The 72,089-nt window shown below is 35.9% G+C and overlaps 3 protein-coding genes and 1 long non-coding RNA gene across 7 annotated transcripts; 1 reads left to right on the forward strand and 3 right to left on the reverse strand.

Moving 5' to 3' along the window:
• The first annotated feature begins 17,270 nt into the window (after window positions 1-17,270).
• On the forward strand, window positions 17,271-18,899 carry LOC110728323. Its single transcript, XM_021907982.1, has one exon. It carries the CDS (start codon window positions 17,271-17,273, stop codon window positions 18,897-18,899), a length of 1,629 nt encoding a protein of 542 aa, XP_021763674.1.
• A 4,345-nt stretch (window positions 18,900-23,244) lies between these two features.
• Window positions 23,245-28,544, reverse strand: LOC110728324 (protein FAR-RED IMPAIRED RESPONSE 1-like). Its single transcript, XM_021907983.1, has 4 exons — window positions 28,412-28,544; window positions 24,945-25,051; window positions 24,009-24,681; window positions 23,245-23,588 (listed from the first exon to the last, which is right to left on the reverse strand). Exons 1-4 carry the CDS (start codon window positions 28,542-28,544, stop codon window positions 23,245-23,247), a joined length of 1,257 nt encoding a protein of 418 aa, XP_021763675.1.
• A 1,129-nt stretch (window positions 28,545-29,673) lies between these two features.
• On the reverse strand, window positions 29,674-34,442 carry LOC110728338. Of its 4 annotated transcripts, none has more exons than XR_002512667.1 (3): window positions 30,525-32,905; window positions 30,339-30,387; window positions 29,674-29,780 (listed from the first exon to the last, which is right to left on the reverse strand). It is a non-coding gene; the product is annotated as an uncharacterized LOC110728338 (long non-coding RNA). The 4 variants fall into 4 exon arrangements; XR_002512668.1 differs by lacking the exon at window positions 29,674-29,780 and adding an exon at window positions 33,278-34,442 and having other exon boundaries at window positions 30,141-30,387; window positions 30,525-32,765; XR_002512669.1 differs by lacking the exon at window positions 29,674-29,780 and having other exon boundaries at window positions 30,141-30,387; window positions 30,525-32,765; window positions 32,864-32,906.
• Window positions 34,443-35,004: 562 nt separating this feature from the next.
• Window positions 35,005-37,986, reverse strand: LOC110728326 (protein FAR1-RELATED SEQUENCE 5-like). Its single transcript, XM_021907984.1, has 5 exons — window positions 37,774-37,986; window positions 36,358-36,427; window positions 36,193-36,285; window positions 35,602-35,741; window positions 35,005-35,541 (listed from the first exon to the last, which is right to left on the reverse strand). Exons 1-5 carry the CDS (start codon window positions 37,984-37,986, stop codon window positions 35,005-35,007), a joined length of 1,053 nt encoding a protein of 350 aa, XP_021763676.1.
• Window positions 37,987-72,089: the final 34,103 nt, after the last annotated feature.

The following is a 72,089-nucleotide window of genomic DNA, read 5'->3' on the forward strand; positions in this document are numbered from 1 at the left end:
TATTGCTTGATCACGCCTTTTATGCATGTTTAAAGGGAATTTGTACTTGTAATCACGCTTAATAAGATAATTAATAATATTGTTTAGGGTTAATATGATTATAATTCAAGTGACCGCCAATAATAGTTTTATTTGGGCATTAATATTTTAACCAACATAGATTAAACAGGTTTAGGGTTAATCTAATGATTGTATGTTAGTCAGAAAGCGCACATGAATATGAGAAAAATAAAGTAGAGGCCTATTATTAGGGCAGGTTCTTTCTCTTTTAAATTGAATTTTTACCTTCATCCTCGAACTTCCAGTCTTGGTTCCAGACCTATTGGAGTTAACGACCACCTGGGTCGTTAAGGGGTGTAACCTTCACCCTGTGAACGATTTACAGGTTCCTAAACCTTGTTGGCGACTCTTTTGCTCTAGCTTTCTTCCCTTTGGATGCCACTATGCTTAAGTGTATGATCAGGGGTTCAAGTTTGGGGTAATGCTTGAAATATTCCCTGCAGTTTTTTGGCAACTCCACTGGGGAGGATTTCTATTTCAATTCCTAATATTTATTTTAGCAATTATTTAGAATGAGTGGATGAGACTCGAAATGTTCTAAGTACTTCATGTGCCGTAATTTTGATTAACATTATTGTCATATGCATAAAAAAGAATCTCATTAGAAAGATCATCCTAATGAGTAAAAAACATAGGTTTTTTTTACACGTAGGAAATTTGAGGAATATCTTTCACCACTAGGATCGAAATAATGCTGCGAAAACCTGGAAAATTTAATAACACACAAAGTTTTTGAGGCATGTAGGAACTAGCGTCTAGAAAACAGATCATGTCGTCGAAGATATGGCTCTTTCACCAGGCGACAGGGCTACATCCCTGCGACAGTCCCTGTTGGCTTGCGTTGCGTTCTTCCAATACTGAGCCAGAAATATGAGTTCTAATTTCGACCAGTTCTATCACTGTTGGCTCGATTCTACTTCCTGATTGAGTTTTTCTCACTTTTTAGAAACCCATATGTTTTCTACATATGGACATAAACCTCTGGTAGTTCATGCTCCATCTACCTAATTGAACGCTCTAAGCAACAAAGGGTAAATCTGAGAATGTTGAATTCACCAAACTATGGAAGTGAGTTTAACTCGCGGGGTCCCATCTACTCGCGCCAACCCTTCCAAAGGTAAGGCTTCCGCGCGGTGCATTCGGACTCATAACCATGGACCCTCTTTGACTAACCCATATCCCGAACTTTAGAAACTAGAGTCATGGTTAGGGTTCAAACTCATTGCATCATGTTGTGCCTACTTGATTAATTGTGCATTATTTGTTGTGTATACTCTATGTGTTTTTCCTAACCGTTTGGTTTGACTTGTATTTGTAAATAAATATTAATAAACTAAACAATGACTAAAGGGCTTTGCTTAATTAATTTGAACTAAAAAAATATACCTTAAAATCGAGTCATAGTTCCTTTAAGTCAACCCGGATTTTTATTCCCGTATACTGCACAAGCGTCAACTTTGTTTTAGTCATAGCCGGAGTTCAAGGAATAGTTACGAGTCATACAACCTATGGACCTGTAGCCCCGAGTTTTATCTTTATTTTCGCATTGATTTTTCCCCAATCAGAGTCACAGATCAAAAGTTATGACTAAAATACCACATCGTGTCCAGTTTAATGCATATACATGAAGTCTTAACCTAGTCTTTGCTTGAGTCTAGTCACATAGTCTAGCCATATGGTCATGACACAAGTCTTAACATGTCACCTAAACTCACTAGTCTTAGCACACACTTTGTACATACTCTTTTCACACCATGACCATTTCTTAGGTTCATACATGAGTCGTTTTTTTTCGTTATTTGAGTTAGGGGTACATTCTATTCCTAATTTTATCATATCTCTCCAATCTAAATCATCTTTCCATTCTCTACATGCTTTCTCCATATCACAACCTTCATTCTTCCTACCTTCTTCCATCCATGCATGTTGAATCGAGTTTGAGTCATGTGATTGACAAACAAAAAAAACTGAGGGTAATGATGAAACAAATGCATAAAGCAAGCTTTTCACCAAGATTTCATGCTTTCTTATTCTTCTTTTCATACCCTTTCCCCAATAATTCTAGCATAGGAACCCTTCATCCTCCTTGAATTTATTTCTTAGAGTTTGATTTTTAGCCTTCCCTTTTAATAAAATGAGGATTTATTTCCTTGCATATGATCATTGCATTGCATTGCAAAAAATAAATAAATAAATAAATGTCAAACTAAGCACAAGGTATACCAATGATTTGAGGCACCCTTTGTAGCCACATCATATCTCCTTTCACCTTTAAAATATACAATCCTTTTTGATAAATCACTTTGAGCCTCGTCTAACGGTAACTTATGCAATTATCAAAGAACAAAAGCTTGAGTGATTCAAAATATTAAAATAGCAAAAAGCAAAATAGAAATAATAAAGTGTACAAAAGGGCAAGTGTTCTAATGTCTTTGACATGAACATGTCTTTGATATGAACACGTCTCAGATTGCGTCTCTTATCGAGTGCTCGGTACCGTGCCTGAGAAATATGAATGCCAAGTGAGTGATAGACCGCATGATCGGGATTTCCCACACTTATAAAAATAAAATAAATGCTAAAGCAATTGCAGTCTATCGCCTGCTGCCAGACCTGGCGTCGCGGCGACACATCTGGTGCCTGGCAACAGGCGCATGTTTGGCGACAACGTCGTGTTTTTATTCTTTTTGAAACTCTGATTTGTTTTTTATCATATCCGACTGATTTTCTTTATAAATAGTCTCCTAAAACCTCCGTTTTCAATCACCAACTCTCATCAAGAAATTCTTGATATTCTCTCTCTCTCTTTTCTAAACTAGCCTTTTATAAAATACAAAATTCCGCATTCACAAGATCTAGACACACGTAGCCAAGTTCGAACTTGCCTTCGCCCTAGATGTGAAAGGTTTAATTTGTGAGGGTTTGATCCCAAATATCTCTTTCAATTATTTAATTTATTTCTTTAATTTTTATGTTTTCCTTGAAGTTACTAACGTGTGTATTTTGTTATTAGAAAGAGATACGAGGCAACCAAGTAAGTGTTTTAATTGTTTAATTGATATCATGATATAGAAATCATGTCTAGGTTTTTATTTTGATTCCTAGTATCATGTTAAGATGCTTTTCTTAGTATGATGTTTAGGGTGACAACAATAAGTTCCTAGTATCATGTTTAGGGTAAAGTTTATAATATCAAATATGCTTATTATGATTCCTATGATGCCTTTTATTTTCTTTCCAAATATCATGTTAGTATCATGTTAGGGTTAAAGTTTCGATCTTTAATGTTTAGTGACATGCTTGGGTTTGTTATTAATCTTGTTAGTATCATGCCTAGGATCTTGCTACTATTATGCTTTAACATGATTAATTTAATAATCATTATTTTGATGATTATTATGATGATTATGTTACTTGATATTGTATTATTGTTATTGCTTGATCACGCCTTTTATGCATGTTTAAAGGGAATTTGTACTTGTAATCACGCTTAATAAGATAATTAATAATCTTGTTTAGGGTTAATTATATGATTATAATTCAAGAGATCGCCATTAATAGTTTTATTTGTGAATTAATATTCAACCAACATAGATTAAACAGGTTTAGGGTTAATCTAATGATTGTATGTTAGTCAGAAAGCGCACATAAATACGATAAGAATAAAGTAGAGGCCTAATATTAGGACAGGTTCTTTCTCTTTAGATTGAATTTGTACCTTCAATCCCGAACTTCCAGTCTTGGTTCCAGGCCTATTGGAGTTAACGATCTCCTGGATTGTTAAGGGGTGTAACCTTCAGCCTGTGAACGGATAACAAGTTCCTAAAACTTGTTGGCGACTCTTTTGCTCTAGCTTCCTTCCCTTTGGACACCACCATGCTTAAGTATATAATCACGGTGGGGTTCAAGTTTGGGGTAATGCTTGAAATATTCCCTGTAGTGGGCCAAAAGTAACTCTGCCGCCTAGCTCTGATGGTTCAAGATATGCCGCCTATGTGGGAGGCATAGTACCCTGCATGCAATTCTTCAAGAATTTCTTGCTGCTTTTCTAGGTAACACACTTCAACAGGGGTTTTAAGAAACCTGTTTTGAAGAGTTCTCAGTTTTTCATCTTGAAGTTTGCCGCACCTTTCTTTAATACATCCACTTCCTGGGGTGGATCAAGAAGCGTCCCGTTTGTCAAATAGGCCCGGATGACATCCATCCAGGTAATGATCCGGTCAAGTACTCAAATGGGCTCATCTTCAGATATATTTTGTTTTTTCATAACTTCCCAAAAGACTGACCGAGACATATCACAGCAAGCGGAGGATGCCAACTTAGACAAGGCATCCGCCTGGTTGTTCTCACATCTGGGCACTTGACCTAGATTGAATTTTTCGAGTGTCCCTTCTTCAGCTTAGATCGCTTGAAGGTATTTCATCATTACCGGATGGGTGGCTTCATAATCACCATGGTATTGGCTAACGACCAGCTAAGAGTTAGAGTAGGCGTCAATTTTTGTTGCCCCTTCCACCTTGCACATGCGGATGCCAACTATCAGGGCTTCGTATTCTACCTCGTTATTTGAGACCTGGAACTTAAACCGTAGTGCATACTAATGCTTGTCTCTTTCTGGGGACTGGCAGATTATACCTGCACCATGGTGGTTCATAGTAGAGTTCCCGTCTACATACATTTTTCAAACCTGATAAGAATTATCCGGAGCAAATGGCCTTGTCATTTCGACAATAAAGTTGGCAAACACCTGACCCTTCACAACCTTCCTTGATTCGTAAGTGATTTCAAGACTTTGCATTTCAATAGCCCATTTGAGCATCCTACCGGATGAATCCAAGGTTGTCATTGGCCGTTTGAGAGGTTGGTTTGTATAGATCAAAACCGGATGTGCCAAGAAGAAGGGTTTTAACTTCTTAACAACCATGTAGAGGGCGAGGCAAAAATTTTCAACCATGGGGTCCTGTAGTTCGGCATTTCTGAGTACATGGCTAATGAAATAGACCAGGATCTGAATGTCGTTGCTCTCAGCAAGGAGAAAAACACTGAGGGCATGATCTGAGACGGCTAAGTACATGTAAAGTGTCTCCTTGGGCAGAGGGATAACAAGCCTTGGCAAAGAGTGTAAGTCTTCTTTCAATTTTTGAAAGGCCACCTCAGCATCATTCCCCCATTCAAATTTAGTCTTCTTCCTCATTACTTGGAAGAAGTAAAGGCATTTGTCACCTGACCAGCTGAGGAATCTCCCTAACGTCGCCAGGCAACTAGGGAGCTTCTGAACTTCCTTGATATTAAGGGGTGACTTCATGTCAATTATCGCCTATATCTTTTTTAGGTTAGCCTCTATCCCCCTTTTATAAATCAAAAATCCGATAAACTTCCCAGACTCAACACTAAAAGCACACTTTTTGGGATTTAACATGACCTTATACTGCCTGAGTGTGGTGAAGGTTTCTCCAAGATTAGCAAGGTGATCTGTCTATTGCTTGGATTTGACTATCATGTCATCCAGGTACGCCTCTACATTCCTCCCAATCTAATTAATGAAGACTGTATTAATCATCCGTTGGAAAGTAGCTGACGCATTCTTCAAGCCAAACGGCATCACTGTATAACAGAATAACCCCTAATTAGTGACAAAGGTTGTCTTCTCTTGATCTTTTTTTCCACGGAGGTATCTGGTGGAAGTCTGAGTAAGTGTCCATAAAACTCGTCAAGGCATGCCCGGTTGTGGAGTCGATCAGGTTATCGATCTTTGGAAGCGGGTAACTTTCTTTTGGACATGCCTTGTTCAAGTTAGTGTAATCTACACACATGCACCAGCTACCATTCGCCTTCTTTACAAGCATCGCATTCGCAACCCAGTCAGGGAAGTTACATGGCCGAATAAATCCAACGTCTAACAACTTTTTGACCTCGACAACTGTCGCCTGACTTCTCTCCTCACCCTGATTTCTTTTCTTTTGCCGGATAGGCTTCTTTTTAGGATCCATGGCGAGTTTATGAATAGCAAGATCCGAGTTGATGCCTAGCATCTCATCCACTTCAAAGGAAAAAATGTCTTTGAATTATTTCAGAAGGTGCAAGTCTGCACCCAACCTTTCCAAGGCAGTTGTCCCCACCTTAAAAATTTGCTCTAGAGGACTGCCATCCAGTGGGATATTAATATGATCACCAGCCGGCTAGGGACGGAGCTCATCTGACCCTTCCCTGGTCAATGATTGTTATTTCTTCTCCTTCTTCACCTCCACTAGCTAATCAGCTTTTCTTTTCTTTCTGGATGCTGGTGGGGCTGGGTCAGAGTCCTTGACATCTTCAAGGTCTATTGGCTCCTTTGGCTGACCGGCTACAGCAGCCGTTGGTTATACGTCTGAGAGGTAACACTCCCTTGTTGTTTTCTGATCCCCATGTGACATCATCCTTTTCATATTTTAGCAACATGAGAACTAGGATGATGACGGCCTTACACTCGTTCAGAGTGGGTCACCTAGAATGATGTTGTAGGCGGTCAGCGCTTCAACCACCAAAAATCGGATGATCAAAGTCACCCTTTACCCTTATGCCCCAGTCGGATGGGTAAATCAATTTGTCCGACTGGGTGCACGACCCCTCCCCCAAAGTCAACAAGTGGATGGGAGACGTTGCGCAGATTGTCCAGCTTATAATTCAGCTTGGACAGACACTTGTAGCAGATGAGGTCAGAGGAGCTACCAGTATCAATAAGGATACGACCAACCAGCTGGTTGGCGACCTTACTTTCAACGGTGACCGGGTCGTCATGTGGTCAGCGAACTTTTCCCTGATCCTTCTCGGTGATGAGGACGTCTAGGAAAGTGCCACTGGTGGACGCATATCCATCATAAACTAAGTAGGTCATCTTCTTCATATAATCCTTGGTGCCCCGGATGGTCGGGCCACCACTGGCAAATCCGCCTAAAATGGTATAGACCAGATCCTTGTTGGTGTACGAACTACTAGTAGGCTGGGAAATCTTTGATGAATGTCCCGAATTGGTCTTAACAGTCACTTTGGACTTCAAGACATTTGATTTCAGCGTTCTCTTGTCAGCCAGACGATCCAACGTCTGCTTGAGACTATAGTAGTCATTGGTGTTGATCGTGGCCAACTTCCTCATGGATATGACAATATTTATTTTTGGTTCTGTGATTGGACGGAACTCTTCATTGGATTTGGCTTCTCAATTGTCAGTCGGTCCTTTATCTCCGTGAGGATGGAGTAGCTGTCTTTATTAAACTCGTACCTCGGAACATACGGTTTGAATTCTTTCTTTTTCTTTTTGGATGGCTGATCAGGCTCATCAACCGCCCAAACGTCTTTTCTCTTTTTGCTCTCTTTAGCTTTCTGAGCCGGCTGAGCAGACCGACTCTCCTTTTTTTTGTCAGACTTCTTGGAGTCTGACTGATGACTAGACGAGCAGAGGTCGGTAGCTTGAATAAAACTCTCTGCCTCTATCAACGCCTCTTTGAGGGTGAAGACCCTCTTTTGGACGAGGTCAAACTTAAAGGTTGACCCATCCTTCAGACTTCTAAAAATGTCTGTATAATCTAACTTGTCAGACATCCCTTGTATCTGGATTCTCACTAGATTGAACCGCATGAATTAGGAGCGAAGTCCTTCCCTCTCTCTCTCTGCCTTATGGTGCTTAAGTCGAGACTTGATTTCTTGGAAGGGATGTTCATCGAGAAGTTAGAGGAAAACAGGAAGACAAGCCTCCTAAAGCTATCAATGCACCTAATTGGTAAGTTGTCAAACCATTGTTGGGTTATGCCTTATGCCCTTCAAGGTAACCAAGATGCATCGGCACCACATGTTATCCTCCAACCCTTGCATGTGCATAAGGTTGGTGTAGGCCATGAGGTGGTCCTCAGGGTTGGTGGTACCATCATAGGCACTAATCAACACATTCTTAACCTTTGTTGGTTATGCCGCCTCGATTATCTCCTTGGTGAATGTAGAAGTTTGTTCACCAAGTTTAAGAAGATGGAGCTGCCAGTCCAAGGGTTGGACGTTATATTCCACATGTCTCCTAAAGAGGGTCAGGTGCATGAAAGGTGGGTACTGCCCATATGGCATCTGAGGCACATACGGGGTTGTCCTAATCATCTGAGGGCCAGTATGGACGAACTTTCCGCCTGTATGGCTCTCATGTAAGGATTGGGAATTTCTTGCGAATGTATTTTTGAAGTTGTTTGGAAAGCTCGAGGTAAAGGCTGACTTAGACAACCGCTGGCTCCGGTTGTGCTCGATGATGTGTTGAGCATCGAAGAAGGTTTTCTCGTTGCCATCCAGCTGAACAGCTCGGATGACCTTCCTTTTGCCTGTCTGGGGTAGAAGGATCTTAGTCAAGTTAATAACATGCATAGTCTTATCCTTTTAGCTTGTTTAAAGGGAGTCCCGTTAGGCAAGAACAAATGCATAATGAGGGGTAAGAGTGTAATTGCACGTAATGTATATTTTGATTTTAGAGTGGTACCATTGAGTGATTAATAGTATCATTGGGTGATCAAATAGTACCATTATGCATTCAGTGGTACTATGTATACATTCATTGGTACTAACTAAGTGCATATATAGTATCACTAAATAACTAATGGTATTATATAAACTTTTAGTTGTATATTTAAAAGTAGTCCCACATACCTATCTCTCTCCTCCTTTTTCTCTTTTCCATAGAATTTTTAATATTTTTATATTTTTTATGCATTTTAAAATGCATAACAACACTGCATTAATACTTCCTCCTTCTCCTTTGGGTGTGGAGTAAGCTATCTGTCTCTGACTGACTTCCTCCACTCAGCTTGAGGAGTCTTCTTGGCCGACTGACCCTTGTTAGAGCCAGTCGTCCTCTTGTTGATTAGGTCCTTGATTTCACCCTTGAAACTTGTCATGAATTTCATGAGTTTATCCCGGGTTATTGGAGCTTGAACAGGCGGTGGTCTATCAGGGTTGCTGGTACCAGCTTCATTGTTAACTCGTTCTGGATTTGTCTCTGGAACGGATGTGTTTAGCAATGAATGACCCGTAAGTTATGTTTTGACGTCTACATCGTGGTCGTCTTTATGGTCTGTAAAGACCTCCCCATTAACCGTAGGACGGTTAGGGTCTAGCGGTGTTACAGACTCTTAAACCATCTTTGAGATACTTTCCCCATAGACTACGCCAAATATTTTGGGTGTTTTTGTCCCTCGGGAGAGTTACAGCTCGAAGACAAGCCCGGTGCGGTCCATACCTGCAAAACATGGAGAGCCCCGTTGGTAGGAGCTCCACCTCCGACGATCAAGTTAGAATGCGTTGGAGAAAGTAAAAAGAGCGGAAAGGTAAAAGTTAGATCTTCTCGGATTCAAAGATCATGTGTTTTCTCTAATGTGAGAGAATATAGGGTTATAATAAACAAATGTAGTTGTCCCCAAAAATGGGAGAAATTTCCCTATTTATAAGGTGATGGGGATACGTGCTCATTAGGTCATTTTGACCTAATGGGTTGCGCCGCTTTGTAGCTATCTCAATAATTGGGCCTTGAAGGCCGCAATTCCAGCTAATATCTGAGGCTGACACGTATTAGGCCACGTGTCTAGGGTATTTGTACCCTAAACTGGGGAATCTCATTCGTCAATTTTGCTTACATGGCATCTAAATTACTTAATTCTTACAGAAATTAATAATCTCATATTTAATTGGTTACCACTAAAATTTATTATCCTACATGGCGAGCTGAAAAAATTAAATCCTACGTGGCTCTCTAAAAACTTGGGAAAAAAACCCCCCTTTATATATATATTAGATTTGATGAATACAATATTTGCTACCACTAATTTATTGAGCTAATATTGATCATTAAACGCCCAAAAATAATTTTAGTCGAGCTCATTCTCTTATAAAGTACCTTAATTAATTTATTTTACTTTATGTGAAATAAAGTTTAATAAGGAATCTAGAAATTTTATTCCAAGGTTTGATTTTTGAAAATGAAGGTGATTGGTAGTTGACCTTGATTGTTGATGGCGGTTAAACACTAAAGTGAACGGTTAAAATTTTTGAGGTAAAAGTGTTAATGAGGTCAAACTAATTGTTTTTATAATATACTAGGGTAGCCCACGCGTACGAAGCGGCTAATTATTATAATGAGTTCTTTTAGCTTGTGTTACACTGGCCATACAAAAGCAATAAATTGGTAATGAACATTTCACTATCGCTCATATCTTTTGTTATAATGTGAATATAAAGTGAGAAATAATGTCTTATTTATGTTATAGATTAGGGAATGAATGGAAGAATCCATTTAACACATGAAAACATAAGCATCATTGCTTAACAAATAAAGCTTATTAAACCTAGCAGACTTTAGATAAACAATTGAAAAATAAGAACATTTTCACTTGAGGAGCATATAATTTTTCTGTGGTCGTGGATTAACTGGTCATTTATTAGAAATAAGAACCTCTTCACTTGAGGAGCATATAATAGAATTGTACATGCAACATAAGGTACAAAGTCTAACATTTATTGAGTATGGTTTAATTTTATTTAATTATTAATGGCAGAAAATGATTTTTTGAGAATTTGAAAAGAACAATAAACATATAAGGAGTATAATCAGAATAAGGAGTACAAACTTAAACTATACAAGTGAGCTGGGTTTTAATTAGGATTGAGTTTATGGTAAAAACAGACCTCGAGTTTCAGGTAGAGGTTCATAGTTGTCCTTTGATTATGACAACCTTGGGAACAACCAAGTAGATTGCTTTGTTTCTTTAAAAAAAAAAAAAAAAAAAAAAAAAAAAAAAAAAAAAAAAAAGTAGATTGCTTTGTTGCTTATAAACCGGGAGAGTTGGCAGTTGGGCTGCTGTCAATGTTAGTGTACAATACCTCGAAAGTCGTCATGATATGATAGTAACTCATGATTTAGCTTCCTTTCTTCACTTTTTAATTTGACATCATCAATCCATATATAATCCCTTGATCTATCAAAAGATCAGCAAAGAAGCCAAAATCAGACAGCTCAAAGTTAGATAATTCATATATTGAAGTTCTTATTCCTCACATACAGAGTATCTTGTAAATAGCATCCGGAAAATTAAAATAACCAAGAAAGGAAAGGAGAGAAATGAATCTTGAGTCACAAATCCAAGTGAAGTACTTGAGTGTGTTAACCCATCTCTAATCCCAAACAATTAGTAATTGAAACAGTTTATTAGTTCTATTTACATCAATTATAAAAGAAATAAATATCAAACATGCTCATAGTGTACTTGATATCCTTTGTTAGCACAATATAATCACTAATGAATGAGAACTGAAATTGATAGAAAAAATAAGACAAAATATGCACTCACCTCAGAAAGTTAAGCTTTTCTATTATCTCTTTAAAGGTAATAATACAACTCATTCATAAATGCCTTTGGAAAAAATTAACATTAAAACAAAAAATTATAAAGTATATTTCATATTAAAGAAGAAAGCAACATCATCATATTGTACTTCAGAGTTTGACCATGAACAATTGGGTGAAGAGGTTTAGCAGTTTAAGCTAACAATGTTTTTTTTTACACAAACTATTGGGTCAGTCCTGCCTGACCCAACGTTGTGTCAGTCGCGCGGGCTTGTTGGTCCGGCCTTCTTTTATTCAGTCCAACAATGTTATTAATGATGTTCGGCCCAATTTCTTTTAATTTTTTCTTTCCCAGTTTAATATTCTCTCAACGTTTATATTTCCATTTATTTTCTTTTCTCAAAATAAACCACCATTAATTTGAAGTTCTTCTATTTTGTTCTTCTTCTTCTTCTTCTTCTTCTTCTTCTTCTTCTTCTTCTTCTTCATTCACTCGTTTTCGATTTATTTTCTCTGTATTTTTTCATCGTTGTTCTTCATTTGTTCATCATTTGTTAATTTCTTTTTCTGCATTTTCTTTCTTCGTTGTATGAAAGACTTTACTCTTACTTATTATCGTCGTAAATTAACGATGAGGTCGAAGAATGCTAATAAACCTCCGTTAACTTTCGATGATAATGATTCTTCTAATTTGAATTCTGGTTCTAGGTATACATTAGAACGTTTTTTTTAGTTATTATTTTTTTAAGTTCATTTAGGTTTTTCAGTCGAATTCTGCTTTGGATTATTTTTACTGTTGATGTTCTTATAATTGATTATCATTGATGATTTTGTCAATTTTGATGAATTGATTTTGATATTTACTGTAATTTAATTCTTCGATTGTTTTTTATTGTTGTTGATTTTTCTTAATTTTAAAAAAAAATTATTTAGGTTTATAGTTCAATTACATTTTCATCTATCATTTTCTTCTTAACATTTCATTGTTGATTTCCAGAAAATCTCCGAGGAAATCGCCGAAGCGAAATTTAACTGCCGAAACTAGGTTTTCTTTGTTGTTGTTGTTGTAATATATGTTTCGTTTTTAACCTATATCCTATAATTTTTAGTGATATCCTCTACTATGTTCATGATGTCTTATATGTATTATGTGTATAATATGTGTATGAAACTGATGTTTTGCTTTCTCATGATGAGGTGCTTTATTGCAATAAATGATGTCATTTATTCTGTTAATGATGTCTTATATTCTTTTGATTATTTCTTTTGTTATTATGATGATATCCTGTATTTTATCAGATGATTACCTCTATTGTCCTGTTGATGTCCTGGGTTCTGTTAATGATGTCCTATATTCTTTTAATTATATCCTTTATTATTATCATGATATCTTCTAATTTCTCAAATGATTTCCTCTATTGTCTTATTGATTTCTTGGGTTTTATTAATGATGTCCTATATTCTTTTGATTATGTCATATATTCTGTTGATGATGTACTCTTTTCTATTGATGATTTTTATATTCTCTTGATGCTGATTTCTATTATTTAGATAGAGTCATGTATTTGATTATCTAGTTGAAGATGTCCTATATTGCAATTAATGATGTCCTCTATCCTGTTGATTTTATGTCCTCTATTCTATTGATGATTAATTTTTTGGTGATGATGTTATCTTTTACTTGGTTCATGTCCTGTAATTGTTTACATCATTTCCTCTATTGTCTTAATGATATTCTACATGGTTTTTATGATTTCCTCTATTGATGATGTCTTTTACATAGTTGATAATGTCCAAGGTTCTATTAATGATGTCCTATATTGTTTTGATTATGTCCTTTATTATTATTATGATATCATGTAATTTCTCAGATGATTTCCTCTATTGATGATGTCTTTCACATTGTTTATGATGTCCTTGGTTCTGTTAATGATGTCCTATATTGTTTTGATTATGTCCTTTATTATTATCATGATATCCTGTTATTCTTCAGATGATTTCCTCTATTGTCTTGTTGATTTCTTGGGTTCTTTTAATGATGTCCTATATTATTTTGATTATGTCATATATTCTGTTGATGATATACTCTTTTCTATTGATGATTTTTATATTCTTTTGATGATGTTTTCTATTATTTAGATAGCGTCTTGTATTTGATTATCTAGTGGAAGATGTCCTATATTGCAATTAATGATGTCCTTTATCCTATTAATTATGTCCTCTATCCTGTTGATGATGTCCTCTATTCTGTTGTTCATGTCCTCTATTCTATTGATGATGTTCTCTTTTATTTGGTTGATGTCCTGATACTATTTACTCATTTCCTCTACTGTCTTAATGATATCCTACATGGTTTTCATGATTTCCTCTATTGATGATGTCTTTTACACTGTTGATGATGTCCAAGGTTTTGTTAATGATGTCCTTATTGTCATGATTATGTCCTTTATTATTATCATGATATCTTCTAATTTCTCAAATGATTTCCTCTATTGTCTTGTTGATTTCTTGGGTTTTGTTTTTGATGTCCTATATCTTTTGATTATGTCTTTTACACTGTTTAAGAAGTCTTAAGTTCTGTTAATTATGTCCTATATAATTATCATGATATCCTGTAATTACTCAAATGATTTCCTCTATTGATGATATTTTTACACTGTTTTGATGTCCTGGGTTCAGTTAATGATGTCCTATATTCTTTTTATTATGTCCTTTATTATTATCATGATATCCTCAATTGTATTGTATTATTTTTTTCTTACATTGTATTTTATATTTTAGAAAACGAGTCAAACAATCTTCTGTGAAAAAAGTTAAACTTGATGTTGCAAAGCCTCAAAAAAGAAAGAAGTTTGAAAAACAAGATCTTGATTTAAGGTATTACATTGTGAAAACATTATTATATGTAATTTTTATATCTTTTTATTTGTCTAATCAATTTCTTGTTCTTTTTTGTTGTTCCATTGATATAACTGAAGATGATATGAGAGATGTTACAATTTCTAGCCAATGTAGTGCACATTCAATGTCATATTTTATAAGTCTCTTATCTAAGGATCAGAAGTCTAATGTTGAAGACATTGGGTTTCGTGGACTTTTACATATGAACTTTTCTAGATATCTAAATAGATCTTTGTATCAGCCTCTTGTTTTGAATTGTAATGCTACAGCTAAAAATTTGTTGGTTGGTGATCAAAAGATTTCTTTCAATAGTGTTGATTTACACAATGTTCTTGGCATTCCTCACACTAATACACCAGTTATTGAGTTGTCTAAAAAGAAGGTAGGTGAAAATCCAGATAAGGATATAATCAAGGAATGGAGAGACTATTTTGGTTTAGACAATGAAGAGGATGCTGACGTTGTGAAGCCTCGGAAGAAGAAATTTAATTTTTTATCTGGAACAGCTCCTTTAAAAGGAGAAAAAGTTCGTGACAAAGGTATTTATTTCCTTCATTGTGTGAGATATTATATCCTTTATTGCTTTCTTGATATTCTTTATTGTTTTATTCTTCTTCTTTATTGTTTTAATGATATCTTTCTTATGTATACTAATGAATTTTTTATTTTTTTATTTCTAGCTCTTATATCTTCTCAGACAGGGAAGAAGTCTTGTGAAGATATACCTGAAGAGGAGGCTGGTGTAGCTAAATCTGTTGCCAAAAAAAGATATGTTCCTTTGGATGTATTTAAGGAAAAATTTCAGTCTTTACAGAATGGAGGAGATGAGTTTAAGAGACATTTTGTGGTTTATGCAATGACTAATTTTCTAGCACCTTATGGTGATAAGTCTCTGAATATTAGTTGTGTTAAATCTTTGAGAGATGTTAATAAAATCAAAGATTTTAATTGGTATGGTTATATTATAAGGGAAATGTGCAGTTCTATAGAGGATTTTCAAAAGTTTCTGGTTCAAAAGAAAAAAAAGTCCATAACTGGTGGTAAGCATTTGAAGAAGATTGGTGGATGTTTACCAGCATTATTAATTGGTTTTGTTCAAAAAGCGCATTTTGGAGAACATGCAGAAGTTAAATTTTTTTTTATAAGAAATTGGGATATAGATTCTTTGAATGCTCGAGTGAAAGCTCAGAGTAAAAGCCCATCTCAATTTGGGAGTGGTATAGTGTTGTCAAATATTGATTTTTCTAGCATAGTGATTGCGGAACCTTCCAATATTGGTCAATCTGAAAAGGAAACTGAACAAATACAGAATGATGTGCCTTTAAATCTTGAATATAAAACCGATGTGCCTGAGGTTTTTAGTGATGGTGATTCTGACTTGTTTGTAAAATATAAGATTCCTAAAGGCTTTCCTTCTGACAAAGAAATTCAATCAATGGATATATCAGTAAGTTTTTAATCTTTTTATGGGTTATATGTTTATAATATTTTTATATCCTGTATTATATATTACTTTATCCTTGATGTTGTGAAATATATCCTTTGCCTTCTGTATTTATTTATATTATCCGTATTATCATATCCTGTTATTATTTGATCATATCCTTTATGGTTTGTATTATATACTCTGTTATGGGCATTATATATTGTTTATTTTAGTTTGATATCCTAGTCATTTAAAATGTTATCCTCAATTCTATTCTCAATTCTTATGATAGAGTTAATGGTAATGTTGTCACTCATTATGAGGTCAATCCTTTTAGAAGTTTTGTTGACAATCTTGATCTTTGTGAGCTTAAGAGTAAAGGTTCTTTTTACTCTTGGTCTAATAAGGGTCATGGTGATACTAGAATTGCTACAAGGATTGATAGGGGCTTGTGAATCAGGCTTGGTTGAGCAAATTCCCTCATGTTGAATCTATCTATCTTCCTCCTCTCCTTTCTGACCACAACCCTCTCTTGGTTGAAGTGAGTAGGTTTGCTGCTACTAAGGGGAGACCTTTTAGGTTTCTTATTTGCCTGGCTGATCATGCTGATTTTTGTTCCATTGTGGAAAAAACCTGGCATAGTGTTACAGGTTGTTCTGCTATGGTTACTATTTGGCAGAATTTGAAATCTGTCAAAAAGAACCTAAAAGATCTAAACACTAAGTATTTTGCTAATGTTAATGAGAAAGTGGATGTGGCTCTTGCCTCTTTGAAAGCCATTCAGGACTAGCTTGCTGTAGATTATTCTAATTCTGACCTTCATGTTAAAGAGGCTGAAGATGTATCTATGGTGAAGCATTGGATGAATATCCAAGAGTCCATTTATAAGCAGAAATCTAGGGTTGATTGGATTAAGCTAGGGGATTCCAGTTCTCACTACTTCTTTTCTGTTATGAAGCACAGGCAAGGTAGAAATAGAATTGATTCTATCTTCACTGAAGATGATGTCCTTTTGAAAGATCCTATTCTTATTGAAAATGAGATTGTGGGGTTCTATAAAGGGCTCCTTGGTTCTAGTGCTAGCTCTCTCCCTGCTGTTGACTTAGCCACTATTAGGAGAGGTTCTCAACTCAGCTCTAGTTCTATTGATATTTTGACTTCTGTGGTTACTACTTCTGAGATTGATAGTGCTCTAGCTCATATTGGAGATGATAAGGCGCCTGGAATTGATGGTTTTAATGTTGTTTTCTTCAAAAAGGCTTGGCCTATGATCAAAACTGATATTTATACTACTATCTTCTCTTTCTTTGAGACTGGTGTCATTGCTAAGCAGTGGAATTGTACTACAATCACCTTAGTGCCTAAGGTTTAGCATCCTTCTTATGTCAGAGAGTTTAGGCCTATTGCTTGTTGTACCATGTTGTACAAGCTGATCTCCAAAGTTCTCACAAACAGGATTTCTAAAGTGGTGGGGACTGTTATTGATGATGCTCAAGTTGGGTTTATCCCGGGTAAGCACATTGGTGACAATATTCTATGGCTACTGAATTGATCAAAGGCTACTCTCATAAGTTTGTTTCTCCTAGATGCATGATCAAGATTGACTTGAGAAAGGCCTATAACTCTGTTGAATGGCCATTTCTGCAGACTGTTTTAGAAGAGCTTGGTTTCCCTCATTCTGTTGTAAAATGGATTATGACTTGTGTCTGCTCTGTTTCTTACTCTGTGATGGTTAATGGCTTTCCTGCTAAACCTTTTTCTGCAAAAAAAGGCCTTAGGCAAGGAGATCCTATGTCTCCTTTTCTTTTTGCTCTTTGTATGGAGTACCTCTCTAGGTGCCTTAAGGAAATGAATGGGAATCCTAATTTTAATTTTCATCCTAGATGTGAGAAGTTAGGTATTACCCATATGATGTTTGCTGATGATCTTCTCCTCTTCTCTAGGGCTGATTCCACCTCTATTCAGCTTCTCTTGCAGGCTTTCCAGAAATTCTCTTGTGCTTCTGGTCTGGTGGCTAATTTAAGTACGAGTGAGGTTTATTTTGGAGGTATCTCTGATTCTGATAAAGATCAGCTGCAAACTGTTCTTGGTATGAGTAGAAGTAGTTTGCCTTTTAGATATCTTGGGGTGCCCTTGTCTTCTAAAAAGCTTATTATTGCTCAGTGTAGGCCTTTGGTTGAAAGGGTTACTGCTAGGATTGATTGTTGGACTTCTAGACAATTATCTTATGCTGGCAGGTTACAACTTATCAAAAGTGTTCTTTTTGGTATTCAGGCTTATTGGGCTCAGATTTTCATTCTTTCTAAGAAGATTCTTAGGGAAATTGAAACCAAGTTCAAGGTTTTCCTTTGGACTGGGAAGAACACTTATGCAAAAAAGGCCCCTTTCTCCTGGCATCATATGACTCTTCCTAAGGTTTGTGGTGGCTGGAATATTACCTCTCTTGGTGATTGGAATAAAGTTTCTATGTGCAAGATTCTGTGGGATCTTGCTCACAAATCTGACAATATGTGGGTGAAATGGGTGCATACCTATTATTTCAACAATAGGAATATTTGGACTGCCACTATTCCCAAGAAATGCTCATGGGTTTTGAAGAAAATCTTGACTTGCAGAGATATTATTGATGATATTGGTGGTTGGTCCTCTATTATGAAAAATGGGAAAATGAGTATTGCTAAACTCTATGCCCGGATTCAACCTCGGGCTCCTAAAGTAGGGTGGAAAAGAATTATTTGCAATAACCAAGCCACTACTAAGAGTATTTTCATTACTTGGTTAGCTTTTCTTGACAAACTTGCCACTAAGGATAGAATTGTGAAGTGGAATGCAAGTTGTGATCCTATTTGCTTTTTCTGCCAGAATACTTGTGAATCTGTCTCTCACTTGTTCTTCTACTGTCCTTATTCTAAGACTATTTGGGAACAGATTTTGAAGCTTCTTGATGTGAAAAAAGCAGTTCAACCTTTTCACATTGAACAGCAATGGATAGTTAAGAATTGTAGGAAGTCGAGCAGCAAGGGTAGAGTATACTCTATGTGTTTTGCTGAGGCTATCTATAGGATATGGCTGCAAAGGAATAGTCTGATGTTTACGGGTGACTGTAAACCTTCAGAAACTGTCTTTCATGACATTATTTATCATGTTGTTGTTAGGTGTAAATGAACAGACATGAAGCTGCTTTTGATTCACTGAATTTTGGTGTTGTAGCTGTCTGTTTTGGTTGAGGGCAGCTTGTCAGTAGCTCTGTTCTGTTGTTGTTGATGTCATGTGCTGTTGCAGTCTGGTTGTTGCTGTAGCAGTGTGTTGTTGGTGTTGCTGTTGTACCCCTGTTTCTGTTCTGATGTTGCCTTGTTACTGCTGCAATCTATTTCAGGTTCTGCTATGCTGGTTTCTAGCTGCTGCTTTTCTGGGTCTGCTGTTTTGCAGCTGAGGCAGTCTGTGTGTTGTTGCTGGTTTTGCTGCTGTAAGTTGCAGTTGTGCTGTTGCAGTGCTGGTCCTGCTCTGTCGCTGCTGTTCTGCTGTTGCAGTGCTTGTGCTGCTCTGTTTTGCTACTGTTGTTAGGTGGCAGCTGGTGGTTCTGGTTGTTGTTCCTAGCTGCTGCTGCTGCTCTGGGTGGCAGCTGGTGGATTGTTGTTGTTCTGCTTGCTGCTGCTCTGTTGTTGTTGCCTAGTTGTTGGTTTTTGGGGGTGTTAAGACTATTTGGGAACAGATTTTGAAGCTTCTTGATGTGAAAAAAGCATTTCAACCTTTTCACATTGAACAGCAATGGATAGTTAAGAATTGTAGGAAGTCGAGCAGCAAGGGTAGAGTATACTCTATGTGTTTTGCTGAGGCTATCTATAGGATATGGCTGCAAAGGAATAGTCTGATGTTTACGGTTGACTGTAAACCTTCAGAAACTGTCTTTCATAACATTATTTATCATGTTGTTGTTAGGTGTAAATGAACAGACATGAAGCTGCTTTTGATTCACTGAATTTTGGTGTTGTAGCTGTCTGTTTTGGTTGAGGGCAGCTTGTCAGTAGCTCTGTTCTGTTGTTGTTGATGTCATGTGCTGTTGCAGTCTGGTTGTTGCTGTAGCAGTGTGTTGTTGGTGTTGCTGTTGTACCCCTGTTTCTGTTCTGATGTTGCCTTGTTACTGCTGCAATCTATTTCAGGTTCTGCTATGCTGGTTTCTAGCTGCTGCTTTTCTGGGTCTGCTGTTTTGCAGCTGAGGCAGTCTGTGTGTTGTTGCTGGTTTTGCTGCTGTAAGTTGCAGTTGTGCTGCTGCAGTGCTGGTCCTGCTCTGTCGCTGCTGTTCTGCTGTTGCAGTGCTTGTGCTGCTCTGTTTTGCTACTGTGGTTAGGTGGCAGCTGGTGGTTCTGGTTGTTGTTCCTAGCTGCTGCTGCTGCTCTGGGTGGCAGCTGGTGGATTGTTGTTGTTCTGCTTGCTGCTGCTCTGTTGTTGTTGCCTAGTTGTTGGTTTCTGGGGGTGTTGTCCTGGTTGCTGCTGTTAGCAGCTGGCTCAGTTGCTGTCTGGCTCTGTTGCTGTTCCTGGGGTGCTGATTTTGCTGCTCTTGGGTTGGCTTTTGCTTGTTGGTTATAGCTTCGGTTTCCTTTGCTTTTAGGGGTTCCGTAGTTATTGTCATTGCTTTGCCTTCGGGCTTTGGTTTTGGTGTTTGTTTGGCCCAGAGGGCATGTAATGCACTTTCATATCTTGTAGTTTGTTGCTAGTGTTGTTGTCTGGTCCTGGTTTCCAGAACCCTTCCTAGAAGGTGGCTAGGATAGGATCTAGAACTGGTTTTGGGGGGTTGGCCTGTTTTTTCATGTCTTGTGGTGTTCTGGTGGTAGTTATAACTTAGCTCTTGTAAGTTGTAACTTTCTTTCTTTGGTAATAAAATCTTATTTACCAAAAAAAATAAATATATCTTGTATTTGTTAAATTATTTCCTTTATTGCTCTCTTGATATACTTCATGGATAGATTAATTTTTTAATATGCATAGTTGATATCCTATATTGATTTATGATATCATAAATTATGATTCATGATTTACTCTATTTGTTTTTTGATATCCTTTGTTGTCATTTGTAATGTCCTCTATTTACTCTTTTGATATGTTCCATGTCATTGATGATTTCGTTTTACACTAATTAAATTTTTTATTGTTTTAATAATATCGTGTAGTGTTTTTTCAGATATTTTTTCCTGTTCATAAGCACAATCATTTTGCAAATATTATTGTTAATACTATTGGAAATGAGAAAAGAAGACCTACAGTTGAGATCATTGACAACCGAAGGGATAATATTATAAAATATAAGGGTAGAGATGATCTGTTGGTAAGTATTTTTCATATGATCTGTAGGTTATATGTTTTATCTTCCATTATTAACTTCAATATTTAATTATGGAAAATTTGCAAATTGCAGCCATTTAAAGTTTGTATTTTGCAAACTGCAGCCATTTAAATTTTTTTTTGCAAATTGCAGCTCAAAAGTTCGTATAAATTGTAAATTGCAGCCTAATTCAATTTTTTCATCGGTTTACATGTTGAAAAATCTTCGGTTAAGGCTTTAGGGGTCATTTCAGCCCTTAGGGGCCCGAATTGAGCTCGGAATTAGAAAAAAAATAACGTAAGTGTCTCATATTTACAGTTTCAACAAATTGATACATTTTTGTTACGCAAAACGAGATACTTGTGTTATTGTTTTGCTAATTCCGAGCTCAATTCAGACCTCGGAGGACTAAAATGGCCCCTAAAACCTTAATCGAAGATTTTTCAACTTGTAAACCGATGAAAAAGTTAAATCGGGCTGTAATTTATAATTTATATGAACTTTTGGGCTGCAATTTGCAATTTATTATTTAAATGGCTGCAATTTGCAAAATACAAACTTTAAATGGCTGCAATTTGCAAATTTTCCTTTAATTATTCATGTAGATTGATGTTGGGACATTCAGCTGCTCCAAAAGTTTTCAAAAATCCTATTTTTTTAATCTAAGAAACCGTGGCATTGAGTATCTTAATTTTAAATGGAGGTCATCCAACGAATATTTTGATTGTGGTCTCTATTTAATCAAAGTTATGGAGTTATATAATGGTGACCGCAATGAAACTCTATCAGAATTGAATTCGGTAATATATTACTTTACCTTTTGTATTCTTTTAATTATGTCTTTTATAGTATAAATGATATCCTCTGTTGTGTTTTTGCTGTCCTCTATTCTTTTCATAATGTCTTTTATTCTGTTGATGATGTCCTGTATTCTGCTGATCATGTGTTATATTATTTTGATAATTTCCTCTAATATTTTGATGATGTCATGTAATATATTATGTGATTTCCTCTATTGTGTTGTTCATGTGTCTTTTTCTAATATCTTTATCTTGTGTCTATATCCTATATTTTGTTGCGGATTTATTTTATTCCTTCATATTATATTCTGTATTGATATAGATGATATCATATTAACTTACACTATGTGTGCATTTTTTATCTAAATTGATGATATGATATGTTATAGTTTAACTTAATTTTATTTTTATCTTTTCTAATTTTTTTTTTCATTTTTCTTTTTTGCAGAAAGTCTATAGGAAGATTTTTAGATGTAAACTGGCTTTGGAGTTGGTATTTAGCCCTTTAAACATCTATGCTAATGCTATTCGAGCGGATTGTAGAAACTTTTGTCTAAAGAAAAAAGACATTCTTGCAAATCAGAAAATTAGAAAGAAAGAGGAAGATTTGTTTTATACTGAGCAAGCAAGAATTGAAAGAGAAGCCAAAGCTTTATTACAAAACTTAGTAAACAGCATAAACTTGAATCAGACAAACATTAAAATTTGTAATTTAATATATATATATATATATATATATATATATATATATATATATATATATATATATATATATAATTTTGTAATAGATTTTAATTGTAATTATGTTACAGATTAGTGTATGGAGGATATATTTTAATAATTTGAGGGTATCATTTGTTTGATGATATATACATAATATCTTGTTTCGTTTTACTGTTATGTGTTATAGTAAATATGATGATGTCTTTTATTTTGTTGACGAGGTGCTGTGTTTTTGATGATGTCTTAATTTTTTATTATGTTGATAATGTTGGATATTAATGTCTTGAATCGTTTTTTTGATGTCCTTTATTACATGAATGATTTCTTCTATTCTCCTTATGATTTCATATATTACTTTGATGATGTCCACTATTATTTTTATGTTGTCCTATGTTGTGCCTTATATATCCTCTATTTTATAAATGATACACATTTTACGTTAAATTATGTGTCAATTATAATAATCTGGGTTTGGTATATGATAAATATGATACAGAATATATATATATTGTCAATTATATTATAAATAATATGTAATTAATTATTTTTTACATATATTGCAGGATAAATAATAGAAATAATACTATATTGGACAAAAGGGACATAGTCAAATGTATTATAATATTATAGAAATATTGTTCAAAACATATCTAAATTAGTTGTGGATTTAGAGTTTTTGTTCCAAATTCATTAGCATGTCTTGTAGCTGTCTTTCGCTTCTCAAAGTGACCTCTAATTCTCTTGTTTCTTCCAGGTGTCCTTCCTTTTTTTTTTGACGTAAAGGATCAGGTGTTGTTTTTCTTCTTTCCTCTTCTTCATTGATTTCCTTGATCTTTTCTTCATCAGTCTGAAATACTTTCTTGACTGCCTTATACATTTTGTCAAGAGATTCATCACACACTTTTTTAGCATCATCATTTTTTTGACAAATGTATACTAAATTATAGAAATTTCTTGCAATATTGTGTCTCCATGGAGTATCTATCATGGTAGCAACTTCTTCAACATTTCCTGAAAATTTTTTAAATAATAATTCAGTAATCATATGAAATATTATTTTTCTAATACATAATATCATATTAATTACATTATTTTAAATAACATACCTTGTTTGTCTTCCCAAATACTTGCTTTTACATTTTTTTTCCATCTTTTCATAATGTGGAGGAATGGTGAATACATTATGCATATGCATTACCCTAAGTATATGAAAACAAATAATACTTGTTCATATAAACATAAGTAACATATTATATCATCATCAGAATATAAGATATCAAATATTACATAGACTACATTATCAAATAGAATACATTACATCGTCATGATGATTATAATTTACATTATATAAGAAATAATAAACTGAATACAATATAAGGTAAATTAAAAATAAGGTTCTATAATTAACATAATTCAGGAACAAGAATATACCTGTTTCATTAAAATATAAGCAGGAACATGCAAATTCCTTCAGATCTGCACTGTAAAATACACTACTATTGTATTTGAAATCCTCATTCAAAGACACTTCAAACATCTTTAGACCAGCTGTCATTTCATTTGACACATCTCTAATATAGGATCTCATGCTTATCTCATATTCCTCTTCAAAGTCTTTAAAAATGTTGAGAGTGTAAATATCAGCAGCCTGTTTTAAGAGTTTGCATTTGGTCTTTGGTTTTTCTATTCTACATCTAAAGTTGTCTGCCTTTTCATTGCTTCTCCATCTTTCAACTGTAGCTTCAAATATATAAAAGAATTCATATAATGAAGTTGTTTTGTTGGCCTTGAATGATATTGCTCTATTTGTAACTTCAGATCTTTGGGAGGACAAAATTCCAGCTGAAAAAATGTCTTTGCTAAACACAGGACACCATTTCTGTTTTAGGTTATACAGTCTATCAAACCACTCTTTTTCATCTAATCCATACTTTTGAACCATATATTTCCAACTTTCATCAAATTCTTTCTCATCATCACATCCAAATAAGCATTTGTCAAACATGTTCTTAAAATCTTCATTGCTTTTCAGCTGGCGAAATCTTGATATAAAGTTCTTTTGCAGATGCCACAAACACAACCTATGTCTTGTGTTTGGAAGAACCTAAAATATTTATATAATTAAAATAATAAATTATATAATTTGAGGATATAATCTTTATTTTATAGGATACTATAAAGCCTTAAGAGGATACCATTAACATTATGGATGATATCACACTTTTTAGAGTATATCATAATGTCTAAATTTTCATTCATTTCCTGTAGAATATCATCTATTTTTTAATGATATACTTCATTCAAAAGAAATTGATAAACTTCATTCTGCAAAAGAATTATATATATCATCTTTGAAGAATATCTTACCTTTTCAATTGCATTGCTCATTGCTTGATCTTGATCAGTAAAAATGGTCTTTGGTTGTGCTATAGCCATTGACTTTTTGAATGTTTCTAGTACCCATTCAAAAGTGTCTGCAGTTTCATTAGTTATAAAAAGCACAACCAAACATTGTTGTTCTCCAATCACTAGTAAAAAAAAATGCTATTTGTAACTGGCGAAATTGACTTTTTGTAACTGGCATTGTTGGTTGCGAATGCCACCGTTACAATTAGTGAAAATTATTCGTAACTGGCTAATGTTGGTTACTAATAATGTACTATTCGCAACTGGCTTAACCTAACGCCAGTTACAAATAGCCTATTTTCCAAGTTAGAAAGCATACTATTCGTAACTGGCGTTGAGTTACGCCGGTTACAATAAGGGTATTATTTGTAATTGGCGTAGCCTAACGCCAGTTACGAATAGTTTTTTTTTGTTAAAAAAAATAATCTATTAGTAACTAGCATTAGATTAAGCCAGTTACTAATAAATATATAATTTTTATTTTGATCAATATTTGATTTGAATACATGCTTGGTAGTATTTTCTACCGAACGACCCATTGTCAAATGGATTAAAACCTGTTACAAATCAACCAAAAAAACACATATTCCAAATGGTTCCACATAATTTGAATTCACCCACAAAATACAATACAATAAACACTCCAAATAATTTCACACAACTTGATTCATCCACAACAAACAACAAAATAAACTATATTTTCCACAAAACAATTAAAACTTGAATAAAAAATTATTGATTTACAATTTAGGAATATACGTAATAACAATAACTATTAAGCTAAATAAAAGTAGTCATATAGAAATGTGTTATATTGTTTTATTAAGCTAAATGCGATTAATCATAACATTGATCAATAAAATAACTAGTCTTTCAACAAAAAATTAAGTCTACAAGAATACCCCTTGTTCTCGAGTCTCGTCCAATTCTATATCGTTGTACGCTGTAAATCTTGCCAAACTTAGCCCATTGTTCTCGAAACTCATCCAATTCTAGTAGTTGCTGTATTTTTTTCTTGCTACTAAGTTCCTATTCCTCTAGCACAAGCAAACTTTCAATTGATAAAAAATTTGAAAAAAGAGAAAAAAATTAAATAAAATAAAAATAAAAATAAAAAGAACTATTACCTAGAGTGTTAGGGGTAGATGGCGCAAGATTCATCTAAATGTTCTTCAGCATTAGCTTCTGAATACTTCTCCAATATCAATACTTTGATTTGATGTCCCAAGATATCTTACAGACATAACCCACTTGTAGATGCACATCATTTAGAAACAAATGAAAAGGTCCAAAGATTAGATGATACATAATATTGTCAACCTCAAAAGAAAGAGGATTTGTACAAGATGTCCTTCATGAAGGACATCTGTAGACACCCATTTGTGTCTCCACAAAACCAAACCCGGTGATGAGTACCTTTCGCGTCGAATCATAATCGAATGAAGTGAAAGTGTGGAAAGTCTAGTGTTGCGAATAGTTTTAATTTCTTTTCTCTTCTCTCTGTTTTTGAAAATTTATTTTAAGAAAACAGCCAATCCAGTTTGGTTGGTCCATGATATGGGTCCAATAATATTTTAGTTTGATGGGGCTTGACAAGAGCTTTCCAACGATATATTATAAGCCCAATTCCGATGAATATTGAGGAAGTTATGACCAATTAACTAAACTGGGCCCGGTTTGAGCCTTATATGCGGCCCAATGATCTAGGGGAGGGCCTAATATGGATTTATCATTCCCAATGCAATTAGGAATGGTTTTAGTCTTCTAGATTCTTCTAGAAGGTTCTTTTCATTCCTAGTTCAATTAGCATTGATAAATTGACTTTTGTTGACTTTTCAAAGTTTTAATTAAAATCAAAGAGCATTTTTGAGGGAAATACGATTTTATCCTCATATACGGCAATTTTTATCTGATTTTAAGAAAACGCGTGAATTTCCAGATCAGCGCCAAACACCAGCTGTAGCGCCTGGCGCTACGCTTGGCGTCTGGCGCTAATGTTGGCGTCTGACGCCAATAGCCAGCGTTGGCGCCAATCCAGTTTTAGGTGCGCCAGAACTCTGTTTTGATATTTTATCTTTTTAGCTGATTTTCTTTATAAATAATGTCGTAAAAACTCCGTTTTGGATAACCAGTTTTCATCAATAATCATCAATTCTCACCAACTCTCGATTACTCTCTCTCTCTCTCTTTTTTTTCTAAACTAGTCTTCTCTCAAATACAAAATTCCGCATTCGTAAGATCTAGATACACCTAGTCATATTCGAAGTTGCCTTCGCCCTAGACGTGAAAGGTTTAATTTATGAGGGTATGGTCCCAAATCTCTCTTTCAATTATTTGATTTAATTGTTTTGTTTATTATTTTCCTTGAAGTTACTAACGTGTATATTTTGTTATTAGAAAAAGGTACGAGGCATCAAAGTAAGTTCTTCAATTGTTTTTATTGATATTATGATATAGAAATCATGTCTAGGTTGTTATTATGATTTCTAGTATCATGTTAGGATGCTTGATGTTTTGAATGACAACAATGATTCCTAGTATTATGTTTAGGGAAAAGGTTATAATATCAAATATGATAATTATAATTCATGCGATGCTTCCTATGTTCTTTCTAATATTTATGATAGTTAGTATCATGTTAGGGTTTAAGATTTGGTTTTTATTGCTTAGTGACATGCTAGGATTTGTTATTAATTTTGTTAGTATCATGCCTAGGATCTTATTATTATTATTATTATTATTATTATTATTATTATTATTATTATTATTATTATTATTATTATTATTATTATTATTATTATTATTATTATTATTATTATTATTAATATTATTATTATGTTGCTTGATATTTATTGTTATTGCTTGATCACACCTTTTATGCATGTTTAAAGGGAATTGGTACTTGTAATCACGCTTAATAAGATAATTAATAATCTTGTTTAGGGTTAATTTGATTATAATTCAAGTGATTGCCAATAATAGATTTATTTGTGCATTAAATTCAAGGAAAATTGTAAATTAATAATCCCACCTTTAGGTGGTCTTCCACAAACAATCCCACCTTTCTAAAATCCAGAAACAATCCCACCTATTCCCCCTATCTTCCATTAACGATCCTTTTTACAGGTTACCCCTTAAACCGGTGAACCTATTCTATTTCCCTCCCTAAAGTCTTTCTTCTCCAACGGTTTTCCCCCAAAAAAACATAAGTTTCGCCATTTTTATGAAACAAAGTAACAATTAAAAAAAAAATTAACTTTCAGAAACTTATCTTCATCGAAAGGACTGCAATTGTTCATTGATTGAAGGAAATTAAGGTCCTTAGCACAGCAATTCAAGGTGGGCTAATTAGAGGTAAATTTTCGACAAACCCTAGCTTTCTTAAATTTGCAAATTAAAGCAATTAAACGAAGATAGCTTCGATTAACATAGTGAAGAGTAATTTAAGTAGTTATTAACATAGTGAACAGCTTTAGGATCTTCAGACTCAACTGCATCTTTGTAAAGCTCTTCAACTCCCAAACCATATTCATTTTTCACTGCAAATCTCACCAACGGCATCTTCTTCTTCAACCCTAGAAGATAACAGCTACGACGCCGAAATGGGGATAACCCCAGATGATTTTAACAAGAATTGATAAAACCCCAGATGAAATTAATGGGGAAAAACAGAAATTAAACTAACCCCAGATGATTTTTATGGGAAAATACAGGAATTCAGTAAACCCCATATGATTTTAATGGGGAAAAATAGAAAGTAAACTAACCCCAGATGATTTTAATGGGAAAATACAGAAATTGAAGTAACCCCACATGATTTAAATAGGGAAGAATAGAATTTGAAGTAACCCCAGATGAAACTAATAGAGAAGAACAGAAATTAAACTAACCCCAGATGAAATTGATGGGAAAAACAGAAATTGAAGTAACCCCAGATGATTTAAATGAGAAAAACAGAAATTGAAGTAACCCCAAAAAATAATTTGTTAGGGATAAATAGAAATTGAATGAATCAAAAAGATGGTAATGATGGATTACTGTACGAAGTGGGGAAATTGATTAAGATTTAACAAACAATGCAATAAATATGAGAAGAAGAGAGAGAAAGTAGTAGGTAGCAAGAAAGGAGCAGCTGAACTGCAAATTGAAGGATGAATTTGTTGGTTTATAGTATTTGGAAAGAGCAAAATAGCAGAAGCAAAAGTAATACAAATTACTAGTTAAATTAAATTAGAAGAAACCGGTTGTTCTAAGCAATCTAATTTTTTAACCGGTTTCAACAGGTGAAGGATCGTTAATGGAAGATAGGGGGAATAGGTGGGATTGTTTCTGGATTTTAGAAAGGTGGGATTGTTTGTGGAAGACCACCTAAAGGTGGGATTATTAGTTTACAATTTTCCTAAATTCAATTAACATAGATTAAACATGTTTAAGGTTAAACCTATTAATCGCATGTTAGTCAGAAAGCGCACATGAATACGATTTGAATAAAGTAGAGGCCTATTATTAGGACAGATTTAATCTCTTTTAGGTAGGATTTGTACCTTTATCCCCGAACCCTATTTGGTTCAAGATCTTATGGAGTTGACGATCTCTTGGATCGTTAAGGGGTGTAACCTTCACCTCGTGAACGGTTTACAAGTTCCTAAAAAACTTGTTGGCGACTCTTTTGCTCTATCTTCTTTCTTTTTGGACGCCACCGTACTTTAGTGTATGATCACAGTGGGTTCAAGCTAGGGGATTAACGCTTGAAATATCCCCTACAACATCAGTAGATCTTAGCAACAAGCAATGAAACTGCAGGACATCACGAGACTTTCACCTCAAATTAGTATAAGATAATTAGATAACAAGTCATAATCATAGTACTCGACAAAATGAAGGAAAGATTAACTTATGAGCAATGACGAGAAAATTAGTCAATTTTTAAGCAATTAAATACACATAGCATATAGAATTCAGATAGAAAATGAAAAAAAAAAAAAAAATCAGGTTTGTAATGCATTGAAATGACAGGCTCAATAACTAATCTAGATTCACACAAAAAAAAATTTCCCTTTCTTTTTGATTGGTCGAACAATGTCTTATCCAACAAAGAAGGAATAACTTGCCATGAGCATACAACCAAGATGTTAGAAATGCACTAAACGTAGTATGTGTGTTAGACCCTTATAATTTAGGATGCCAAAACTCAAGCCATAGACAAGAACAATTTTACATAGTTTTATGGTCAGTTCCTGATTTATACAAATTATACCTTCCCCTGTTATACAAATTATGTAGAATCTAAACAAGCAACCCAATAAGAATTCCCAACTATATAGAAAATAGGAACCATATTACAAGTGACATTACCTCTAACCAAGACAAAACTTCTACCTCCGGTCCACATACTCCACGACACCTACCAAACAATGCATTTGTCTAATCAAAAATTAAATCTTTTCTAACAATTTAAACAATCAACACTATCCAATCTCAAATACCAAACTCTTTCAAAACAAATCAATAATTACAAGGGATACATTGAACAATATATACCTTATTCATCTTCTCAAAGGAAAGTAGGAAACAACCCACCACGAAACCCACCTTTTGATAGCCTCCCCTGCAACTGCAGCAAACCAATTAGGCCACCTAACATCAACCTTCTCTCCTTCTACAGACACCGGTATCAAATCGTCCCAATCGATAATGACGGAATACAAGCAATAAAATAAGGGTACCTCTCAAAAGTAGATGTTCTTAATCCTGGTTCACTATGAAACCCGAGTTTGCACTAGCAAGTAATTAAAATCAAACTTCCATTAAATTGAATATAATGAGTAGTCTATTCATGAATTGAATATAGCCTCGTCTGCCATGATTTATACACACAATATGCGCACAAAACAAAGCAAAAATCGCAGCACAACTTGGAACAAAATCGCACACAAACAGCAATAACTATTAACTCGGACTAAAACTGACACAGTTGCGGAAAACAGTCCAGTTTAATAGCAAAAGAACTCGAAAAATTCTGAAATTTTGCAGGAAGAAAGTAGACAAAATTTCACTCAAATTAAAAAAAAAACCACCTAAAAATACCTCGTAACGAAGGAGAACGAGCTTTCTGAAGTTAATCGAGCAAACTGATCCTCCGAGAACAAGTACGACTGATCAATAACTTTAAGGGGTTATGCAAGCAATAAAATATCAAAATCTGGAAGTGTTGGCTATTGTTATTTAAAAGATACTTCTAGGTGCACACTGCATTGTGAGCTATCAAGTATTTTTTCCCCTTCTTTTATAGTTCGAAAATTCGGTTCTGATTTTCATTTCTGAATTCAGTTCTGAAATTCAGCTCATGTTAATCTTCATGTCAATCTATCAATATAAAAGTTAAAAACTATAGGAAGATATTGAGATTCTAACCTATTCACCCTAAACAAACTTCATGAATTAAGGTTGAGCATCATTTACTTGCAATTCATAGCCACACCGCCGGTGAGTTGAAAATGCTATAATATGCTATTGGACTAGCAAGAGTTTCACGTGAAAACTTAAAAGAAACTTCAACAACCAAGAAAAGGAGAGGCTACAACATATGTTACCTCAAATTTACTTCGAATTTTCTAGAATAAAACGCTGCAACATTAACATCAATATCGGCATCATCATTAACCCAATATACGAAGAGGCTCCTGCCCAATGCAACCTAAGAATGTAAGAGGGACCTAGACATACTATACACATAGGATTACACTTGTGATCAGGAAGCCATTTCCAAGCAATTCTAGCTTCAGTTGATTAGTCCAATTTACTAGTGGTTACTCACATTTACAGAATAGTAGGGACTACAACATTTCATTATATATCTTCCTTTGTTTGATTCTCGTCTTTGATTTCACATCATCATTTGACAAGTAACTGTCACTATATTACAATTCCACAAGTGTTGGTTCTAATATGTTTTCACAATAAATTAATTATGAATGAGTAGCCCACATTATCATTTAGTAGCCTTTGTATATGAACATACCGGAGCATTATGCAGGAAACATTTTGGTATCAAATTCCAAATCAAAAACAGATCATCAGTAATATGCATGATTAAATACAACGACAGACACATATAACCATTCCACGATTGCATAATTACACATCCAAGCAGGCATGCACACTAATTCGATCAGGAACATAAAGAAAAATGATCATCTTTAGTAACCCTGTAATCCAGATTATAGCATATTTAGAACTAATAATGCATCAGATACCAGAACAAGCATATAATTATCCCTATCCCTATACATCTCAAGAGTCACATTCAGCCTTATCCATCAAACCATTGATCCAACAGTAAAAAATGAAAATTAAACAAATAAACAAATCAACAAAAAGTACCAAGACAAATTGAAAAGATGTTTTAAATCATCATAAACTTCGACAAATTCTAATGGTGCAATATCAAAGTAAAATTCCAAATTATATAATCAAATTTAACTCCTACTCCATTTGTTTAATAAATTTGGGCTCTATTGGTTTTAAAGGGTGAAAAGAAGGCATGTCACATTGGCAATTTGATGTGAAATTAATCAGCTAACAAAATTCAATTCGATTTTTAGGGCCGTTATTGAATTAAAAAAGGGGTAATTACAAGAACCCTAATTCTAAAATTACATACCTTTAAACCTCAATAGAAGCACTATTGCTGAACCCAAATTCGAAAATCAGCAAAGAAATTGTGATAGAAAATCGTTGGAGAAGCTGAGGAGGAAGACGTTCGTCGTTATGGACGAGAACCTTGCAAGAACAAAATCGAAATTACTCAGCTAACTGATCAACAACAAAATTTAAATCGAATTTTAAGGCTATTATTGAATTCAGAAAGGGAAAATTACAAGAACCATAATTCGAAAAACCAAAACAATACTGAATGGAGCGAGTTGGAGAAAAGGAGAAATTATAAGAGGAAGAAGGAGAAGAGCATATATTACACCCCCCCCCCCCCCCCCCCCCCCCCCCCCCCCCCCCCCCCCCCGCGCTGCCAAATGCCCCAAAACAGAAATCATGACACCCAAAGATACACTACTTTAGTTGTTACACTAACAGCCCAAAGTATTGCCTTTGAGCAACAAAAGAAGTGTAACAGTGCATCTTAAATTCTAAAAACATTCAACTGATCAAAGATAATTTGCTTTCGAGATTGCAGATCCATAACTTACCGATATGTCAATCAAAAGGCAATACCAACTTATAAAATACATATACAGCATGTATAATAAAGAGAGAGCATTCGTAATTAGGATCAATACCTTCTTCATCTCCTGCTGGTATTCCAAAATTTTAGGTTCAGTAACAGTCCGGAGTAATTTAACTAGAAAGCCATACTTCACTGATGAGTTGGTATCTACAAATATTGCGATTTTCTTGTAGTCTATGACATCTTCAAAAGGCAATTCGATATGGTCACTGATTATAACTGGAATGCACAGGCTTACAATGGCATCAAAGAGACGGCAAGTGGATGGAGTATCGCCAGCAGGATGCAAGCAGAACCTTGATGTGTGCATTCCTTGTGTAGCTGCACGTCGACTCTCTCTAGACTGTGCACCATGCTTTATAACAACATCGTCTTCATTCTCAAGAATTTCAAAAAGCACATCACGAATCTTTCCACCCTGAAAGCAAGATCAGATGAAACACATAAATTCACAGGGACTAAAAGAACACAAAACCTCATAACCAACTCCCTGCATCATCCATCCACTCCTGAAAGGGCTGAAACATATATACATCAATAAAAGAACAGGTCACAGCCCTGCTGACTGCTGAGTTGTCTGAAACCCAATCAAAATGATCAGCTATCGAATGTGCTCAGCTCAACACTCTCCTTCCAACCCTTTTTCATCACTTCATAGGAAAAATCTATGCATACATAGTTAAATGATTAAATAATAAGGAATTATTTATCATTGACATTGATACATGATGTTCATGTCACCGGACGATTGGAAGCCAATACCCCAACAGTTCCTAAATTAAAGGATCATACCTTATTTGATTTATGGTTTCTATCATTCTCTCTTTCCATCACATGGACCCTCTCCATATCCTCATTATCTCTCTCTACCTCACTGTAATAGATTCAAGCCAAGCACAGCCAAAAACAGAGAAATGCAATAGAACAGTAACGAGAAGTTGGAGTAAAAGGAAAAAAAAATAAAAAGTTTCAGCCTTATGTTTATTAAAATAGAGGGAAAAAAATAGCAGGAAGAAAAAAGGAAAACAGGGATGAAGAAATTTACTGAAATTGAAAAAAAAATACAGGAAACAAAGTATAGCAAGAAGAAAAAGGGGAAAACAAAGTAGAAGGTAGGGATAGATAATAGAACAACATCGTTTGACCCTTGGAGTATCATGCTCACAGTACTCCAGGAGTAGGGTAGAAATTGCGTTTATTTTTAGCGAGAATATTTTCCACTAACTTCAATAAAAAATTAAATAAAATTAATAGGAATTAGTAATTTAATATTTGTAATTGGTGCTTATAACTTAGTTACAAACTTTTGGTCAAAGTTTCTTTGACTGAATATTTGTAACTGCCATTTGTAAGCTAGTTACAAATGTTTTGGTCAATATTTTTTTGACTTAATATTTGTAACTGACGTTCGTAAGCTAGTTACAAACTTTTTAGTCAAATCTTCTTTGACTTAATATTTGTAACTGACATTTATTTAGTCAATTACTAATAAACTTCAAACAATGATAAACCACATATTAGTAACTGACATTTACTACGCCGGTTACTAATGTCATGAAATTTGTAACTGGCATTATTTTAGTCGGTTACTATTAATGCTTTCGTAACTAGCATAACATACGCCAGTTACTAATATGGCGTTACAAATAGCATTTTTTCTACTAGTGAATGGTTGTTTACTCCAACAAATGGTGCACATATTAAACCATATTTGTTTGTTCTATATGTTGTATCAAATATTAATACATCTCCAAATGCTTTAAAATCTTCCAACATCATTTAATCACGCCAAAAATAGCTCACTATATAATCTTTTTCACCAAACTTCAATCTGTAAAATAAAGAAGGATCTGATTCTGCTCTCTGTTGTAGTGTGTCCAGGACACTTTGCATATCTCCTCCTTCTATTATGCTAGATTTGTACCTAGTCACATAGTTTAATAGATCTCTCTTTGTGTGTCCTAAAGATTCCTTTGATCCTATCTCTCTTTTAAGATATTCATAGCAATCCATTGGTTTAATTCCACTTTCTATCATCTTTTCAATCACCATTCCAATCTCTTCTTTAACACTTCTTTTAGAGTTCAAGTGATGTCTTTCCGAAGGATTAACCAATTCATGATTGTGTTTTATATTGTGTTGAATAACACAATATTCTCCAGATTCTATAATCTTGAATCTAATATTAGCTCTACAACCAGTTCTAGTCTCATTAACACTCCTTTCTTTTCTTTTCTTTGATGACTGTTTTTCCTCATCTATGAATTCTGAATTTGCTATCTCCTTTTCTTTTTTCTTTCTTTCTCTTATATAATCCTCTTTTGAGCAGCAAAAATAAAAATCAGATACTATTCAATCTGTTTTATTTCGCCTAACAGTATTTTTTCTTATATTGAATCCAATAGCTCTTGAATGAGCTTTATACATTCGGAATGCATCTTCACGATTATCAACACGTCTTCCCATCAAAGATAACTTGATATTTTCATCATTATCATATTTATAATATTCCAAATCTGCAATTTAAAAACATTTAAATAAATATATACTCTATGGTATTAATCATATCTTCTATTCTATTAATGATATCCTCTATTTTACGCAGCATATCTTTATTGTATGTGAATCATATCCTCTATATAACGCAGCGTATCCTCGTTTAATGTGAACAATATCTTCTTTTCAATATATGATATCCTCTATTCTATATATTATATCATCTATTGAATACAATATATTTTCTAGTGTTGACGTCCTTTATTTTATTTTCTCCCATAGTCATTAGCATTTATGATACCATTATTATAACTTAGGTCACATGTATTATTTGTTATATAAAATAAAGTAAAATTATCTAATAATCTATTTTTTACTGAGATTTTTTATCAAATTATATAATCTCTAAGGTTCTATTTAGTACAATAAATTCATTACAGAATTATAAGCAATCAATTTAGATTAGAATACCTATTTTTTCAGATGTTACAGTAGATTCATTAGGAGAACTTGTTGATGCTTTTTTGAGATCATTCTGTGCTTGTTGAACATTTGATTGAATTTCTGGAGCATTTATATGAATATTACAATAAATTCATCAATAGAATGTTAAGCAAAAAATTTAGATTAGAATACCTGTTTTTTCATAAGTTACAGTAGATTCATTTGGAGAATTTTTTGATATTTTTCCATGATCATTTTGTGCCTGTTGAACATTTGATTGAATTTCTGGATAATTTGTTTCATTTTATTCGATCTAGTTTGTACAATTTTTTGATGTTGATACAGTAAAATTCGGTGAAATTGATTGATTCTTTTGATATGTTTTTGCATTTCGTTCATCATTTGCTAAGTTTTCCTCCATCGATTTGTTGATTTTTTTTTTATCAAAAATGAGTAATAGCGTAAAAACCTAGATTATTGTTTTGACTCAGTTTCTATATATAAGTCATGAGCTTGTTTTGGTTTGGGCTTAAAACACGCGATTTTTTTTTTTGTTATATATGTTAACTATTTGTTAAAAATGATATATGGTTTTTTTATAAAATGTTTAAGAAATTACTGTTTTTATTTTTCGAAATATAATATATGCTTCAACTTTTGTTATAAATACATTTTTGTAGTCTTATTTATTTAATTTATCTAACGATTATATTAACCATATTAAGGAACAACATATTAGTTTAAAAATATATAATATATAAATTTAGGATATAATATTTTAGTGTAATAATTTGTTTTAGGATATTCAACATATTATTAACGAATAACATATTAGTTTTAGGATATTCAACATATTAATTGAGGATATGATATACATTTTTTATTATTTGTATAACTTTATTGAGGATATAATTTATTAATATTTGAATTTGTTATCTGAATTGAGGATATGGTATATTATTGTTTAACTAAATTTGAGGATATGTTTTTCTCTATTGAGGATATATTTTATAAATAATAGGAAATGATTTGTATGTGTGAGGTTGAATTTTTGTTAATTGAGTACATGCTTAAAACACTATATATTAAACTATACTACAAACATTAGATTATATCCTCCAATCTTTTCTTAATATCCATTAAATAGGGTACAAAATAATCATAAAAAAAACATCAATTTTAATACATCTAAAATAACATTAATCATACATCTTTCGAACATAAAATATTTAAATATTTAATCATATTCTTATTCTTACCAGGTTTAAAGAACACACTATGACATTGTTACTGCATTTTCCATACTTTTTCTACCCAAAACTACACATTTTTTGTTTGAGCCTGAATGATAAACCCTACAAAAACCAATCTCTCATTTCCCAAACTCTCTAACCACATTCCTACTTTTAAAGATAGGATGTGTTAGAGGATTTGGGAAATGAGAGGGTGATTTTTGTAGGGTTTGTCCTGCAGGGTTAAAAATAAAAGACGTTGTATTTTAGGTAGGAAAAATTAAAGAAATGCAGTCACCATTTCCTAGTGTGCTCTCAAAACCAGATAAAAAGAAGAGATACAATTATAGATGTACTTTGATGATTGACCAATCACCCACTTATTTTTCTGCATGTCCTTTGAAATTTCTTCAGAAGCCTCTCCAATAGCTTCAATATCATCTTTCCATGTTTTCTTCTTTTTCTCTTTAACAAGATTTTCAATCTTGTTCACTTCTTTTGTTAATTCAATACAAAGGTTTTCCTCAGCATTGCATCGATCAATTGCTCCCTGTAATTTACCCTTGAGAAAACTTAATTGAATTTCCATCGATTTTATATCGATTTTTTCATCATCTATTGAATCATATTTCTTTTTATTTTGAGATGATTTTTTGTTTTCCATGTTTCCTCTTTTTTTTTATTAAAATTAGATTTAGGGTTTTTGGAATTGAAGAAAAATGAAAGAAAATTGAAGGAAGCATAGATTTGGATAGATGAGAGGAAAGTGTACTATATATAGGGTGGCGTCAAGTTTTAGGTTTAAGTTTTTTTTATTATTTTTTTTATTAAACAACGTGTCATTTTATTTTTTTTGGTGAAACCACGTGTCGCTTAGTTTAGGATAAACTTTTTTGAATAATATTAATATTTTGTTGAAGATATTTTTAAAAATAATTATATTTTATTTAGATATTTCTAATTTTCTGTACCATTGAATAAAAGATGAAAATCATATCCTTTGTTTACATAGCAATATCCTGATTTCATATATTTGTTTGTTAATAATACTTATGCTATTAAATGTATAAAAAAATGTCCTTTATAATTATTATACAAAATTACATCTATGCTCTACTATGGAAAACATATCCTGTGATTAATAATTTATATCCTCTCATAAATTTATTATATTCTTAATTGTTATAAAACATATCCTTTTAATAATAGGATATAACAATATATTTTATTCTTTATTGTTATAAAATGAAATATATATCCTTCTTATTGATTGGAAACCTATCCTTGTATATATAATTTGTATCTTGTAATGTATAAATGATACTCTTATATTAATATTATCCTTTTATAAATAATATATACAGTATAATTGAAGAGGTAACAAATGGTGCAATATTTTTAGAAAAGAATTCTCCTAAATTGGTGATATTTTGTATCAGGTAAGTGCTTTGAATTTTTAACTGTCAATTTTTTGAATGTTATCTTTAATACTACAACCTGTCCAGTATAATGCACATACTACAGAGGATTTATCTAAATCCTTTTAATCTTAAGAGAGTTTTAGAAGATACTATCTAATCTTTAGAAAATATCATCTAAATTTCATATGATATCATTTAGTTTTACACGGATATCTTTTAAATTTTGGAGGAAATGATCAAGTTTTTGAATGTTATACCTAGTTGTTAGAAAATGTCTATAAACTTTAAGGGCATAATAATTATATCATGCAATCTTAATAGGTTATCTTTTAATATTTAGAGGATATCATACAATATTTAATAATATTTGAATATATCATCCATTGATTTGAGGGTATCATTGAGTTTCACTAGGTTATCAACTACTTCTTATAAGAAATCAAACTATATCATCCTTAGACTATATAAATATCTTCTTAAAATTGTTAAAAGATATCTATATATTAAAGGATACCATCTAATCCGTCAAGGACATCATACAATCTTAATAGGTTATCATTCAATATTTAAAGGATATCGTCCAATAGTTACTTTTTTAGATATATATCGTGAAATATATTAAAGATTTTATTGAGTTTCACTAGGTTATCATCAATTTCATCAAGGATATCATTTAATATTTGACAATATGTTCTAATTTTTTGAAGAAATTGTTAAGTTTTTGAAGGTTATCATCTATTTTTTAGAGGATATCATAAATACTTTGAAAATACAATCTAAAATTTGAAAGAGAAACAAAGCATTTGACGTTTAGTATTAAGTAATGCACAATAATAATCATCAACAATTATATGTTTAAAACAGCAGGAATAAGAACATAAATTTTAAAATGGCTATACATGCCTAATCAATTCAATTATAATTACAAAGCAATGTCATGGTAGTGACAAATCCCTTCCATTTGTCACACACAAAAACCTTCTCTTCCATGACATTGCAATCTTAACATATTAATAATTTAACTACATCACAACAAAGTATTTGAAGGATTTTATAAAGTATTTGAAGGTTTTTATCAAATTGTTAGAGGATATTAAAAATTATTTGGAAGATAGAAATAAAATTTTGGAGGATATTCAGAGTCTATCTAAAAATTCGTAAAAACTTGAACAAAATAACATCATAAAAAAATATAAAATAACATCAATTTTATGAAATGTTATATTTTTCAATTATAATAAACTGCAAAACATTGAAAATAAGCTACAGATATCATCATCTATTTTCATTCTTTTTGGCTCTCTGGTTGGTTGGCTTGCCTTTTCTCTTTTTCTTGCTGGCTTCTTCTTCCGCAAAATATAAACGTAATCCATCAAGAAATTCAGCCCAGTCTTGCACCATGTCATTGTGAAAACATAACCACTGTGCCTCATAATGTCATAAGCAATCCACCATTCATTTGAATTATGATTTTTTTTTTACTATTTCTGGTATCCAAAATTTATAATACCATAATTCATTATAATATTTACATGTACAATTAATCATTCCCCGCGCTTTGAAGGTGCACCTAGGGAAAATATGCATGCATAATATCTCTTCGATTGCTAGTGCTGGATGTGCATCTTCTAAGGCATCAATTAGGCGTGCAATTTAATTAGCCATCTAATCAAACAAAATTAAAAATAATTTCATAAAATTAAAATAAATATATAAATATAAATCATAACAAAACAAAATAAAATAAAGTAACAAATGTATTATCATAATACAAAATAAAGTTATACCTTTTGTAGTAGCAGTAGTTATATTCTTATCAAATTAATTTAAATTCTAAATGAAACAATTTTTTTTTCTGAATATAGTTTATTGTACATTGTGATTTCTTCTATATAAGGTTTTGAACTTGAATTGGTGCAATGTTTTGGAAGAGGGAAAGTCATGACGTTCAAATATGTCTTTTCATTTATAATTATCCTTGGTTTTGGTAAATTCATTTCATTTAATTCAATTAATTTTATGTCTAGTAAATGTTTTTACGTGTCTTTTGAGTGTTTATTTTTTTGAGAATATAATAATTTTTGGATATCTTATACTTATTAAATAATATGGTTTGTTCATGCTAGAATTTCATTGGTTTTATAGAATATTATTATTTGTTTAATCTTGATGATATCCTATATTACATAAACGATGTTCTCTTTGTTGTGAAAGAATATCTTTTATCACATAAATAATTTCATGTGTTCTGTCAATGCTTTATATGTTAGTTTATTTTTTTTCCTTTTATTAATTTAAAATATTATAAGTACTGCTTAGGATATGTTTTTATGTTTTGAGGACATACTATGTGCATTTTAAGGATATAATATATTCATAAATTTAATGATATGATTTTTCATAATAGGATATCATCCCGCCTATAAATGGTATATTCTATTTATAAATGATATCATCTAAGTAATTAAGGATATCATTTTGTTAAAAAAATAATATCATAGAACAAATAAAACATATCATGAAATCACCATTAAAGATCAACAATGGAGAAATTACCATTGAAAGTCGTTACTAAGCTCATGGGTATAATTTGACAACAAAAATAAATGCTCATTTCATATATCTGAAAATTTTAATTTCATAGATTACGAAAATAAAACTTCAAATTTAGAACTTAAACAAAAAAATTATAAAAACCTAGAATCTTAATCTTTTTCATCTTCATCTTTTTATTTACTTGATTTCTTCTTCTTCTTCTTCTTCTTCTTCTTCATATTTTTCTTGATATCTTCTTCTTCATCAGATTTTGGTTATATTTTCTTTAAGACTTCTTCTTTCTTCATATTTTTCTTGATATCTTCTTCTTCTTCATATTTTTCTTGATATCTTTCTTTTTCTCTTTGTTCTTCTGTTTTTCTTCTTCTTCTTTCTTTTTCTTTTTTTATTCTATCTCGAAGTTTTCCTGTTCTCTCTTCCTCTTCTTCAGTTCTTCGAATCTATTCTTTTCTACTTTCTCATAGAGCTCCATTTGTTGATCCTTCACTCTATCTCTTTTTTCGAGTAAATCATTTAGCTTTTTTTCCCAGTTATCCATTCCATTTTCTTCTGGATCATTTGAAGAAGTAGAAGACTGAGAATTTTTTTTTCCATCTTTAGGAGAGAGAATATGTAAACAGGAAACATGCAAAATGTGTGAGGAATCATATCGTTTAAAGACCTTTAATTAATATTTTTATTTTAATTTATATGCGAAATGTATGAGGAATTTTATTAAAAAAAAAAATTTATATTCATTGTCATAGAATATTTATTATATGAGGATATAACATATTGCTTATGAGGATATAGTATTTACATTTTACGTCTATTAAAGTTAGTGAAGTTTTTTTCAATTGAGGATGTAACATTTTATATTGCAGATATTGTATAAGTATTTTTAAGATATCATTTGTGATGTTATTAAATATTTACCTTGTATGTTATATCATTTAAGATTATTGATTTTCAAATGAGGATATATTAAATTAATTTGCTGATGCAATATGTGTAATTGAGGATTTGAGGAATTATTTAACTTATCATATATAGGAAACTATAACAAACAAAATAAAGCATATCTTATTTATTTTATTAAAACATGATACATAATTAAAACTAATATAAAAGTACAACATCTTAAATACCATTTTAGACTTCAGTAAGAAGCCTTAAATTACCGTTAACATCAAAAATTCTAATATAAATTAAATGTTGTGTGAATAAGATATTATTTAGATATTGTAGGATATAATTTGGTTATTGTATGATATAATTTGGATTTTGTAGAATATTGTTAAATATATAACTAGGACTTTACTTAATTTTTTAAGTATATCATACAGTCATGAGAGGATATCATTCAGTATTAAATAGGATATCATAAAGATACAACTAGGATATAAACTATTGTATGTTATAATCTAATATCATTCATTTTTGAGAGGATATGTTGTAAATATTTGAGGATATTTTGTAGTTATTGTAGGATACATTAAATGTTATTTTATAATTTTGATGTTGTAGGGAATATTTCAAGCATTATCCAAAAATTGAACCCCACTGTGATCATACACTAAAGTACGGTGGCGTCCAAAGGGAAAGAAGCTAGAGCAAAAGAGTCGCCAACAAGTTTTAGGAACTTGTAAACCGTTCACGAGGTGGAAGGTTACACCCCTTAACGATCTAAGAGATCGTCAACTCCAATAGGTCTGGAACCATGACTGGTAGTTTGGGGATGAAGGTACAAATTCAACCTAAAAGAGATTGAACCTACCCTAATAATAGGCCTCTACTTTATTCTGATCGTATTCATGTGCGCTTTCTGACTAACATGCAATCAATAGGTTTAACCCTAAACCTGTTTATCTATGTTGGTTGAATATTAATGCACAAACAAAAATATTATTGGCGATCACTTGAATTATAATCAAATTAACCCTAAACAAGATTATTAATTATGTTATTAAGCGTGATTACAATTACCAATTCCCTTTAAACATGCATTAAAGGTATGATCAAACAATAACAATAAATATCTAGCAACATTATAATAATAAATTAATAATCATAATTATAATAATAATCACAATTAAAATAATCATGTTAAAGCATAATAATAGCAAGATCCTAGGCATGATACTAACAAGATTAATAACAAACCCTAACATTTCACTAAACAATAAAAATCAAAGCTTTAACCCTAACATGATATTAGGAAGAGAATAAGAAGCATCATATTAATCATAATTGTCATATTTGATATTAGAAATTATAGTTATTACCCTAAACATGATACTAGGATGCACTAAAACATCCTAAAATGATACTAGGAATCAAAATAATAATCTAGACATGATTTCTAAATCATAATATCAATAAATCAATTAAAGCACTTACTTGGATGTCTCGTACCTCTTTCTAACAACAAAATACACACGTTACTAACTTCAAAGAAATTAAATCAAATAAATTAAATCAAATAAATTAAATTAAATAATTGAAAGAAAGATTAGGGACCAAACCCTAAAAAATTAATACCTTTCACGTCTAGGGTGAAGGCAACTTCGAACTTAGCTAGGTATGTCTAGTGCTAATGTAGTGGAATTGTGTTTGTAAAAGGGTTGGCTTAGAAAGACAGAGAGAATCAAGAAATTCTTGATGAGAGTTGGTGGAAATTGATTATTGTTGAGAATTGATGAGAAGAATTGACAGAAATTGATGATTGTTGAGAATTGATGATTGAAAAGAGAATTTTAAGAGGCTATTTATAGAGAAAATCAGTCGGATGGATAAAAAAAAGAATCAGAGTTTCAACGAGAACAAAACACGATTAGTGCCAGACACGGGTCATTAGCGCCAGGCGCCAAGCCTTGTCGTTAGGCGCTAATAATCAGTTTCACGCGTTTTTGTTTATATCATATCTTTTGATCTGAAAGTCCAAATAAATCATATAATATGTCTTTGCAAATGTCTTGAAGTCTAATTTCCAACTCAATTAGAATCAGATTAAAATCATTTGTAGATAAAAAGATATGGTGGAAATAGTGGAAGGGTGTCAGTTTTGGATAGAGTTTCATATATCATTCATATCTTTTTCGTTATAGCTCGGATTTAATATTATAATATATCATTGGAAAGATAATTTCAAGATCTATTCAACCATATAAAATTTGGATAATAATTATGAGGCACTAAAATAAAATATGAATATATTCCACTTCGTACAAAACAATGATTCTAAAAAGGAGTAGTTTTATTCAATTTCAAACTCTTTAAAACATAATTATCAATCCTAACTCCATTAGGATTTAAAATAACCTTCTAGAATATTATAGAAGACTATAATCAATCCTAATAGACTTAGTAATGATAATTAATAATAGGCCTTCCTCTAGATCATTGGGCCGCACATAAAAACCAAATCGGGCCCAGTTTAGTATTTTGGCCATAACTTCCTCATTATTCATAGGAATTGGGCTTATAATATATCGTTGAAAAGGTCTTTTCAAACCCTATCAAACTATTATTGGACCCCTATCATGGATTAAACTAAACTTGAATGCATGTTTTTTAAAAATAGGGTAAGAAAAGAAATATTTTCAAAAACAGAAAGAAGAGATATTTTAATAAAAACATCCTCATCGCTAGACTTTTCACACTTTCGCTTTGTTCGATAATCAAATGACATGAAAGGTATTCATCACTGGGTTTGGTTTTGGGGATACACAAATGTGTGTCTATAGAAGCCCCCACTTTGACTGAGTTTGGAGAAACACAAGTTTTGAAAACAAAAGTCAAAGTATCGATAGGGACGGAGAATGATTCAGAACGTTCTGCGATCGTAAATCGTTCTTGTAACGCCGATACCTGCAAACTACATTAATCAAACAGATAAGAGATTTATGAAACGCGTATCTTGCACCGTCGAGCACATGTCTCTGTAGTAACCGATTTTTTGCTACATTTGTCGTTGTGAAAACCTTCCACAATCTAGGGAACGCCGTCCTGCTGTTTTGATGTTCACTCGTCTCTGAATGATAGAGATTTTTTGGATAGGTTCACGCGTCTCTGAACAAAGAGCTTCTTTGAAGATTGTTCACTCGTCTCTGAACAAAAGAGCTTTAATAGGATGCCCACGCGTCTCTGAGCAAAAGAGCTTGAAAGAAATGTCCACGCGTCTCTGAACAAAAGAGCTTGAAAGAAATGTCCACGCGTCTCTGAACAAAAGAGCTTGATGATATGTCCACGCGTCTCTTAACAAAAGAGCTTGATGATATGAATGTTTGTTGTAATAATATTCCAAAGAAAACTTCTGAAGACCAATGCTTGTCGATCTTTAAAGCTCGTTGGAACTTTGCTTCTGTTATTCCAGTACGTCGGCGCTTTTATTGCTTTTGAACCTGTACGTCGGTGCCTTCTGAATTGTGAACCAGTATGTCGGTGCCTTTGCTGTATGAACCATTACGTTGGTCCTTTTTCTATATGAACCAGTATGTCGGTGTCTTGCGATGAGCCAATGCTTAGGCGCTTTAAGCTAAGTGAGACGATCTTTCGTCACGTCGATCACTTCTTGCAATTGTAATCAAGCTAACTACTAAATCATGTCAAATTTCTTATAGGGGCTAACTGGCGTACGAAGGAACCCAAAATTGCTGAAAGAGGTTAAAATAACTGCTCTGAGTGGTTAAGCTCTGTCGCTAGACGCTGGGATCTAGCGCCAGACGCTGAAATCTGTTGCCAGAAGCTAGATGTTTTCGTCTGGCGCTGGAGTCGGGTCTTCCCTATTCTGTTCTTGCTGCCGCTGGGATGCACCTATATTTATATTTGACTATAGGACTTTGCCAATTTCTTTAATTATTTTAGGGTTGACCTAAAGTTTAATGTCGCTTGACTCATAGACTTAACACGACTCAAGGAATAAATTTGACTAGCTGCGATTGACTCGAGGTTGACTCGACTCGAAGTGAAATGACACGTGTGACTCATGACCCGTGTGTGCATTGTATTGTGATCGTGCGACTCGAAAATGCAAAAAAGCAAAAATTTTCCGTCATTTTTGTGGAGGGTACCGACTTTCTCCCAAAAAAGAGAGACACGAAAAAAAGAAAAAAGTGAAGTTTTTGAAGGTGCATGTTGAATGAGCTTAATCTGTTAACGTTGTCTCTCATAGTACAAGGATTGTAACATCTTAGACTATCCTAGTTGACTTGATAATGAAATTATTTAGGTAACTTAGGCGCGGAGGCTAAGTACTTCATACTTTGTGATGCAATGATGATTATGATTGATGAGTGATGTTTATATGACAAGGCATGCTTCAACGTTGTGTTAAGATTTCATGACAAAGGGTTCCTAAGGGAAGTATATCTGGTCATGTATCTGTGATGTGTGTGAAATTGATTCTAAAGTTAGGCCGGGGCTAAGTGTGTGGAAAAAGATATTATTTCAAGAAGAGTCAAATGATGGTGACTCTTAGGTTAGGTAAGATAATGATGTAGGGATCAAGCCCCCAAGTCTAGCTCTAAGTAGATAGGTATGATCATAGGAGATCCCTTGATATGATCATGATGTGTGAATATGAATGCATTTTTATTACGGCCGCACCTCGATGTGAGGTTGCCTACGTATCTGTTAGGAATCAGGTCAAACGTAGCTCTAGCCGAACCTCGCACAAGTGTGTGTATACCTCAAAAAAGTCTTTTTAAGGGTTGTAATGTGGTTAGGATAAAGGTTGAAGAAGAAGGGGATAAAAGACTCAAAACCCTAGATAAGCCCCTAAGGTGTGCAACTTTGCTTTTGAATCTTTATATTTTTATGCTTGAGGCTTTCTACTCTTTTTTAGCTCTCTTTTTTTGTTTTTGCATTTTTTTATAAGTGTGGGCAATCCCGGTCATGCGTTCTATCACTCACATGGTATTCATGTTTCTTAGGCACGGTATCGAGCACTCGATAAGAGACACAATCTAAGACGTGTTCGTATCAAAGACATGTTCATATCAATGACATTGGAACACTTGCCCTTTTGTACACTTTTATTATTATTTTTTTTTGCTATTTTAATCTTTTGAAGTCACTCAAGCTTTTTGAAGTTATATAATTTACACACCATCCCATCCCAAGGTTAGGTAGATGTAGGTTGAAAACTGAAAGGTCTATCGTTAGACGAGGCTCAAAGTGGTTTATGAAGAAAGGATTGTAAATTAGAAAGGTGAAAGACAATATGATGTGGCTACAAGGGGTGCCTCAAATCATTGGTATACCTTGTGCTTAGTTTGACATGGATTTTTTTTAATGCAATGCGATGATCATATGTAAGGAAATAAAATGCTCATTTTATTAATGGAAAAGAAATAATGATCTTACAAAAATAATCTAAGGGAAAAAAGGTTCCTATGCTAGACTTATTGGGTAAAGGGTAAAAAAAAATAGAAAAAAGATCATGAAATCTTGTCGTTGAAGCTTGACTCTTGTCCCTTGGCTTATCATCACTTGGTGTGCTTGCCGAATGGAGGTATTAGAAGCCCGTTATTATCGATCAAATATTGGATTGCTTCCTTTAGCTTCCAACAACTCTCAGTAGTATGACTCCTACCCTAATGTTACTTGCAGCGTACATTTGGGTTCCAACTAGGTAATATCTTCTCAAGTGGGGGATCTTGAATGGGTCTAATAGGAGTAATGGGTCCCTTTGCATGAAGTCGATCGAAAGCATCATCGTAGCTAATTCCAATAGGGGTGAAATCCTTTCTTAGTTGCTTTCTAAATCCTCGATTATCCATGGCTAAGATTTCATTAAGGTCGAAAGTACCAACCTTGTTACTAGATCAGGTGTTTTAGGAAGAATAAGGATAGTCGTTCTTCTTTCCTTTACAGCCACTGTTGTTATCGTTACTAATCTTGGCCTTTTTATCGCGCGGAGGAACATGAAGGAGATTTGAATCAATGAGGTCTTGAACATGATCTTTGAGGGCGAGACATACTTTGGTGGTGTGACCACGACCTCTATGGTATCGACAATAAGATTTTGGGTCCCAATTGGGATACCGTTTTCCAGGCGGAGGGTCTTGACTGGGACCAATGGGGTGAATGAGACCTTGATCGTGAAGACAGTAAAAAGCTTCATTGTAAGTCATTCCTTTTGGTGTGTATTCTTCAATGGTCCTTTTTTCCCGTGGCTTAGGAGCATTGAGTTCTTCATTAAATCCTTGGTGAGAATTTTTTCGACAACCATCATCCGATTTGCTAGTCCTTCTACCACATTCAAGACCATGGCAATGACATCTTGCAGTTTTCGAACGTCTTCTTTTAGACTTGACGAGTCTTCCCTGGAATTATCTAAGAAAATAATTTCATCCTCCTCAATCAAAGCCACTTCATTAAGAGAGGTTATATAAGCTGTCTCAATCATGGGCTCACCTACAGGTGTGATAAGGAGTGAAGGATCGAAGGATGTTTGATTTTCTGCGATGGCTAGAACCTCGGAAGTTTTATTGTCATCAATCAGATTTTGAATAGTTTCTTTGAGTTTCCAACACTCCTCAGTGTTGTGACCCTTTCCTTGGTGATATTTGCAATATTTATTAAGATCCCACTTAGGTAACCTGGCTTCTGGAACTGGATCCTTGATAGGTCCTATGGGCATGACTAGTCCTTTGCGGTGTAGTTTTCCAAAAGCTGTTTCATAACTCATGCCAAGTGGAGTGAACACTCTTTTCGACCTTTGGATTCGTGATTTAGAGGCGTTTGTAGCATGTAATTTGTTAATGGGAGAGGAAGAAGAAGGATGGTCGTTCTTCTTTCCTCTCGCACTATTATCTTTTAGAAGGTCATCTTCAATGTCAATGCCTATATTATACACAGCCTTGAAAGTATTCAAGTTGTGTTGGTATTTTAAGTGCTTTGAATACTTCCCTTGGAGATTCTTGATAAAACTCCTCACATATTCTTTTTCGGCAGGAACCTTGACCATATTAGCAGAAGTTTCCCTCCATTTGGTGAAGAAAGAAGTGAACCCTTCGTTTTCTTTTTGTTTTAACATCTCAAGTTGTCTGTGGTCTGTTTCGTCTTGAGTGTTGCACTTATATCTATCTATAAAAGCGTTTGTTATCGACTCCCAAGAACATGTTTTCTCTTTGTCAAGGGAAAAGAACCATTGTTGACAAAAAGTCTCAAGAGATAAAGAAAACAAGGAATGAAAGACTTTCTTATCAATCCCCCTAATGTTCATTATAGTTTCAAAAGCTCTTAGATGAAAGTAAGGGTTATCTGTTGCCTTCAATTTTGGGATGTTGTTGGCATTGAACTTATGCGGAAGAAGTTCCTTGTCCAGCGAGACCCCTTGTGAACTAATGCCCTGAAATTTATATTCACTAGATAGCTTAGTCAAGCTTTCTTGCATAAGGTTCATTTGTTGTTGCTTCACAGGGTCATCAATTTTGAGGGTTAAAGCCTTCAATGCTTCATTCACGGTAATCAATTGATTCCTAAGTTTGTTGAATTCTTCTTGAGTTGCCATTATCTTCTTAGCTTTCCTCTTTTGACGAATCGGTTTATCAAAAATTAAGACTTGAACAAAGGTGTTGTCCTTGATTAATCGCCCTTCTCTCCTTGACCAAGTACCGTGGAAAGGGAAATTGGGGATATTCATTGTTAATTATTTGACTCAACTATATTCAAAATGCATAGATGAAAGAAGGTAGGAAGAATGAAGGTTGTGATGTGAGGACAAATGATGTAGATGGAGAGATATGAAGAAATTAGGAATAGAATGTACCCCCAACTCAAATGACGGAAAAAAAACCGACTCGTGCATTAACCTAAGACATGGTCTTGGTGACATATACTCAAAGTGTGTTCTAAGACTAGTGAGTGTAGGTGACTTTTTAAGACTCATGTAATGACCATGTGGCAAGTCTATGTGACTAGACTCGAACAAAGACTAAGTTAAGACCTCACGTATATGCATTAAACTGGACAGGTTGTAATATTTTAGTCATAACTTTTGATCTGTGACTCTGATTGGGATTAAACCAACGCCAAATTAAAGATAAAACTCGAGGCTACAGATCCATAGGCTGTACGACTCGTATTTCTTTCTAGAACTCCGGCTATGATCGAAAAAAGTTGACGCTTGTGCAGTATACGGGAATAAAAATCCGGGTTGACTCAAAAGAATTATGACTTTATTTTAGACATATTTATTAGCTCAAATTAATTAATTAATTAATTAATTAGGAAAAGTTCTTTTAGTCATTAATCATTTTGTTTAGTCTTAACACAAGTCAAACAAACGGTTAGGAAAAAAACACATAGAGTATGCACAACAAATAATGCACAATTAGTCAAGAGGCACAACATGATGCAATGAGTTTGCAACCTAACCATGGCTCTAGTTCTCTAAAGTTCGGGATATGGGTTATTCAAAGAGGGTACATGGTTAATTTTCCGAATGCTCCGCGCGGAAGCCTAACCGTGAAGGGTTGGCGCGAGTGGATGGACACCGCGAGTCAAGAAAAACTCGTTTCCATGGTTTAGTGAATTCAACATTCTCGGATATACCCTTTGTTGCATAGAGCGTTCAATCAGGTAGATGGAGCATGAATTCCCAGAGGGTTATGTCCATATGTAGAACACATATGGGTTTCAGAAAAGTGAGAAAAACTCAATCAAGAAGTAGGATCAAGCAAACAGTGCTAAAAACTGGTCAAAATTAGAACGCATATTTCTGGCTCGGTATTGGAAGAACTTGGCGCCAGCAAACAGAGGCCAGCGCCACAATTTTTCTTTAGCGCCTCTAAAGTCATATAATTGGCGCTAGACTTTGTTCCCTGACGCTAGTTCCTACATGCCTCAGCAGCTTTCTGTGCTCGATAAAATTTTCCAGTTTCGCGCAGCATTATTTCAATCCTAGTTGTGAAAGATATTCCTCAAATTGCCTACGTGTAAAAATCCTATGTTTTAACTCATTACGGATGGTCTTTCTAATGAGATATTTTTTATGCATATGACAATAATGTTAATCAAAATTACGCACATGCAATACTTAGAACTTTTCGAGTCTCATCCACTCATTCTAAATCATTACCGAAATAAATTTTAGAAATTCAAATAGAAATCCTCCCCAGTGGAGTCGCCAAAAAACTGTAGGGAATATTTTAAAAATTACCCCAAACTTGAACCCCACTGTGATCATACACTAAAGTACGGTGGCGTCCAAAGAGAAAGAAGCTAGAGTAAAAGAGTCGCCAACAAGTTTTGGGAACTTGTAAACCGTTCACGAGGTGAAGGTTACACCACTTAACGATCCAAGAGATCGTCAACCCCAATAGGTCTGGAACCATGACTGGTAGTTCGGGGATGAAGGTACAAATCCAACCTAAAAGAGATTGAACCTGCCCTAATAATAGGCCTCTACTTTATTCTAATCGTATTCATGTGCGCTTTCTGACTAACATGTAATCAATAGGTTTAACCCTAAACCTGTTTATCTATGTTGGTTGAATATTAATGCACAAAAAAAAATATTATTGGCGATCACTTGAATTATAATCAAATTAACCCTAAACAAGATTATTAATTATGTTATTAAGCGTGATTACAATTACCAATTCCCTTTAAACATGCATTAAAGGTGTGATCAAGCAATAACAATAAATATCAAGCAACATTATAATAATAAATTAATAATCATAATTATAATAATAATCACAATTAAAATAATCATGTTAAAGCATAATAATAGCAAGATCCTAGGCATGATACTTTCAAGATTAATAACAAACCCTAGCATTTCACTAAACAATAAAAATCAAAGCTTTAACCCTAACATGATACTAAAATGATATTAGGATGAGAATAGGAAGCATCATAATAATCGTAATTGTCATATTTGATATTAGAAATTATAGTTATAACCCTAAAGATGATACTAGTAAGCAATAAAACATCCTAACATGATACTAGGAATCAAAATAACAATCTAGACATGATTTCTAAATCATAATATCAATAAATCAATTAAAGCACTTACTTGGATGTCTCGTACCTCTTTCTAATAACAAAATACACACGTTAGTAAATTCAAGGAAAATAATAAATCAAATAAATTAAATTAAATAATTGAAAGAAAGATTAGGGGCTAAACCCTCAGAAATTAAAACCTTTAATTTCACGTCTAGGGTGAAGGCAACTTCGAACTTGGTTAGGTATGTCTAGGGCTTATGTAGAGGAAATGTGTTTGTAAAAGGGTTGGCTTAGAAAGAGAGAGAGAATCAAGAAATTCTTGATGAGAGTTGGTGGAAATTGATTATTGTTGAGAATTGATGAGACGAATTGATAAAAATTGATGATTGTTGAGAATTGATGATTGAAAACAGAATTTTAAGAGGCTATTTATAGATAAAATCAGACGGATGGATAAAAAAACGAATCAGAGTTTCAACGAGAATAAAACACGATTAGCGCCAGACGCTGGTCATTAGCGCCAAGCGCTAATGCTTGTCGTCAGGCGCTAATAATCAATTTTACGCATTTTTGTTTTTTATCATATCTTTTGTTTTGGAAGTCCAAATAAGTCATAAAATATGTTGTTGGAAAGATTTGGAAGTATAATTTCCAACCCAATTAGAATCAGATTAAAATCTTTTGTGGATAAAAAGATATGGCTGAAAGAGTAGAAGGGTGTCAGTTTTGGATAGAGTTTCATATCTCATTCATATCTTTTTCGTTATAGCTCGGATTTAATATTATAATATATCATTGGAAAGATAATTTCAAGATCTATTCAACCATATAAAATTTGGATAATGATTATGAGGCACGAAAATAAAATATGAATATATTCCACTTCGTACAAAACAATGATTCTAAAAAGGAGTAGTTTTATTCAATTTCAAACTCTTTAAAACATAATTATCAATCCTAACTCCATTAGGATTTAAAAGAACCTTCTAGCTTTAGGAATGATAATTAATAATAGGCCCTCCTCTAGATCATTGGGCCGCATATAAAAACCAAATCGGGCCCAATTTAGTATTTTGGCCATAACTTTCTCATTATTCATCGGAATTGGGCTTATAATATATCGTTGGAAAGGTCTTTTCAAGCCCTATCCAACTACACTGTTATTGGACCCTTATCATTGACCAAAATAAACTTGAATGCATATTTTTCAAAAATAGAGTAAGAAAAGAAATATTTTCAAAAACAGAAAGAAGAGATCTTTTAATAAAAACATTCTCATCACTAGACTTTTCACATTTTCGCTTTGTTTGATAATCAAATGACATGAAAGGTATTCATCACTGGGTTTGGTTTTGGGGAGACACAAATTGGTGTCTACAGATGTATATTAAATTTTAAATGAACATACAAAATTATAGAACTCCCCTTCAGAAGCTCAAGTACACTAGCTTCTTCAGCTATAACATCATAATTATCAATCAATGCATCAACACCGTTCTTAATAAAACATTGAATGATCTTATTTTCAAAAATTTTAATCTTCAATTGCGCATCAAATTCAGTATTATAAAGTCGCAGCTTAACATCAGTTGATTTCTCAAGCTTGCTGAAATATTTTTTTTGCAAAATCTAAGGGAACATTCTACATCAATAAAACAAAATTTTACATATAAATAAAAGTTTTGCGATATCTTATATTTTAATATAATACATAAAAATAAATAAAATATAATTTAATATACAAAGAAGCCTTACTATAATTCTTTCTGAATGATATGATTAAGAAAAAATGAAATTAAAACAATCCCCTTCACATTCAGCTTGTATATTATCTGCCCAATCTTTTGCTTCTACCATATTTGATGAAGATCCATGTAGTAAAGGCTTTCTTCCACGCCTTTTTCTTGAATTGTTACGGTTGTTAGCTATTCTTATGATATATATCCTTAAGTACTCACTGAAAAAATTGATTTTTTTTTATTAACAAATTACCAGAGGAACTCGGAAAATTGTTGATTATATATACAATAGTTATTAAACCTAAGTCAAAAATATATTTATAGTAATAAATTATTTACATAAATGCTTTGACTTGGATATTATTAAAAGCATCTGATTGGTAAATGAAAGCATAAAAAACGAAAGTTTGTTTAAAATTTAATGTAAAATCTTCTTATGATATTTACTAGGATTGTGAGGATATTATCAAATCAATATTTAAATATATTATTATTATATTAGTTAACACGTTTTGGTTCATAAAATGTACCCATTTAAGAAAATGACTTTTCGTTATGAGGATATAATCTAGTACTTCGTCTTTACAGGATGTTCGGTAGTTGTTGTAGGATATAGTCCAGTGTTTAGATGATTTCTTATTTTTTTTTTATGAGATTCAACTAATATTTTCTGTTCAGTGGATATTATTTAGTCTTTGGAGGATATGATTCTGTATCAGCAATAGTAAGTATTTTTTTTCATAGTATATTATCCAGTTTTTGCTTGATAAATATATCCATTTAAGGAAATAATTTTTCGTTATGAAGATATAATCTAGTATTTTGTCTTTACATTATATTCTGTAGTCGTTGTAGGATATAGTCCAGTCTTTAGAGGATTTCATTTTTTTTTATAAAATTCAACTAATATTTAATGTTTAAAGGATATTATCTAGTCTTTGGAGGATATCATTCTGTATCATCCACTTGTTGGTTGATAAAATATACCCATTTAAGGAAACTATTTTGTCGTTATAAGGATATAAACTAGCATTTAGTCTTTAGAGGATATTCGGCAATTGTTATAGGATATAGTCTAGTGTTTAGAGGATTTTTTTTTTTTTTTTTTGTATGCAATTCAACTAATATTTTATGTTCAGAGGATATTATCTAGTCTTTGAAGAATATCATTCTGTATAAGTAATACCAAGTTTTTTTTTTTTTCATAGGATATCATCCAGTTGTTAATTGATAAAATATACCCATTTAAAGAAATAATTTTTCATTATGAGGATATAAGCTAGTATTTAGTCTTTAGAGGATATTATTCACTCGTTATAGGTTATAACCAAGACGATATTATTTAGTCTTTGGAGGATATCATTCTGTATCAGCAATAGCAAGTATTTTTTTCATAGGATATCATCCAGTTTTTGTTTGATATAATATATTCATTTAAGGAAATAATTTTTCGTTATTAGGATATAAGCTAGTATTTCGTCTTTACAGAATATTCGGCAGTCGTTATAGGATATAGTCCACTCTTTATAGGATTTCTACTTTTTTTTAAGATATTAATTTAATATTTTATGTTCTAAGGATATTATCTGGTCTTTGGAGGATATCATTCTGTATCAGCAATAACAAGTGTATTTTTTTTCATAGGATATTATCCAGTTGTTGGTTGATATAATATATCCATTTAAGGAAATAATTATTCATTGTGAGTATATAGACTAGTATTTCGTCTTTATAAAATCTTCGGCAGTCTTTATAGGATATACTCTAGTATTTAGAGGATTTATTATTTTTTTATAAGATTCAACTAATATTAATGTTTAAAGGATATTATCTAGTCTTTGGAGGATATAATTCTGTATCAGTAATACCAAGTTTTTTATTTCATAGGATATCATCTAGTTTTTGGTTGATAAAATATACCTATTTAAGGATATAATTTTTCGTTATGAGGATATAAGCTAGTATTTAGTCTTTAACGGATATCATTCACTCGTTTTAGGTTATAGTTAAGTGGTAGATAAATTTATGTTTGTAGTGTAAAAACAAATAAGTAATTATGTTTTTCAGGATATCATACATTTAATGAAGGATAGGTAAATGTCTGTAATTTTAAATTATTACTAAATGTTGAATGATATAATATTTCCTTTTAAGGATATCTTATAATTTTTTTTTAAAAGATACAATTAAATCATTTGAGGATATCAGTCTACAATGGGCCTTAAAAAACGCTTTTTTAAATCTCACTGGGCTTTACAAAGAAACGCCTTTTTTAATAAAGTTGGGCTTGATAAACAAGCGCCTTTTTATTAATCGGGCTAACGAAGCCCGACTTTTACGGGCTTTAAACCCGCGCCTTTTTGTTTAATTGACTGCATGCTTTGACGTACGAGCTGTTACGTACGGCAAGACACTTTCAATACTTGTTTGATAGTGCTAACACTTGTTCATTTTTGCAGACAAGGCAATGGAGAAGCTCTCGGCCACAAGGAAGCCGGCTGTATCTGCTGCTCGATACAGATCGAATGTCCTAAACAGGGCAGAGGCAACCACCCACACCAAAGTGGATGAGCAGAAAACTGGCGGCACCCCCAAGGTGAGAACTTGTTATACTTGCCATCTCTGACTAATGCTAAATTTGTCTGAATGATTTCTGACTTGATTTATCTTGTGTTGATGTAGGGTGCCCCTACCAAATCTCCCTCAAAACCATCCAACCCTAAGATCCAAAAGACAAGGGCGGGTGATGTGAGCGCATCCGGCAAGGGCGGCCGGAAGCACATTGCTCACAAGCCCAAGAAAGGCCCAGACGCCTCTTCTCTCGAAGCTGATAGGGGGATCAGCAAACCGGATGTCCAGAGGACATCAAAGGGTGGCTTTAAGCAACCCACCACTGCTGTCGGCTCAGCAGGAGAGAGGGGGAGTCTGGGGAAAGAGGAGGAACCAAAGGACGACGGTAAAAACCATTCGCCTTTCTTGTTCTTCTATTTAGATATACTTGTGTTATTTTTCTAACTCTCTTTCGTTCTCAGTCCCTGTGTAGAGGTCGACTGTAATCCAGATGGCCAAGTCCATGCTAAGGGCGGTTGATCCCGACGACAAGGCGTGTGTTAGAGGAGTCGGCACTCTGGACTTGGATAACATCTTGGGAAACCTCTGCGAGGTATGAGTCTTAACTTAAGCAATTCAATTTATTTTTTTTTTTTTTTTGCTCAAGTCTTTATCCGCCTGGTTTAACCATTCGGCTCTTTTTGCAGGCCATGCTGCGCGTCCAAGGGCTCAGGCAACCTCTCAAGGAGAAGTCCAAAGAGGTAACAGCCGCTAAAGCTCGGGCCGAGTCCACCTTGGATCGAACTCAATTTGATATTGCTTAAAATGAGTTTCTGACGCTTGATATGATGTATTCGCAGGCGGAAGCCAATATGTAGGTGAAGAAGGACCTGGACTCGCCCCGCCTGCGCATCACTTACCTTAAGAAAGAAATCACAAGTCTTAAGGAGAAGCTCGAGCCTCTTCAAGGTGCCAAGGAAGAGGCCGAGAGAGCTAAGTAGAGGGTGGGCCGCCTGGAGCAGCGCCTCACCAACCAGAAGCATCAGTTGAAGACCAAGTTTGAGTCCGTGGCTGAACAAGAGAGAGAGGCTCTTGTTAAGAAAATGATGAGCGACTATGATGCCATCATGCGGGACACTTGGGCGGCTGTGCAGCCGGACTCGGACTATCAGACTTGGAAATCCAAGTTTGATGAAGCCAGCAAAGCATTCGACGCTCGCCTTCTTGAAGAAGCTGAGAATGCGGCTAAGGATGCTGCTGAGGCCGAGGAAAGCTCTGGGTCCGACACTTCTGGGGAGTCGTCCTCTGGTGGAGAGGAGGAAGATCAGGCGGAGGGACGAGAGAAAAATGATGAAGAGCAGCCGAAGGACAACAGGCCGGCTGCCAATGAAGAGGCTCTCCCCTGACCACTTAAGCTTTTTATCTTTTCTGCGGTCGAATGGCCATGTACTTGCTTTTCCGGCCTGCGTGCTGAGTATTGGTGTATCTTTACCGACCAAGGGGTTGGGTACCTTGACAATTTCTCTGGCTTTGCCAGAAAAAAATCTTAACCAATCGTCTGATGGCGATTGGTCTTTTTCATTAAAATCATTCGGCCATTTGGATGAAGTTATTCATATTGTTGTCCTTTGCATTTTTGAATTTTTCATTGCATGTTTTTGGCCAAGTGTTATAACCTGTATACCATGCGAATGTTCTTGCCCCTGGACGGATGTCGAGTGGTTTCAGTTTATTGGATTGATTGACTTGGAAATTATTGATACTTAGAAGAGTATTCATGGTTTCTAAGTCAATCAATCACTATGGTGATTGCCCCAAACCACTCGGCAGACATCCATCCAGAATTGGCAATTTAAAGTTTTCATTCGGCCATAGGCTCAAACAAAACTCAAATTTCCAACTTAGCAAATTTTGCTAGGGGAAAAATTCCGCCTATCTTGCCCCGTGAGCTAAAAACAGGCGCATCCGGCCATAGGACTCTTTGAGATAAGATAAGTTTAATAACTTAGCAAATGGTCTTTAAAAAGAATTGTCCGCCTGTCTTGCCCCAAAAGCAAAGAACAGGCGTCATCCGGTAAAAAGCCTCATTAGATGCTTAAGTAGTTAACTTGTATATTAACAAGAATGTTCCGCCTGCTTTGCCCCTGGGCAAACACAGGCGCATCCGGCTTAATGCCTCTTTTAGCCTCTACTTATGAAACAGTAACCATTTTCGAGCTATGCTAGAACAGTTAGAAAATTCAGGCCTTTTAGATTTCACTTTCGATTAAAACAAATGACTGGGAATGCTGCCTTAGCATTCGGTAGGGCCGCTTGTTATATTTGTAGAGCAATGTGCCACCCAAATGGGAGATGCTTCTCATCGACGAATTCGCCCGAATGGACGTCGCCGGTTATCTGACTCATGTTGGAGCAGACGGTCATAATCATATTGGAGCAGACTATGACCATTCGGTCTCTTTAGTTTATTAATATCCGGCCATATGCCTCATCATTATTTTATCTGGCCTTAGGCCTCTTAAATGGTTGGGTAAATATTCGTTAATTGTCGATATTAACTTAATGAATTTTGTAGGAGCGACTGTTTTAAAGCAATCGACTCTTTCAGAAGGATTCGGGCGTCTGCTGTTGGGACAGACGCTTTCCAAACGCATTGGCCGTCTGTACTTTGTACAGGCGACAATTTGTACTTAGAACTAGTACTTTTTCAAGTTGTCTACATTCCAAGTTCTAGGCAGCTGCCTGCCGTCTGGGTCTTCCAGGCGGTAGGTGCCGTCTCTTACTTCCTCATAGATTTGGTAGGGGCCTTCCCAATTTGGGGTTAGCTTTCCCTGTTCATTCGCCCTACCGACTGCCTCCATTTTCTGTAGCACAAAGTCCCCCACTTTGAGAGGACGCTTGTGTATTCTTGTGTTGTAAGTCGGAGTCATTCTCAGACGGTATATCTCATGACGCAAGACAGCATTGCCCCTGCGCTCTGGAAGTGAGTCCAATGCTATGCGCATGGCCTCCCAATTCGCCTCTTCATCATACAGCATGATTCGAAGAGTCGGCTCATAGTGCTCAATGGGCACAACAACTTCTGCTCCATACACCATGAGAAACGGGGTTTCTCCTGTTGCCCCTTTAGCAGTCGTTCTGATGGACCAGAGGACGTGTGATAATTCATCCGCCCAGAGACCACCAGCCTGTTCAATTTTCTTTTTAATCCCGTCTGAGATTAACTTGTTGAAGGCTTCGACCTGGCCGTTTGCTTGAGGTCGGCCGACTGATGCAAAGAAGCTTGAGACCCCTTGCTCTCCTAACCAAGTCTTGAGTTGAGGCGTCTCAAATTGAGGACCATTATCAAAGACCATAGACATGGGCACCCCAAATCGAGTGATAATGTTCCTCCAGATAAAGGAAATGACATATTGTGTCTTGATGTTTTTGACTGCCTCCGCCTCTACCCACTTGGTAAAGTAATCTACAGCCACCAGTATATAACGCTTGCCGCCTGGTGTAGCTGTATATGGCCCTAGAATGTCCATGCCCCATTTGGCAAAAGGTATTGGGCTGTGGATGGCCATCAGGTCTGTAGCCGGACGATGGATGAGCTTGCCAAATTTTTGGCACTTGTCACATTTTTTAACCATTTCCATTGCATCCGACTCCAGAGTTGGCCAGAAGTAAAGCCGTCTGGCCTTGGCAGCGAGGGATCTGCCGCTTATATGGGAGGCGCAGAACCCCGAATGCAACTCTTCGAGGACTTCCTTACCCTTCTCAGGGGTAACACACTTCAACAGAGGTTTCAGAAAACCAGCCCTGAACAACCGCCTCCTGTGGTGAGTCAGGGAGCGTGCCGTCTGCAAGATAGGCCCGGATATTGTCCATCGAGGTTGAGATTTGGCCAAGAATTCCAATGGGGTCTTCCTCAGATATACTTCTTCTTTCCATGACCTCCCAGAAAGCTGACCGAGGCGTTTCACAGGAGGCGGATGATGCCAACTTGGACAGAGCATCTGCCTGATTATTTGAAGACCTGGGCACTTGAGTTAGATGGAATTCTTCAAGTGTCCCAACTTCACTCTTGATCGCCTGCAAGTATTTAATCATGGCCGGATGTGTGGCCTCGTACGTTCCATTAACCTGGAGTACGACTTGTTGAGAATCAGAGCAGGCGGCTATCTTCTTTGCCCCTGCCGCCTTGCAGTACCGAATGCCAGCAAGCAGGGCTTCATAATCGGCCTCATTGTTAGAGACCTAGAACATGAACCATAGTGCATACACGTATTTTTCTCCTTCAGGAGACTGACAGATAATTCCTGCACCACAACCGTTCGCAGTGGAGCTCCAGTCCACATACACTTTCCAAACCTGACTAGTATCATCCGGAGCAACCGGCCTTGTCATTTCCACAATAAAGTCGGCGAATGCTTGCCCCTTTATTGCTTTCCTTGGTTCGTAAGTGATTTCCAATCCTTGCATTTCAATCGCCCATTTGAGCATTCGTCTAGAAGACTCCAAGGTTGTGAGTGGCCGCTTGATCGGTTGGTCAGTATAGACTTCTACCGCATGCGCCAAGAAGTAGGGTTTTAGCTTCTTGATGGCCATGTAAAGGGAAAGGCCGAATTTCTCAACCATGGGGTACCGAAGCTCCGCGTTTCTCAGAACATGGCTAATGAAATACACCGGGAGCTGGATGCCGTCTCTTTCAGCTAAGAGAACGGCACTGAGGGCATGATCAGAGACGGCTAAGTACATGAAGAGCTTCTCTTTGGGCAAAGGGCTGACAAGCCTTGGCAAAGAGTGTAAATGAGTTTTTAGCTTTTGAAAGGTCGCCTCCGCATCATCCCCCCATTCAAAGTTGGTCTTCTTTTTGATTGCCTGGAAAAAGTAGAGGCACTTGTCGCTTGACCGACTGAGGAATCTCCCCAACGCCGCCAGACAACCTGTTAGTTTTTGCACTTCCTTCACAGTACGGGGCGACTGCATGTCGATTACCGCCTGTATTTTCTCAAGGTTGGCCTCTATTCCCCTTGGGTCAATCAAAAATTCGAGAAACTTCCCAAACTCGACACCAAAGACACACATTTTTGGGTTTAGCATGACCTTGTGCCGCCTGAGTGTGGCGAATGTTTCTCGGAGATCAGCAAGATGATCCGCCTGTTGTTTGGATTGGACTATCATGTCATCAATGTACGCCTCTACATTCCTTCCGATTTTATTAATGAATACCGTGTTAATCATTCGTTGGAAAGTAGCAGGCGCATTCTTCAAACCAAACGGCATCACCGTATAATAGAACAACCCCTGATCAGTGACGAATGCCGTCTTTTCTTGATCTTTTTTTCCACAGGGGGATCTGATGGAAACCTAAATAGGCGTCCATAAAACTCATCAAGGCATGTCCGGCTGTTGAGTCGACCAGAATATCGATCTTAGGCAATGGATAACTATCCTTTGGACATTCCTTGTTGAGGTCTGTGTAGTCAACACACATCCGCCAAGTTCCATTCGGCTTTTTTACTAACACAACGTTAGCTACCCACTCAGGGAAATTGCACGGCCGAATGAACTTGGCATCTAACAACTTTTTTACTTCGGCAGCTGCCGCCTGACTTCTTTCTTCGCCGTGGTTTCTTTTCTTTTGCCGAATGGGCTGCTTTTTAGGATCCACGGCGAGTTTGTGGACGGCAAGATCCGGGCTGATGCTTGGCATCTCCTCCACTTCAAAGGCGAGATGTCTTTGAATTCTCTGAGTAGCTGGTGAAGGCTTTCACCCAGCTTTGCAAATGCAACCGTCCCCACCTTAACCGTCCGTTCTGGACGATTGTCGTCCAGAGGGATGTCGATGTGTTCACCAGCAGGCTGGGGACGGAGATCATCTGACCGTTCCCCGGTCAGTGATTGCTATTGTGTTTCTTTTTTGACCACCACCGGCTGATCAGTCTTTCTTTTCTTTCCGGCTGGTGGGGCCGACTGTTCTTCCTCGACATCGTCAAGGTCGATTGATTGCTCCGACCGGATGCTACGGCCGCGGGCTTGACGTTCGAGAGGTAACACTCTCGAGCCATCTTTTGGTCTCCATTAAGGGAGCCGACTGTTCTATCATCCTTCTCATACTTGAGTAGCATGAGAGCAGGGATGATGACGGACTTACACTCGTTAAGAGTGGGTCGGCCAAAGATGAGGTTGTAAGTTGTAAGCTCTTTAACCACTAGGAAACGGATGGTCATGTGTCGACCGTCTCCCCTGCTTCCCAAGAGGAAAGGTAAGTGAATTCGTCCGACTGGGTGCAGAATTTCTCCCCCAAACCCAACAAGGGTGTGGGAAACCTTCATCATGCTATCCGGTTTGTACTTGAGATTGGATAAGCATTTGAGGCTGATGAGGTCAGAGGAGCTTCCTGTGTCAATCAGAATTCGGCCAACCAACTAGTCATCATGCGGCCGACGGACTTTGCCTCTGTCCTGCTCGGTGTTGACAACTTTAGGGAAGGTGGATGTGCCTGCCGCATCCCCTTCCACAACAGAGTTGACCATCTTTCTCAGATGGTCCTTGGTGCCCCGAATGGTCGGGCCACCACCGGCAAATCCGCCTGCTATGGTGTATACCGGTCTTCATCATTTTCGGCACTCACAGCAGGCTGAGGAGTCTTTTTCTTGGACTGCCCCGAATTTGCCTTTGAAGTCACTTTGGACTTCACATAGGACTTCAGCTTTCCTTTGTCGGCCAGACGGTCGAGCTCCCACTTGAGACTAAAGCAGTCGTTCGTGTCATGGCCAACATCCTCATGGAAATGACAATGCTTGTTTTTGTTCCAATTTTCAGCGGAACCTTTCATAGGAGTCGGCTTTTCAAGAGTCAGCCGATCCTTAATTTCCAAGAGGATGAAGCAGCAGTCCTTGTCAAATTCGTACCTTGGGACGTACGGTTTCAACTCCTTTTTCTTCTTCTGGGCCGGTTGATCAGATTATCAATGGCCCAGACTTGCTTTTTCTTTTTGCTCTCTTCTGGCTTAGGAGCCAGCTGAGCAGGCCGACTCTCTTTCTGTCGGTCGGACTTCTTATGGTCCTACTGCTTATTGGAGGAGCAGAGTTCGGTTGCCTGTATATAGGCTTCCGCCTCTCGCAAGGCTCCTTGCAGAGTAAAGATTTGTTTGCGGACGAGTTCATACTTAAGAGTAGACCCGTCCTTCAGACCCTTAAAGAAGTCTGTGAAAGCGACCTCATGAGACATCCCATGAATCTGGATTCGGACCAGATTGAACCGCCTGACGTAGGAACGCAAGCCTTCTCTATCTCCCTGCTGCACATTGCCCAAGTCAAGACTTGTCTTTTTGGCAGGGATGTTCATAGAGAAGTTTAAAGCAAACAAGAACGCAAGCGTTTTGAAGCTATTTATGTAACCATTGCCAAACCACTGCTGGGCTATGCCCTTTAGGGTGGCTGGAAAGCAACGACACCATGCGGCATCATCCAACCCCTGTAAATACATGAGGTGGGTGTATGCTAACAGGTGGTCTTCTGGGTTGGAGGTCCCGTCGTAGGCTCCAACCAGAACGTTTTTAACTTTAGCCGGCTGTACGGCTTCAGTTATTTCCCTGGAGAAAGTAAAGGGTTGATCTCCAAGGTGTTGCAGCCTAACCTACCAGTCCATCGGCTGATAGCCATATGCCGCCTGTCCTCTAAAGAAGGCAGGTTGTATGTAAGGTAAAACTGGAGCCTGGTACAATGGTTGTGCCATGTACTGGGCTGACTGAATCATATGAGGACCAGACTGAACCCGTTGGCTGCTTGCTGGAGTCTCACGTTCAGACTGGGAACACCTCACAGAGGTATTCCGAAAGCTATCATGATAAGTCGACGTTGAAGCCGACTCTGATAGCTGGGTTCTCTTCTCCTCAATGTATTGCCGAGCGTCAGAGAACGTTTTCTTGCTACCATCCGGCTGTATGTGTCGGATGGGTTTTCTTGTGCTCGTTTCTGGGAAATGGAGCCGAGTAAGGTCAAATTGGGGCCGAGCCTTCTCCTTGGGGGCAGGATGAGGAGTTGGCTGGCAGTCCCTGACTGACTTTTGTTTGCCAGCTTGGGCTGGCTTCTTGGCCGACTGCTCCTTTCTAGGAACAGGCGACTTCTTTGAGGCGAGCTGTTTGATTTCACCCCTGAGGCTGCTCAAGAGTGTCATTAGTTCATCTCGAGTGACATGGAGTTGATCCTGCCGCCTGGGAAGGATCAACCGGCCGCCCCGAGGGCTTCTTTGGCAGTCCCGCAGTTTTGCTTGGCCCTGCCTGGTCATGGTGACGCTCCTGCCTCTCCTTATTGCGGATGCGTTTAGAGATAAGGGATCCATTTGGATCCACATAGGTTTCGACGTCAGCGTCGTCACCTGAGTCATGGTCCGTTTGGACCAGTATATCATTTGGAGGCCGAATGGCCTCTGGATTTGGTACAGGTTCTTGTGAAGCCATTTCAGAGGTACTCTCCCCACAGACAGCGCCAAATGTTTCGGGGGTTTTTGTCCCTTGGGAGAGTTACAACACTGAAACTGGGTTCAACAACGGGCGCTTGTACCTGCAAAGCAAACGGACCGTCGAATGGTCGGTGGTCCGCCTCCGAAGATTAAGTTAGTAAACGTTCGGTAATAAAACGTGCAGAAGTAAAGTTATCTGCTTGGATTCCAAGCTCAAGTAAAGTGCTGTGTGTTCGACAGCTCTGTGATAAGTGATGTGTTGTCTCGTATTACGTGTATATTCTCTCTCTTCATAAATGAAAGAATGTCCCTATTTATAGAGTCCTTTTGAAAAGTGTGCCCCTCCTAGGATCTGGTGACCTAGGAATTAGGTCACGTCGTTTTGCGGCGCCTCGGGATTTGGGCCTGTCAAGGCCGCCATCCCAGGGGCAATGCCTGAGTGACACGTGTCACTGAGCCCAAAAGGCCTTTGGGCATCTTTTGGGTGACACGTGTCGCCATCTGAATAGTCCATGCTGGATCATCAGTCTGCGTAGGACAGAAGAGTGTCTGCCCTCCACATGTCATCATTCCATAGGTCCAAATGGCACCTCTTTGGAGGACACGTAGCGCTTTCTTATTGGGCCACCTGGCCGGGTATAAAATACCCAAATCACTAACTCCTGCTCAAATTTTGCAAGGATATAGCTTTTTCTTCTTGAAAATCTTGTTGTGTTTTGAAACATTTGATTATCCTACTTGCTAAAAAGTTCTGATTTCCGCTGGAAATTTTGATTTTCTTGCTGAAACTCTGACTGACTTGGTGAAAAATCTGGTTTCTCTTGTTGAGAAATCTTACTGCTTTGCCAAAATCTTGAATTGTCTTCTAAAAAGCTTTCTTCCTTTCTGAAATTCTTATTTTCCTATCGAAAAAACTGAGTACTACTGCTTAGATTTTGTGAGAATATCAATTTTTCTTCTTAAAAATCTTACTGTCTTGCTGATGATTTCTTTAAGCGTTCTCAAAGGTACAAAAAGATGCTTCTTGTTCTCTTATCTTCTTAGTCTTGTATGCTCCATTACGGATTTGTTGATAAATTGAGCTGCTTCTCTTTCTAAAGATAACTCATTATCCTCTTGGCAACTTTTGATGAGAATTTGTCACTCTTTGCGCTTCTAGTTCTAGCCATACTACTTATTATTAGCTGTAAGCTACTTGAGCTTTTGAGTATATTGTCTCCTGCAGGCTTTCAGGGGTAATTTCATGATACGATTGTAATCTTGCCTCTAACTGGGCTGCTGCAGTAACTGTTGCTAAACATCCTACGCTGAACGCAGAGCTTCTCAAGCAAAAGGAGTGGCGATAAAATTTCTTGTACTTTTCACTCTGCCCAGCTTCATCATCAAATATTTAGTTTTAGTTTTTCATTTTTGTCTGAAATGGACAGTCTTCAAATATTTGTAAAATCTCCTGTTCACATCATGTGGATCGACCTTCCCTTCATATTTCTGCTCATTCGGCCTCATTGCTTGTGCTATAAGTTCCACTACCTTTGAGATATGTGCCATAAATTTACTGATTCAAGTTGAGCTTGTTTTGGCAGCATTCCGAATTGCATTGCTATTGAAGACTAGTCTGGCCGTGTTTTCTTCTTGGACTACTTCCTGAGCTGCCGCTTTAGTTAGCCTATTACTCCATGCGTGGAGTATTTTCACAAGTTCCAGCTAAGCTTTCAGATTTTTGCTAGTAGATGTCATGCACTGTTGTAGGTCAAGGCCAGGACATATAGTAGGCACTACTCTAAACCAAGTAATTGCACAACAAAAATCCTGGCTGCCGCGCTTTCGAATTTGCAAGAGTCACTCATCAATGTTATTATTACCTAAGCTAGCTCCTACAGTTCTTAGTTGATCTGAAATCTTGTCCAATTGAAGAATTTGACTTCGAACATATTGTCTTTAACCAACTTATTAAATTGTGGGAGCTCTTTTGCTCTTTCATCCTCTGCACAGGCAATAAAATTTTGCATCAAACCAGGAGACAGCTCACAGCTGCGAAGCTAGACTTTGTGCTCCACAATATTATGCTGGCTGGCAGGAAAACACTTTGATCAGACTCATTTTGTCGATCAGAGTAGAGTAGGAGTCTTTACTTCCTTTGTACGTATGGTCATGACATCCTATAGGGGTCAGGTATCACTTTGACTTATACCTAAACAATCACTCTTTCTTCAGTAGTAAAATCAAGGAGTTGTAGCTTGTAGGCTTCAGAGTCTGCGAGCTTTATTAGTCACTCTTTGCTACTGCAGCTTCTTGTGTATGCTTCTCTTCAATACCTGTCTATCCACGAGGTGCACCGTGCTTGCTGTGCACTTGCTTGCTTGCTGTACACTTGCCTACTTGCTGTCACACACCATGAAGCAGCTCCACCAGGTAGTTTCGAAGGTCTGTAAATATTTTTCAAACCTTTAGGTTTTAAATTGCTCTTGGCTTCCTACCTTTATACTGCTGACAAGACAACTAAGTAGCTTGTGGTACCAGGTTCCAGAAATGACTTTTTTTTAAACAGAGCGCTTTCAAAGTATTTGAGTCATTGCATTGTGATCTTATTGTATTTATAATCACTCGCTGCAGAACTTTTATCAACTGAACTTGAGAAGGCACCACTCTAATACTTTATTGCCCTCTTCAAACTCCGAGCTCTAACCTTAACATAACCAGTCTTTTGCTGCTAAACAATTGCAGTCCCACTAAGAAAAAGGACATGCTTTCAAGAGTAAGGTGATGATGACACTAAAATAATAGGAAGTAATTCTACCCGTTCTCCCTAAAAAATGCAATGAATATTTTATTTTGAGTGAGAATGCAAACAGAAGAAGACGCCAAAGATTGCCTGCGATTTTTGGCTAAATTGAACCTTTTACCCTCGAAGTTGTTGCGTGCCTGACCATCAACCATATGGCGGCTTGCATCTTGCGGGTTGAAAGCTTCCAACTGCTCGTATGCAGCTGCTAGTGTTAGTGGTTGTGGAGCTCTTCCATCTGGACAAGTTTGTTGTCTGAGCATACATGTACTCTGGTTAACATTGAAGTAATGCTATGCGAGACCTCATTAGCAAGATTTACATGTGTGCTTCAGTGTTCCAGCTACTTTTCGAACAGAACAGAAATAGTGAAAGGTGCGCTGCTTCAACTTATTTTCATCATGCTGCTCCCAAGCTCTGAGCCTAATATGGCAAACCTTGCACTCGCTTATAACAACAGTATTCGTTTCATTCATCGACCGCTGTAGTAATAAGTTATACCACTCAATGGAGCTGCTATTTCTCAGCTTAATGCGGTTTAGCTTTTAGTGCAATTGCTTCTCTTTATTACCCTTCTCTTTATGAACTTCATCATGAGGAGCTTGGTATAGAATTAACTCAGAAATTTGTAATCAGAGTTTGATTTTGGCATCAAATAAGCTCTGAGCACTATGTTTCTTTAATAATTTTTCTCCTTGTTGCTCTGTTTCATTTTGGACTTTTCACTTGTTCTAAACTCTTATGCAATTAGCTTTCACGTTCCGAACTAAGCGTAAAATTGGCTCTGAATTTCTTGGAGAAGCAAACGGCATGGTAGAACGATCGTGCATTTGCTATCATCTTAGCTAATAATCTTTTGTTTCCGAAATGACAAGAGCTTCGAAGTACACATAGCTTTTTGATCGTTTGTGAAGATCTTCCAGGGGAAATTTCCCTTACTCCAATAAGATATAGCAAGCACCATGATTAGCCAAGCAACTCTGCTACGGAGCTTTAGCTACGAGCTTTAGAGTCTGCAAGCTTTGCTCATCTGAAGAATCGCAACTACAGTAGCAATGTTGCTTTTAGAATACTCGATGAAGGCACGAATCTGAGATATAACATAATAGACCCTTTACTTTGTAATTGACCGTGCAGCTTTATCATATCGATTGCATCCCGCCACTCAGCATTCGTTTTTACCAATAACAAAAGCTATAGACGGTGACTTGTAATGTAACCAGAGGAGGACCTTTATATTCTGCCTAATTGTTTGAGGCCTGGAATTTGAACCGTAATGCATACTCAAATTTGTCCCCTTTTGGGGATTCACAAATTATATCTGCACCACATCTATTCATAGTAGAGCTCCCGTCTACCTGCACCTTCCAAACCTGAGCAAGGTTATCTGGAGGAACCGACCTTGTCATTTCGATAATGAAGTCAGCAAACGCCTGACCCTTCACTGCCTTTCTCGGTTCATAAGTGATTTCAAGACTATGTATTTCAATAGCTTATTTGAGCATTCTACTGAATAAATCAAGAGTTGTCATCGGCCGCTTGTGGAGCTGATCTGTGTAGATCACCACCGGATGTGCCAAGAAGTATGGTTTCAACTTTTAGCAACCATGTAAAGAGTGAGGCCAAATTTTTCAACCATGGGGTGCCGGAGTTTGGCATTCCTGAGCACATGGCTAATGAAATAGACCGGGAGCTAATTACTGTCTCTCTCAGCTAGGAGAACAACACTGAGGGCATGATCTGAGATGGCTAGGTACATGAAGAGCGTCTCCTTTGGCAGAGGGCTAACAAGCCTTGGCAAGGAGTGTAAATGTTCTTTCAATTTCTAAAAGGCCGCCTCAGCATCATCCCCCCATTTAAATCTAGTCTTAATCCTGATTGCCTGGAAGAAGTAAAGGCACTTGTCACCTGAGTGGCTGAGGAATTTCCTAAGTGCAGCCAGGCAACTGGTTAGCCTCAGATCTTCCTTAGCAGTGCGGGGTGACTTTATGTCAATTACCGCATGTATCTTCTCTGGGTTAGACTCTATCCCCCTTTGATCAATCAGAAATCCGAAAAACTTCCCAGACTCAACACCAAAAGCACACTTTTTGGGATTTAACATGACCTTATGCTGCCTGAGTATGGTGAAGGTTTCTCGGAGATCAGCAAGGTGATGAGTCTGTAGCTTTGATTTGACTATCACGTCATCAATATACACCTCTACATTCCTCCCAATCTGATTAAAAAAGATTGTATTAATCATTCGTTAGAAAGTAGCCGGCGCATTCTTCAAGCCAAACGACATCACAATATAGAAGAATAACTCCTGATCAGTGACGTAGGTCGTCTTCTCTTGATCTTTTTTCCACAAGGGTATCTGATGGAAGCCAAAGTAGGCATCTATGAAACTCATTAAGGCATGACTGGATGTAGAGTCGACCAGACTGTCGATATTTGGCAGCAAATAACTGTCATTTGGACATGCCTTGTTGAGGTCTGTGTAATTAACACACATACGCCAGGTACCATTCGACTTCCTTCTAAGCACAACATTAGCAACCCAGTCGGAAAAGTTACATGGCCAAATAAACCCATCGTCCAACAGCTTTTTTACTTCGCTAGCTGCCGACTGACTTCTCTCCTCGCCATGATTTTTTTTCTTTTACCGGATGGGCTTCTTTTTTGGATCCACGGCGAGTTAGTGGACTGCGAGCTCCGGGCTGATGCCTGACATCTCTTCCACTTCAAAGGTAAAGATGTTTTTGAATTCTATCAGCAGATGGTGCAAGTCTGCACCAAGCCTTTCAAAAGCAGCCGTCCCCACCTTAACACTCTGCTTTGGACGGTTTTCATCCAAAGGGATATCAATGTGCTCACATGTCGGCTCGGGACGGAGATCATCTTACCGCTCCCCAGTCAATGATTGCTATTTCTTTTCCTTCTTCACCTCCACCAGCTTTTCAATTTTTCTTATTTTTTTTGCGGCTGCTGGCTGGGTTGAATCAGAGTCCTTGACCTTTGCACTCGTTCAGAGTGGGTCGGCCAAGAATGATGTTGTAGGCGTTCAGCTCTTTAACCACCTGGTACCAGATGACCATGTGTCGTCCTTGTCCCATCTCCCCTAGCCGGATGGGAATGTCAATTTGTCCGAATGAGTGCACGACTCCTCCCCCGAAGCCAACTAATGGGTGGGAGACGTCACGCAGACTATCCCGCTTGTAATTAAGCTGGGATAGACACTTGTAGCTGATAAGATTAGAAGAGCTACCCGTGTCTATGAGGATACGGCCAACCATCTGGTTGGCGACCTTGAATTCAATGACGACTGGGTCGTCATGCGGTCGACGAAATTTGCCCGATCCTTCTCAGTGCTAAGGACGTCTAGGAATGTTCCACTTAAGGACTCCTGTCCATCATCACATGAATGGATCATCCTCTTTATATGACCCTTGGTGTCCTAGATGGTCGGGCCACCGCTTGCGATTCCGCCAGCTATGGTGTAGACCGGATCCTTGTTTGTATCCGAACTACTAGTAGGGTGGACAGTTTTTGACGACTGCCCCGGATTTGTCTTAGAAGCCGCTTTGGACTTCAACACATAGGACTTGAGCAAGACCTTGTCAGCCAGACGGTTTAACATCCGCTTAAGACTGTAGCAGCCGTTGGTGTCATGGCCCACCTCCTGATGGAAGTGGCAGAATTTATTCTTATTCCGCGACTGAACGAAACTCTTTATAGGATTCGGCTTCTCAATGGTCAGCTGGTCCTTCGCCTCTGTAAAGATGGTGTAGCAGTCTTTATTGAATTCATACCGCGAAACATACGGTTTGAATTCTTTCTTCTTCTTTTTGGATAGCTGATCAGGTTCTTCAACCGCCAAAACTTCTTTTCTCTTTTTGCTCTCTTTAGCATTCTGATCCGGCTGAGCAGGCTGACTCTCCTTTTGTTTATCGGACTTCTTTGAGTCCGACTGATGGGTGGAGGAGCAGAGGTCCGTGGCTTGAATAAAGCTCTCCGCCTCTATCAACGCCTCTTCAGACCCTTGAATAAGTCTGTATAGGCTACCTCGTCAGATAGCCCCTAGATTTGAATTCTCACTAGGTTGAACTGCCTGACATAGGAGCGGAGCCCTTCTCTATCTCCCTATCAGATGGTGCTCAAGTTGAGGCTTGTCTTTTTAGCAGGGATGTTCATCGGGAAGTTAGAGACAAACAGGAAGGCAAGCTTCCTAAAGCTATCAATGCATTTGGATGTCATGTTGCCA

Source organism: Chenopodium quinoa, unplaced genomic scaffold (assembly GCF_001683475.1).
Source record: "Chenopodium quinoa cultivar QQ74 unplaced genomic scaffold, ASM168347v1, whole genome shotgun sequence".
NCBI lineage: Eukaryota > Viridiplantae > Streptophyta > Magnoliopsida > Caryophyllales > Amaranthaceae > Chenopodium > Chenopodium quinoa.

Coding starts and splice junctions, on each gene's coding strand:
- LOC110728323 (XM_021907982.1), top strand. CDS start 17,271: ATGGCTACTGAATTGATCAAAGGCTACTCTCATAAGTTTGTTTCTCCT.
- LOC110728326 (XM_021907984.1), bottom strand. CDS start 37,986: ATGGAAATTCAATTAAGTTTTCTCAAGGGTAAATTACAGGGAGCAATT. Junction 36,286..36,357: donor TGTAACTTATGAAAAAACAG/GTATTCTAATCT, acceptor TAAATGCTCCAG/AAATTCAATCAAATGTTCAA. Junction 35,742..36,192: donor TGTAACATCTGAAAAAATAG/GTATTCTAATCT, acceptor TTTAAATTGCAG/ATTTGGAATATTATAAATAT.
- LOC110728324 (XM_021907983.1), bottom strand. CDS start 28,544: ATGCCGTTGGTGAGATTTGCAGTGAAAAATGAATATGGTTTGGGAGTT. Junction 25,052..28,411: donor CTTAAATTACTCTTCACTAT/GTTAATCGAAGC, acceptor ATGAAACTGCAG/ACACTTTTGAATGGGTACTA. Junction 23,589..24,008: donor CTTATATTTTAATGAAACAG/GTATATTCTTGT, acceptor AAAAATTTTCAG/GAAATGTTGAAGAAGTTGCT.